The sequence below is a fragment of the Electrophorus electricus genome, chromosome 15 (genome assembly GCF_041902795.1).
Source record: "Electrophorus electricus isolate QZ-2024a chromosome 15, ASM4190279v1, whole genome shotgun sequence".
NCBI lineage: Eukaryota > Metazoa > Chordata > Actinopteri > Gymnotiformes > Gymnotidae > Electrophorus > Electrophorus electricus.
In genome coordinates, this window is record NC_137511.1 from 24,880,200 (window position 1) to 24,952,288 (window position 72,089).

General features: G+C 39.6%; 3 non-coding genes across 3 annotated transcripts; all 3 read right to left on the bottom strand.

Moving 5' to 3' along the window:
• Nucleotides 1-6,186: 6,186 nt before the first annotated feature.
• On the bottom strand, nt 6,187-6,268 carry trnas-cga (transfer RNA serine (anticodon CGA)). The gene has a single exon. It is a non-coding gene; the product is annotated as a tRNA-Ser (tRNA).
• A 14,056-nt stretch (nt 6,269-20,324) lies between these two features.
• trnas-cga (transfer RNA serine (anticodon CGA)) lies at nt 20,325-20,406 on the bottom strand. The gene has a single exon. It is a non-coding gene; the product is annotated as a tRNA-Ser (tRNA).
• A 14,087-nt stretch (nt 20,407-34,493) lies between these two features.
• trnas-cga (transfer RNA serine (anticodon CGA)) lies at nt 34,494-34,575 on the bottom strand. Its single transcript has one exon. It is a non-coding gene; the product is annotated as a tRNA-Ser (tRNA).
• Between the last annotated feature and the right edge of the window lie 37,514 nt (nt 34,576-72,089).

Consider the following 72,089-nt stretch of genomic DNA (forward strand, 5'->3'; position numbering starts at 1 on the left):
GGCAGCAGCGATCTATCATGCAAGCTTTCCTTACTAGATGCAAACTTTGTATGCCGACTCCGGGCAACGTCAGAGCTGCGATTGGAGGTTTCCATGCCCACAGGTAGCAGGAGGCAGTTAGGCTCATTAAGCGCAGCCTTGCCAGGCTTTTGGAGGATGGATGAGGAAGTCCCGGTGCGCTGTAGTTGTGGAAACACTGTGGCGAAACTGGACTTGACTCTTTCCCACTATGAAAAAAGTGCATAATATTTAGCATTCTTTTTACATACATGCATAAACACACATACACCAAGATGCACAGAACAGCAATTTTACAGCATCAACAACACATTGTTCTTCGAAATGTATAGGAGCTACAATTACTCAGGAACTGCACAATAGTTTCCACTAGGTGTAAAAAAAAACCTCTCCTTTTCAGACCGACAAAAAGTCGTCAGATAATATACATCGAGTGTGCGACTTTTTTCTTAAAATGTCACAACAATGTTTGACAACTTACTAAAATAAATTATTAGCTTCAATAAAGCTTCATTAAAGGCTAAATAACGTTATCTCCATTGCCATTAGGCTAAAAAGCTATCCTGGGGAAAATACTCCAATAAGCTTAAAAAATATTATGCTTAATGCACAAACGTTCATTTATACTTACGATTTTAACAGCACTTACGAATTTTTCTAGCAGTGAAAGGATACCACCAATGATTTGCAATGCAAACATAGTAGTCCATGCCAGAAGACACTGAACCATCACTATCAGCATGCAACTCATAACTGCATCAAAACTCCACATAAACTTCAGTTCAAATAAAACCTGTGGAACAAGGGAAACCACAAAGGTCATTTTCAGATAATGGGGCACAGCATTGGAAATCCCTGTGTTGTGCACTGTTCATTTGCTGCTCATTATTATTCCCAGCCTCTGTTCGTAGTCCAAGCCTCATGTTTTCTATTGCCAGTATTAGTTAAGTGTTCTTGTTATTGCTTTTGTTATTGTTTTAGCCTCCTTCCACTTTGTCTTCATCTGTGTTGTTTACTTTTGTTCAGCATGTACTCTCAGCCTCTTTGTATCATGTATTCTATGGCATTGGGCTGGTGTAGTGATTATGATTCTGCATCAGCCCTTAATAAATCTTGCGCTTCTCCACGTGTGCGTTCACCTTCCAACCGTTCATCGTTACACAGATAAAAAGGAATTTAAGGCTTTATTGAACAAAGTAAAGACTGGATTAAACAATACAAACCACTACAGGTGAAAAGGCGGGAACCATAATATCAGGCATAGGTTGAAAGAAGAAAACAAGCCATAAAGTGTAAACAAGGTTCAGACACGCCCGCTGTGCAGAAAGAGACTTCGCAACTGGAACACAGACCAGGAGGTTTTATACACGAGCGTTAATGAAGGTACCAATTAGCAGGTGTAGTTAGATCTGCACTGGCATGTCCATCCGGAGTGGAGGGGGTGACATGGTGCATGACAGACTTAAGAAATGTGGCCGTAAAACCTTCCGTGAACCTTTCAGTCCGACTTGATTTCTTTTCAGTAAACGCTCGTGCACAAGGACGTGACTTTGAGAGCCAGCTGAATTGAATGGATGCCCGGTCCTCATGCTCGTCCCCAGGGCTGGTGCACCAACTGGGATTAACTGCCAAACTGGCAGAAACTGAGACCATTTTTCATAGAGAGGTTTAAGCCTGTTGCACCAAGACCAGTAGCGATGCATGCGTTCGTTTAAAACTTGGAATGTATGACCATTGCTAAGCAACCTGCACTATTACTAATTGCATACAAATGATATTGTTCATATAAACCATGCTGAGCTCTAAACAAAGCTGCTTAACAACAGTTACGTGACTAATGTGCTCCTGAGTCTCTGAATCAGGCCTCACGCTGCTTTATTCTAGCTGAACATGTAAAGCTGATATGATGTCGCCATCACGCGCACTTGCTGTTGGAGAGTTTAACTCTGCTCCCACAGAAAAGGGAGCTGTGAAACCTCACCTTACACCTGCTCCCACATAGGCCAACATTTATGCCGCTCTTAGGAGAAACTCAGGTTGTGATCGGTGCTAAAATCTCACATCAGCAGTGTGCGAATCGGAAAGTTCGCGTACGATCACAAGAGTCGCGTGGTTTGTTTTTAGCACGTGGACGTGTCGGTTTTTGGCTTGTAATCTCGAGCTCACCGGGTGAACGGCTTATCCATAATTAAGTCAACAACAACACAGCCTACTAGAAACGACTTCAAATAAGCTTGACTCTTTGGCGTTTATTTATGCATGTGGTACATCTACCTGGATCGCTAATGACAGTCTGGCTAATTTCCGCTAGCTGGAGAGAGAGTTAGAATTAGACAATGACCAAGTTTATCCAGGCGTGGTCTTTTCCCTCTTCTACAATCTGATTTTTAGCGCTTGGACTCTTTCACAAAATGTCTTTTAGTCCGAGGCCAAGACATTTCCAAGCAGTCTGTCTTCATTTATGTGTACTCACCTTTGGGAAAGTTCCTGCCTCAGATCAGACACCCTCCAAACTGCATGAACGCTTCACAACTTCTTTAATGACCATCTTGCAAAATGACCCCTATTTATAGATTTATATTCATAGATTTTTATTTAGTTTTATTACACACATAGTGACTTCATAGGGCTAGACTGTGATGTCATAATACCATGTGACAGTGAAGGCACTTATATGTAGAACTGAACGAAATACTCAGAGGCACAGTTAGTTAATTTCACATACATGTTTTATGAAAAATATTTCACAAATTTTAGAATACAAATGAATTTCAGGGCTTTATAGTTATTATAGTGAATTAGCCTCACCAGGCCTGCCATGCTAAGCTAATAGCCTGTGTTTGAGTCATAAGCACTGAACATCAGGACACTGAGTTGGGCTTCATTCTTTCTCACTGAGACTTCATGTATAGGCAGCGCTGTACTGCCCTGTTCTCTTCCTTTTCCCCCAACTTCTTTATAAGGGTTCTTTTACTTGTCTGTTGGACTCCTTCATCCTCTTATTCTTCCATAATTACTGCCTGCAATCTATATATAATAGGCTGTAATAAGCAATAACAGATTTTTCTCCAACTTCTTCATAATGGATCTTTCACTTGTCGACACCCTGTGACACACACTGGCTTTCATCACTGTTACTGTATGATGATATAAACACTGTACATATGGTCAATGTCACACTTTAGGCATGGGCACACACACACAGACAGACACATGGCCACACGCACACACACGCGCACACACACGCGCACACACACGCGCACACACACACGCGTACACACACACACACAGACAGCCACACACACGCACAAGCCCTTTACTTTAATATCCTGTATGCAGGCATGTTACCTTCTATTCCACCAAGCACAGAAGTAACATCGTATTCACAACATGACAAATATAAGTGTTTTGGAAATTCAGCATAATATTTATCCCTCACTTTCTTTCTTTGAAAGGTTGACTGGAAGATATACAGATGTACAAGTAGCTGGCGGGATTACTGTCACACTGGTACAAACATCAAAGTTTGTTTTGGGTTGCCAGATCTTCCAAAACTCTTATCTATTCTAGTTCCTATTATAAAGTTTGTGTTCCCAAAATGATTCCTCATACCTGCCCTTGTGCAGACCTTGGTAGCCCTGCTTGTCAGTGGGTTCAGTAAGACTTTTATAAATGGTTCCTTGCTACTAGAAGCAATCTCAGCCAGACTAACAGGCATGGAATTCATGCAGTGTTGCAGTTTGCTTCCATGACAGCAGGAATAATGCTCCTATTTACGACAAGCAAGTTGCCAAGAATGCCTTAAGATCTTTTTCCAATTTTGACCACATTTGTCCAAGTTTGGAGTTGGAATGGATGGAGCTTGAGGGCTGTTTCCAGCTGTGTCAGACTCCACTGCACTTACTCGTCATCCATCATCCAATAGACTCCCACATCTAATCCTGCTTTTTCTCTTTCGGGTATCTTTCTGAGTCTCTTAAGTTCACTCTCTCATTCACTCAACAAAATATCACCCATCAACTCTCGGTTTCTGTTTCCATTCTTCTTCATCTTTCATTCTCCCTCTCTGTCCCTCTCCCTTCATTTGTCTCCCCATTTTCTCTCTTCCCTTTCTTTCTCTCTCTCTCTCTCTCTCTCTCTCTCTCTCTCTCTCTCTCTCTCTCTCTCTCTCTCTCTCTCTCTCTCTCTCCTCTCCCTCTCCCTCTCTCTGTGTCTCTCTTGCTCAGGGTGTTCTGGGATTGAGAGGTTGTTCTGGACACTTGAGGACTTTTTATGAGAACACACACACACACATTCAGTTCAATTCAATTGTGCCAAAGCTTTTGTGAAGAAATTACTGCTAACAATGATAGTAAGTACAACAATAATATAACTACAACAACTCCTATTACCAATAAACAATAATAATAATTATAATAATATAGGGGGTAAATATAGGCAATGGTGTGGTAATTTGGCTGAAATCCAATTTGTCTTTTACTCAGGATATTGTGTTTAGTAAGGAATTTCAGAAATCTAGAATTTAAAATGCTACACTACACATTATCTTCCCTAGGTTACTGTTCACACAGATGCCTCTGTAATTCTTAGTGTCGAATTTATCTCCGGATTTAAAGATTGGTGCTATTAATCCTTGGTTTCAGATTTCAGGGAAAAAACCTCCATTCAGGTTAAACAGTTTTAGAATAGCCAAATGAAATTTAGAGCTTGAAAAGTTTATCATTTTATTTAGTACACTGTCAGGCCCACATGCCTTCTTTGATTTTAGTTTGTTAATTTTCTCCTGAAGTTTCTGCTCAGTAATTGAGAAGTCTAATGGTTTTTGATTAGCCAATTGTAGCACCTCCAGTTTTTGCTTTATAGGATTTTGTTGAAGATTTGCATTTGATTCTACTGTCTGGAAGAGAGTTTGGAAATGGTTTGTCCAAATGTCCCCATTTTGTATTTCCAGTTCTTCCTGATCTCTTTTTTAAGTTTATTCCACTTGTCCAAAATTGACCAATTGCCAAGAAGTACAAAATGCATAAGGTCTATCTTAAACAATGATAAGTTCAATAAACAATAAGTACTAAAGTTTGTTAGACAACATCAGTATAATAAATAATACCCTACAATAAGTGCTAATTTACTTAGTCAATATAGGAGCAGGGTCATTTGTCATATAAATATTCCATGAATAGATGGGTCTTTAGTCTGTGGTTGAAGACTTCAAGGAACTCTGCTGTCAGGACAGCAAGTGGAAGTTCATTTCACCATCTGTAGGCCAGGACAGAAAAGAGTCTCAATGCTCGTCTTCCATGAGACTTGGAGCATGGAATTTCAAGCCGAGCCATACTTGAGGTTTGAAGCACTTGAGGTACGAATCGGGCTTTGACCACTGACTCCCTGTATCAAGGGGCTGGCCCATTTTTGGCTTTGTAGGTGAGCATCAAGATTTTAAATCTGATGTGTGCAGCTACTGGAAGCAAACGAAGGGAGCGCAGCAGCAGGGTAACGTGTGAACTTTGGAAGAATGAAGACGAGTCATGCTGCTGCTACTACTGCTGTTACTTGCAAGTACATCATCTTGTTAGTGACTTTTGGTGGGTGGGCACTGGAGTAAGCAGTGTAATAAATAAAGTGTTATAGTTAAAGAGAAAAGATGGTGCTGTCCCTGGAATGCTGGTACAAGAAAAGCATAGGCAAACACCACTGCAATTTGCATGTGAGAAATAGTCTTCCAGAATTTTCACTGAGCTAAGATGACTGTCCAATAGTTGAAGAGTTTTTACATGCCCTTGACATCACGGAGGTAAGAAGGATGTGCTTTCTCCACTACATGAAACAAGACACTGCTATGTGGCAGGTAGATCGTTCAGGAAAGAGTCTGGGAGTGCAAGCTCTCCACACTGGTGGCATGATGTCTCTGCAGAAATCACTTCAAATAAGCAACTAAATTCTCTATTCTGCAAGAGAGCACATTGGAGCTTGACACCAACACATTAATCCCTGGGTCATCACAACTTATCGACAAAGCAGCTATTTCTGCTTCAATTCCTAGGACTCCTACAGTTTCACTGGCACAAAGTTGCAAATGGAATGGCAAGCATGTGCAAAAGGAGAACTACATGACACTGTGAATTTATTCTTCCAGCAAAGCCATCAGGAGAAAAACATCTGATTCCATCACGCTGCAAGCAGGAGTCGAACCTGCGCAGGGAACCCCCATTGGATTTCGAGTCCAACGCCTTAACCTCTCGGCCATCGCAGCTGTTACATGCTTTGGGCACTTTGGGGTTAAGTCTTAGGACTTCTTCAAGCTCAATTATGAGTACCCATATATCATTGATTCAGGACTGAAAATGGCCTGAGATGCAAATTCAAAGACAGTAATCTCCCGAATGGTCTACTCACTATTTTAGCAAACTAATGTCAATTCCAGGTGAACAGGTGCCCAAAAGCTTGTCAGAGTATTAGACTGATCCGCTACTTAAAACACTACCGTGGCCTCCAAGGTTTCCCACGTGAAGACGTGGGACGGCTCAAGGTGGCTAAGCATTTTTGCATGAACACTCTTTTTGTTTTTAAAAAATCACACCTAGCTGATGAAGGTGTCATGTAAACCATTCACTGGAATGTACATGTGAGCAGAAATGTAAGTCAACAAAGTTGAAACTTGCACATTGGAAATAGAGTAGTGCAGGACATCGCTTGACCTAAGTTCAATGTTGACTAGACAGTGCAGCTCAGTACATTAATTTGCAATAGAATAATCAGACATATTGCAAACAGAGTCAAAGCCAAATTTGATAAAAGTGCTGCATATGACATAACTCATAGTTTAGACCATTCTCGTGTTTATCACACAGGGATAGCCAAAATGCTTTGAATATTTTGCATTTTTACAAGAATTCAAAAAGAAATACAAATCATAAGCCAGCACACCGACATTGTTAAAAGAGGAAAATGAAGACTGGGTCAACATCACCAGAATTTGTTTAAAAAACTTTCTGTTGTAGGTGCACTGATCCAAAATACTTCAAAACCTGTGGGATGCGTACATCTCAGTCAGTTTCTTTTAACACACATGCATCTGTCCTTGTTAGTATAGTAAATAGTATCTCCGCCTCTCAGGCAGAAATTCTTGGGTTGATTCCCCGACAGGGAGTCTTCCTATTCTTAGTGCACTGCAGACAAACTGGTGACTTGGCACCCTTTGTAGGAATGATAACATCGAATCCTACACCCACAGTTGCTCTTGATTTTTCTACATAGATGAATCAAGACACTAGCACATTGTGGATCAATAATTTGATAAAGCACCTGGGAGAGAATTTGGTGCCCAGTGGCGACATTATCTTTAAGCAGACATGACAAAGCATGCATACCATCAAGGCCAAGACTGAAGAGCATAAAAAGATTTTGTCAATTTCATAAACTACATCAAATGCTTTGCTGGTGTCAAATATTGTAATGACATTAAACATGGTGACTTGACAATTACGTGAAGGGTAGTGCTTGGTAACTGTCCATCTTGACTTTGGATTGTACATTTTCACTCTTGACTTGTCTCGGGACTACAGTGTCAAGTCTTGAGATGTATTTGTTACATTTACAATTTACATTTAAGGCATTTAGCAGACACTTTTATCCAGTGTGACTTACAAAAGGGTTTTATCATTTACTCATAGAATACACCCTAGCCATTACAGTAGGTTAGAGTCCAATATCCCAATGATCTAGAATACTGTAGAAATAAAAGGATCACTGCTGTTACCTAGAAGTACAAAATGCATAAGGACTAAAGTTTGTTAGACAACATCAGTGTAATAAATAATACCCTACAATAAGTGTTAATTTAGTTATTCAATATAGGAGCAGGGTCATTTGTCAGATTCCATGAATAGATGGGTCTTTAGTCTGTGTTTGAAGACTGCAAGGAACTCTGCTGTCAGGACAGCAGGGGAGCATCAAGATTTTAAATCTGATGTGTGCAGCTACTGGAAGCAAATGAAGGGAGCGCAGCAGCAGGGTAACACGTGTGAACTTTGGAAGATTGAAGACGAGTCATGCTGCTGCTACTACTGCTGTTACTTGCAAGTACATCATCTTGTTAGTGACTTGTGGTGGGTGGGCACTGGAGTGAACAGTGTAATAGCTAAAGTGTTATAGTTATAGTTAAAGAGAAAATATGGTGCTGTCCCTGGAATGCTGGTACACGACATGGAAGAGAAGTTTTTACATGCCCTTGACATCACGCAGGTAAGAAGGATGTGCTTTCTCCACTACATGAAACAAGACACTGCTATGTGGCAGGTAGATCGTTCAGGAAAGGGTCTGGGAGTGCAAGCTTTCCCCACTGGAGAATTGGTGCTGTATACCAAGTTCAATTGTCATCTTGGAGAACAGGTGTAACATAAAGTTCATGCCTTGGTCAGATTGTATAACTTTGGGCAATCCAAAGGTAGTGCAGAATTTAATAACAGCTCTTCGATTTTAGGGATCGAAGGGGAATAGCCTCAGGGTACATGGTGGCAGCACACATTATAGTCAATAGGTAGCAATGACCAGAACGGGTCTTTGGCAAAGGGCCCACACAATCAACCAACACCTTTTCAAAGGGCTCACCAACTGCTGGAATGGGGCACAGAGGAACAGACGGAATGACCTGATTTGGTTTTCACTGCATGTAAGGCATGAACGGCAGTGTCCAACATTACTTCTAATCGATGGCCAAAAGAAATGTTGTAGAATTTGTTGTTTTGTCTTTTTTCTGATACCTAGGTGTCCAGACAGGGGATGGTCATGTGCTAGTGATAATATGTGTATTTGGTATGATGCTGGAACAACTACCTGGGCTACAGAGTTCCACTCCTCATCAGAGTCAGATTGACTCCATATCCTGAATACAACACCACCTCAAATGAAATACATGCGCCAATAACCTATCGGTTTGTTTTGTCACGATTCTTATTTTCTAGTACACATCCATAGGTCAAATATATTTATCAGTTACTAAAATTTAATCTGTGTATTGGAATACTTTTAAAATATACATCAGTAAGGTAATGTACATGAACCCATGTTTTCTGATTGTTTTTGGATAACAGAAAAATGGTTTGTCACGTGCATCCTTGACTCAGTCTATCTGTTACAGAAACAAATTTTTTAGACAATTCTAATAGCCATTATTGTGGAAAAACCTCGTCAGCCAGGATGATTTTGCATGTAGCTGTTTAATACAATCATATAGTGTAGTTGTTTGTTTGATTATAAAGGATGATCTCATAATAATCTTATCTACATATTCTTATACATTTACATAGTAGCATTCACTCATATACTCAAATTCCATATGCTACATAGAAAAAGTCCACCTCATCCATTTTAGTTTTTACCTGATCAATAATCCAAAAAAACATATAAATAACAGCACCCTCTAGCGATGAACCTCAATTATTTTAAGATAAATATAAAGTATAGCTAGGATAAGTCAGCGCTATCTTGCAGCTAGAACAAAATATTCTCAGATTAGTTTATGCGTCATGGAACGTGGCTGAATTAAAAATGAAACACAATTAAGTCAAATTAAATTGACCCACCTGCAACAAGTTCAGCAACCACATTTAATTTCACTGAATGGTCAGCTAGCCAGCCTTAACAAAACAGGTTATTGTTAGAAATTCTGCATGTGTGATTCACTTAGCTTTACATCTCAGATTGCTTATAATGATATACTAATGTATCCACATTAGAAATAATTGAAATCCACCACAAAAGATGAGACTCAACATAATAAATAATGAGACAAACCTTGGGATATGACGTGGATATGAACCTACCCAAAGCAGATATGTCTCGCTCTGCTCTATATAAGGGGCTGGAGACTTTCTGACCAGCAGGTTGCGCTGAACCCATTTTGCAGGCATTTCACAACTTTATCATTTTCAACACTGTGACATTGTTTTAGGTAATCTGTGTTCTACATATTCAAAAGAAGCACACTAGGAAGTAAGAATGGCTTCTTCTTTGATGAAAATCTCCTTGTTAAAGAACCTTTTTTTTTCTAGTGCATTGTTGTATGTTTAAATTTGGTTAACATTTGTTCAGGGTTGCATGATTTGTAATTTTTTTTACTGTTTGGAATGCCCAAGGTTTATAATATTACAAGTGGGACTATTCTCTACAAACCTATGCGATATCAGATCAAAGTTATTGGAATGTGTGATTTTGTGCTGTTTGTTATCTATGTCAATGTTTACAGTAGCGATTTTCTTTGTTCAATCCTTTTTTAGGTGGTATAACTGGAAGCATCTAACGACTGCGGTGACCCAAAGAGCTATTTAAAGGGCTGGTGCGCAGGCTCTATCAGTGATTTTTAATCATTGCTGCACATACATTGTCGGTTTTCTAAAAAGTTAATTTTGCCATGTCATTGCCAATGTGTTTTTCACAGGCTAAGAACGTCAGTGAGCTCTCTCTGACCAAGGTCTAGTTTATAGCCAGCGAGTTTGGTGGAGTTATGTTAAAGGGTTGGCATGCAGGCTTCCTGAGTGGTTTTTAAAAAGTGTGTTTTGCTGAATCATTGGCAACACATGGAATGCTCCATCTGGTCACGGCCAATATTATAGCCAGCAAGATTGTTGTTGCGACCTGAAAGTATTAGTGTGCAAGATTTAGGATTTTTTTTTTCACAGGCTATTTAAAATATGCTGTCAATGCAGTGGCTATGCTGTATCGTTCACATTAGATTAGACTAAGTATAAATGAGAAAGATTATTATTTCTTTACAGTATTACAGCATTTACAGTATTACAGTATTTTCCCATAATAACAATGATGCTATGAAGCTATAATTGTTGTGGAACTTACTAAAGTAACTTACTGTGATGTTTTAGCCTAAATAAACATGCAAACTCAGTGTATAGTGACTGATGACTTTGTGTGCATTTGGAGAGGTTTTTGGACACTGTGGAGATGTCTAGGACACCTAGTGGAAAATAGTGGAAAAGTGTTGAATTTATTTATTTACCCAAGTGAATCAGGAAATGTAGAGCATGACTGAAAATTAATCTCCAGCATCAAAAGACACATTATACACCCCAAGAATCAAAGGCGTTTTTTTGTTGTTTTGTTTTTTTACATTTTTGTTTTGTATTAGAAGAGCTCAAATGCAACCTAAATGATGGAAAAATAAGCTTGTATAATTTCAGATAACTAATGTTAAAGTGAACAAGTGCAAATCGTTCACAAATGAGCTTAGACCTGGATGTGCATAGACAGATTATTAATTAATTACAAAAAGTTGTATTTGTCTTTATTTTACTGTTTTATTTTTGTTTAAAGCTATTTTGATGACTGAATCATTTTTGAAGGAACTTTGCCTTTGTGATGGTTTTTGCTGAGTATATACACTTTTTTGCCAGGTGATCAAAATTAACTATAAAATATTTATATATAAATTTCAGTGGAATGGAAGAATATCATTATTTAAGATTAATAATTAATGGTGGAATGTTTTAGAAAATATTAAGAATTAGAAATCCTCTAGGTGACACACAAGTCACACTTTGCCCATTTACTGTGCATATAGCCAGTGGTTATTTTTAACATCCAGTGAAGAGGATGAACACTAGAATACAAATCTTAATGGTGAGGTCAAATCCCAGCTCAGCATTGTGTTGATCATGTGGGGCGTGTGGAGCGCGTGGGGCGTGTGGGGTGAGGTGGGGTGGGGCCTGTCATAAATGCTTTTGACCTGTTTCAGTCTAATAGCCCTGAAGGGCAAAGATCTGCATAATCCATCTCAGTTGGGGAGTCTGAAAATTACATGGTTCATAAACTTTTTTTTTAATATCATAAAGTTTGATCCCTCTACTTTTTTTCAGTTTTTCTGTTTTCTATTGTACACTCAGTATTAGCAGGTTTTATAATTTTAATATCCAGTGCTTTATCCTTATGTTTTTACTGTTTTATAACTTGACTGTGTACTTTTTTGTTCTATGATTATAATTAATATTATTACTATCATCATCATCATCATCATCATCATCATCATCATCATCATCATCAGGTTTAGATTAATGACTTTATTGAGGCTTCATGTTATAATCCATGCCACATGATCATAATAATGATCTGAGCATAGTCTTCCTCCTCTTCATCACACTGTCTCAGTGTCTCTTGCTCTGTGTGTGTTGAGAATAAACTGATGTAAGTATCATGCATGAAACCAGAGGAAAGTCCAACCTCTCGTGTGCCACACGGGTTTCTATGGCTGCTGCTCCCAGATGGGACCCCTGTCCATTTTAACCTCAATCCTGGCAGCAGCATTGGGGTGGCCTCCCCTCTCTCACCCCTTGTTGCAAGTTTGCTGCAGCGCAGACATGGTTTGACATCATGACGCTCAAGATTTTTGCAATGCTCAACTGTCAGAAAAACGTCCTCGCATTGCTAAAAAGAAGTGATCATCTTGGAGGCATATCATTCCGATGGATCGGACAATTTGGAACTGATTCCTGATTCCCATCACTTCATGGTTGAAGAAGCTGATTGTGTGTTGGGGAAAACAGATGTTCTTCATAAGTGGCTGTGAATGGACTTGCTTTCACTGTTAACATGTGTTCTTTGTAACATCAAGCCTTCTCAGATTCATTATTGATTTTATTAGTTTTGGGTTTATGGTCTATTACAAAAGTGGTACTTTTTGTATATTGTTCCAATCCAATGCGCCCTCATCTTCTTTTCACAGAGAGCCACAATCGCTGCAGAAATCCTTTTCCCTTACGTTTTGATTTACGTTTTCCTTTGGTTTGCTGCTTCTGCTCTTTCTGGAAGCCTTTCAGCCTCAACATCTCCATCATTCTGCACAGTCTACGCTCCCTCTCCCGGCGCTTTCGTCTTTTCTTCCGTTCCTTTTCCTGTTTAATATGGTGCTTAATTTTCCTTTGCAGCTGCTTTTCCTTTGCTTTTCTCTCTTTCTCTCTTGCATTTTCCTCAGATTTCTTAGTCCTTATCAGGACATTCCATAGATTTTTCCACCACTTCCTTTCATAGGTTCCTTCACATGTCTGCTGAACTTTTTCATCCTCTTCTTCCTCCATAATCACTGTCACTCCTTCATCCTCCTCCATAATTACTGTCAGCCCTGTTCTGCAATACGGGACGTGTGTACTAGACACAAACTTTTTGTGCTGCCTCTGGGCAACAGCAATGGGGCGCTTGGGGGTTTCCGTGGCTGCAGGTCGCAGGGGGCAATTAAGAGCAGCCCTGCCTGGCTTTTGGAGGATGGATGGGGGAGTCCTGGTGGGATGCAGCGTTGTAACCACTCTAGGGAAGTTGAACCTGATTCTTTCCCACTGCGGAAAAAGTGCATAATATTTAGCATTCTTATTACACACATGCGCAAAAACACTAACACACAGAAAAGCAATCTGACATGACCAACACCACATTGCTCGTCGAGTTGTGAAGTTGTGCTATAGGCATAAGACATCTCCTTATTTCTGTCTAAAATCACCCTCTGTCTATAGTATGACATTGACTGTATGTGACTGCAGTGGAACTGAAGGTTTCATTTTGGTGTTCCTACTTTTTCCAGTTGAGCTTTCAGGGACTTCAGTTCATCTTTGAGCTCCACATTCTCCAAGTTCTTTTTAATTGTTCCTTTTCTTGTCTGATGGATTCCTTCATACTCTTCTTCCATCAGAATTATTGCCTCCAATTCATCCACTCTCATCTTAACGTGGGAAATCCAGTCTCTCTGAAGGAATGAAAACAACAAGACACTGCCTTATGAGTGGACATATCTTAGCCACAGCAAACAATGAGCCCCTCCTATTATAATAACACTTTCTAACATGTATTCAGACATTGATTCAAATTACTTCATTCTGTTTACCATGGCATTAAGCATGGGACGGTTTGAGAATGCCAACTCCAGACAGAAAAACAGAAAACATATAGTAGAGATTATGCATAAAATGACTACTGTATGAAAATAGCTTATGACACATTTACTCACAACTGCAAAATCAGCTGCTGCATCACTCTCCTCATTCAGTGTGCGGGCTCTGCCTGTCTTGGCAGTCGTATACTTCACCTCTGGCAGCAGCGATCTATCATGCAAGCTTTCCTTACTAGATGCAAACTTTGTATGCCGACTCCGGGCAACGTCAGAGCTGCGATTGGAGGTTTCCGTGCCCACAGGTAGCAGGAGGCAGTTAGGCTCATTAAGCGCAGCCTTGCCAGGCTTTTGGAGGATGGATGAGGAAGTCCCGGTGCGCTGTAGTTGTGGAAACACTGTGGCGAAACTGGACTTGACTCTTTCCCACTATGAAAAAAGTGCATAATATTTAGCATTCTTTTTACATACATGCATAAACACACATACACCAAGATGCACAGAACAGCAATTTTACAGCATCAACAACACATTGTTCTTCGAAATGTATAGGAGCTACAATTACTCAGGAACTGCACAATAGTTTCCACTAGGTGTAAAAAAAAACCTCTCCTTTTCAGACCGACAAAAAGTCGTCAGATAATATACATCGAGTGTGCGACTTTTTTCTTAAAATGTCACAACAATGTTTGACAACTTACTAAAATAAATTATTAGCTTCAATAAAGCTTCATTAAAGGCTAAATAACGTTATCTCCATTGCCATTAGGCTAAAAAGCTATCCTGGGGAAAATACTCCAATAAGCTTAAAAAATATTATGCTTAATGCACAAACGTTCATTTATACTTACGATTTTAACAGCACTTACGAATTTTTCTAGCAGTGAAAGGATACCACCAATGATTTGCAATGCAAACATAGTAGTCCATGCCAGAAGACACTGAACCATCACTATCAGCATGCAACTCATAACTGCATCAAAACTCCACATAAACTTCAGTTCAAATAAAACCTGTGGAACAAGGGAAACCACAAAGGTCATTTTCAGATAATGGGGCACAGCATTGGAAATCCCTGTGTTGTGCACTGTTCATTTGCTGCTCATTATTATTCCCAGCCTCTGTTCGTAGTCCAAGCCTCATGTTTTCTATTGCCAGTATTAGTTAAGTGTTCTTGTTATTGCTTTTGTTATTGTTTTAGCCTCCTTCCACTTTGTCTTCATCTGTGTTGTTTACTTTTGTTCAGCATGTACTCTCAGCCTCTTTGTATCATGTATTCTATGGCATTGGGCTGGTGTAGTGATTATGATTCTGCATCAGCCCTTAATAAATCTTGCGCTTCTCCACGTGTGCGTTCACCTTCCAACCGTTCATCGTTACACAGATAAAAAGGAATTTAAGGCTTTATTGAACAAAGTAAAGACTGGATTAAACAATACAAACCACTACAGGTGAAAAGGCGGGAACCATAATATCAGGCATAGGTTGAAAGAAGAAAACAAGCCATAAAGTGTAAACAAGGTTCAGACACGCCCGCTGTGCAGAAAGAGACTTCGCAACTGGAACACAGACCAGGAGGTTTTATACACGAGCGTTAATGAAGGTACCAATTAGCAGGTGTAGTTAGATCTGCACTGGCATGTCCATCCGGAGTGGAGGGGGTGACATGGTGCATGACAGACTTAAGAAATGTGGCCGTAAAACCTTCCGTGAACCTTTCAGTCCGACTTGATTTCTTTTCAGTAAACGCTCGTGCACAAGGACGTGACTTTGAGAGCCAGCTGAATTGAATGGATGCCCGGTCCTCATGCTCGTCCCCAGGGCTGGTGCACCAACTGGGATTAACTGCCAAACTGGCAGAAACTGAGACCATTTTTCATAGAGAGGTTTAAGCCTGTTGCACCAAGACCAGTAGCGATGCATGCGTTCGTTTAAAACTTGGAATGTATGACCATTGCTAAGCAACCTGCACTATTACTAATTGCATACAAATGATATTGTTCATATAAACCATGCTGAGCTCTAAACAAAGCTGCTTAACAACAGTTACGTGACTAATGTGCTCCTGAGTCTCTGAATCAGGCCTCACGCTGCTTTATTCTAGCTGAACATGTAAAGCTGATATGATGTCGCCATCACGCGCACTTGCTGTTGGAGAGTTTAACTCTGCTCCCACAGAAAAGGGAGCTGTGAAACCTCACCTTACACCTGCTCCCACATAGGCCAACATTTATGCCGCTCTTAGGAGAAACTCAGGTTGTGATCGGTGCTAAAATCTCACATCAGCAGTGTGCGAATCGGAAAGTTCGCGTACGATCACAAGAGTCGCGTGGTTTGTTTTTAGCACGTGGACGTGTCGGTTTTTGGCTTGTAATCTCGAGCTCACCGGGTGAACGGCTTATCCATAATTAAGTCAACAACAACACAGCCTACTAGAAACGACTTCAAATAAGCTTGACTCTTTGGCGTTTATTTATGCATGTGGTACATCTACCTGGATCGCTAATGACAGTCTGGCTAATTTCCGCTAGCTGGAGAGAGAGTTAGAATTAGACAATGACCAAGTTTATCCAGGCGTGGTCTTTTCCCTCTTCTACAATCTGATTTTTAGCGCTTGGACTCTTTCACAAAATGTCTTTTAGTCCGAGGCCAAGACATTTCCAAGCAGTCTGTCTTCATTTATGTGTACTCACCTTTGGGAAAGTTCCTGCCTCAGATCAGACACCCTCCAAACTGCATGAACGCTTCACAACTTCTTTAATGACCATCTTGCAAAATGACCCCTATTTATAGATTTATATTCATAGATTTTTATTTAGTTTTATTACACACATAGTGACTTCATAGGGCTAGACTGTGATGTCATAATACCATGTGACAGTGAAGGCACTTATATGTAGAACTGAACGAAATACTCAGAGGCACAGTTAGTTAATTTCACATACATGTTTTATGAAAAATATTTCACAAATTTTAGAATACAAATGAATTTCAGGGCTTTATAGTTATTATAGTGAATTAGCCTCACCAGGCCTGCCATGCTAAGCTAATAGCCTGTGTTTGAGTCATAAGCACTGAACATCAGGACACTGAGTTGGGCTTCATTCTTTCTCACTGAGACTTCATGTATAGGCAGCGCTGTACTGCCCTGTTCTCTTCCTTTTCCCCCAACTTCTTTATAAGGGTTCTTTTACTTGTCTGTTGGACTCCTTCATCCTCTTATTCTTCCATAATTACTGCCTGCAATCTATATATAATAGGCTGTAATAAGCAATAACAGATTTTTCTCCAACTTCTTCATAATGGATCTTTCACTTGTCGACACCCTGTGACACACACTGGCTTTCATCACTGTTACTGTATGATGATATAAACACTGTACATATGGTCAATGTCACACTTTAGGCATGGGCACACACACACAGACAGACACATGGCCACACGCACACACACGCGCACACACACGCGCACACACACGCGCACACACACACGCGCACACACACACACACAGACAGCCACACACACGCACAAGCCCTTTACTTTAATATCCTGTATGCAGGCATGTTACCTTCTATTCCACCAAGCACAGAAGTAACATCGTATTCACAACATGACAAATATAAGTGTTTTGGAAATTCAGCATAATATTTATCCCTCACTTTCTTTCTTTGAAAGGTTGACTGGAAGATATACAGATGTACAAGTAGCTGGCGGGATTACTGTCACACTGGTACAAACATCAAAGTTTGTTTTGGGTTGCCAGATCTTCCAAAACTCTTATCTATTCTAGTTCCTATTATAAAGTTTGTGTTCCCAAAATGATTCCTCATACCTGCCCTTGTGCAGACCTTGGTAGCCCTGCTTGTCAGTGGGTTCAGTAAGACTTTTATAAATGGTTCCTTGCTACTAGAAGCAATCTCAGCCAGACTAACAGGCATGGAATTCATGCAGTGTTGCAGTTTGCTTCCATGACAGCAGGAATAATGCTCCTATTTACGACAAGCAAGTTGCCAAGAATGCCTTAAGATCTTTTTCCAATTTTGACCACATTTGTCCAAGTTTGGAGTTGGAATGGATGGAGCTTGAGGGCTGTTTCCAGCTGTGTCAGACTCCACTGCACTTACTCGTCATCCATCATCCAATAGACTCCCACATCTAATCCTGCTTTTTCTCTTTCGGGTATCTTTCTGAGTCTCTTAAGTTCACTCTCTCATTCACTCAACAAAATATCACCCATCAACTCTCGGTTTCTGTTTCCATTCTTCTTCATCTTTCATTCTCCCTCTCTGTCCCTCTCCCTTCATTTGTCTCCCCATTTTCTCTCTTCCCTTTCTTTCTCTCTCTCTCTCTCTCTCTCTCTCTCTCTCTCTCTCTCTCTCTCTCTCTCTCTCTCTCTCTCTCTCTCTCTCTCTCTCTCTCTCTCTCTCTCTCTCTCTCTCTCTCCTCTCCCTCTCCCTCTCCCTCTCTCTGTGTCTCTCTTGCTCAGGGTGTTCTGGGATTGAGAGGTTGTTCTGGACACTTGAGGACTTTTTATGAGAACACACACACACACATTCAGTTCAATTCAATTGTGCCAAAGCTTTAGTGAAGAAATTACTGCTATCAATGATAGTAAGTACAACAATAATATAACTACAACAACTCCTATTACCAATAAACAATAATAATAATTATAATAATATAGGGGGTAAATATAGGCAATGGTGTGGTAATTTGGCTGAAATCCAATTTGTCTTTTACTCAGGATATTGTGTTTAGTAAGCAATTTCAGAAATCTAGAATTTAAAATGCTACACTACACATTATCTTCCCTAGGTTACTGTTCACACAGATGCCTCTGTAATTCTTAGTGTCGAATTTATCTCCGGATTTAAAGATTGGTGCTATTAATCCTTGGTTTCAGATTTCAGGGAAAAAACCTCCATTCAGGTTAAACAGTTTTAGAATAGCCAAATGAAATTTAGAGCTTGAAAAGTTTATCATTTTATTTAGTACACTGTCAGGCCCACATGCCTTCTTTGATTTTAGTTTGTTAATTTTCTCCTGAAGTTTCTGCTCAGTAATTGAGAGGTCTAATGGTTTTTGATTAGCCAATTGTAGCACCTCCAGTTTTTGCTTTATAGGATTTTGTTGAAGATTTGCATTTGATTCTACTGTCTGGAAGAGAGTTTGGAAATGGTCCAAATGTCCCCATTTTGTATTTCCAGTTCTTCCTGATCTCTTTTTTAAGTTTATTCCACTTGTCCAAAATTGACCAATTGCCAAGAAGTACAAAATGCATAAGGTCTATCTTAAACAATGATAAGTTCAATAAACAATAAGTACTAAAGTTTGTTAGACAACATCAGTATAATAAATAATACCCTACAATAAGTGCTAATTTACTTAGTCAATATAGGAGCAGGGTCATTTGTCATATAAATATTCCATGAATAGATGGGTCTTTAGTCTGTGGTTGAAGACTTCAAGGAACTCTGCTGTCAGGACAGCAAGTGGAAGTTCATTTCACCATCTGTGAGCCAGGACAGAAAAGAGTCTCAATGCTCGTCTTCCATGAGACTTGGAGCATGGAATTTCAAGCCGAGCCATACTTGAGGTTTGAAGCACTTGAGGTACGAATCGGGCTTTGACCATTGACTCCCTGTATCAAGGGGCTGGCCCATTTTTGGCTTTGTAGGTGAGCATCAAGATTTTAAATCTGATGTGTGCAGCTACTGGAAGCAAACGAAGGGAGCGCAGCAGCAGGGTAACGTGTGAACTTTGGAAGAATGAAGATGAGTCATGCTGCTGCTACTACTGCTGTTACTTGCAAGTACATCATCTTGTTAGTGACTTTTGGTGGGTGGGCACTGGAGTAAACAGTGTAATAAATAAAGTGTTATAGTTAAAGAGAAAAGATGGTGCTGTCCCTGGAATGCTGGTACAAGAAAAGCATAGGCAAACACCACTGCAATTTGCATGTGAGAAATAGTCTTCCAGAATTTTCACTGAGCTAAGATGACTGTCCAATAGTTGAAGAGTTTTTACATGCCCTTGACATCACGGAGGTAAGAAGGATGTGCTTTCTCCACTACATGAAACAAGACACTGCTATGTGGCAGGTAGATCATTCAGGAAAGGGTCTGGGAGTGCAAGCTCTCCACACTGGTGGCATGATGTCTCTGCAGAAATCACTTCAAATAAGCAACTAAATTCTCTATTCTGCAACAGAGCACATTGGAGCTTGACACCAACACATTAATCCCTGGGTCATCACAACTTACCGACAAAGCAGCTATTTCTGCTTCAATTCCTAGGACTCCTACAGTTTCACTGGCACAAAGTTGCAAATGGAATGGCAAGCATGTGCAAAAGGAGAACTACATGACACTGTGAATTTATTCTTCCAGCAAAGCCATCAGGAGAAAAACATCTGATTCCATCACGCTGCAAGCAGGAGTCGAACCAGCGCAGGGAACCCCCATTGGATTTCGAGTCCAACGCCTTAACCTCTCGGCCATCGCAGCTGTTACATGCTTTGGGCACTTTGGGGTTAAGTCTTAGGACTTCTTCAAGCTCAATTATGAGTACCCATATATCATTGATTCAGGACTGAAAATGGCCTGAGATGCAAATTCAAAGACAGTAATCTCCCGAATGGTCTACTCACTATTTTAGCAAACTAATGTCAATTCCAGGTGAACAGGTGCCCAAAAGCTTGTCAGAGTATTAGACTGATCCGCTACTTAAAACACTACCGTGGCCTCCAAGGTTTCCCACGTGAAGACGTGGGACGGCTCAAGGTGGCTAAGCATTTTTGCATGAACACTCTTTTTGTTTTTAAAAAATCACACCTAGCTGATGAAGGTGTCATGTAAACCATTCACTGGAATGTACATGTGAGCAGAAATGTAAGTCAACAAAGTTGAAACTTGCACATTGGAAATAGAGTAGTGCAGGACATCGCTTGACCTAAGTTCAATGTTGACTAGACAGTGCAGCTCAGTACATTAATTTGCAATAGAATAATCAGACATATTGCAAACAGAGTCAAAGCCAAATTTGATAAAAGTGCTGCATATGACATAACTCATAGTTTAGACCATTCTCGTGTTTATCACACAGGGATAGCCAAAATTCTTTGAATATTTTGCATTTTTACAAGAATTCAAAAAGAAATACAAATCATAAGCCAGCACACCGACACTGTTAAAAGAGGAAAATGAAGACTGGGTCAACATCACCAGAATTTGTTTAAAAAACTTTCTGTTGTAGGTGCACTGATCCAAAATACTTCAAAACCTGTGGGATGCGTACATCTCAGTCAGTTTCTTTTAACACACGTGCATCTGTCCTTGTTAGTATAGTAAATAGTATCTCCGCCTCTCAGGCAGAAATTCTTGGGTTGATTCCCCGACAGGGAGTCTTCCTATTCTTAGTGCACTGCAGACAAACTGGTGACTTGGCACCCTTTGTAGGAATGATAACATCGAATCCTACACCCACAGTTGCTCTTGATTTTTCTACATAGATGAATCAAGACACTAGCACATTGTGGATCAATAATTTGATAAAGCACCTGGGAGAGAATTTGGTGCCCAGTGGCGACATTATCTCTAAGCAGACATGACAAAACATGCATACCATCAAGGCCAAGACTGAAGAGCATAAAAAGATTTTGTCAATTTCATAAACTACATCAAATGCTTTGCTGGTGTCAAATATTGTAACGACATTAAACATGGTGACTTGACAATTACGTGAAGGGTAGTGCTTGGTAACTGTCCATCTTGACTTTGGATTGTACATTTTCACTCTTGACTTGTCTCGGGACTACAGTGTCAAGTCTTGAGATGTATTTGTTACATTTACAATTTACATTTAAGGCATTTAGCAGACACTTTTATCCAGTGTGACTTACAAAAGGGTTTTATCATTTACTCATAGAATACACCCTAGCCATTACAGTAGGTTAGAGTCCAATATCCCAATGATCTAGAATACTGTAGAAATAAAAGGATCACTGCTGTTACCTAGAAGTACAAAAGGCATAAGGACTAAAGTTTGTTAGACAACATCAGTGTAATAAATAATACCCTACAATAAGTGTTAATTTAGTTATTCAATATAGGAGCAGGGTCATTTGTCAGATTCCATGAATAGATGGGTCTTTAGTCTGTGTTTGAAGACTGCAAGGAACTCTGCTGTCAGGACAGCAAGTGGAAGTTCATTTCACCATCTGTGAGTCTCAATGCTTGTCTTCCATGAGACTTGGAGCATGGAATTTCAAGCCGAGCCATACTTGAGGTTCAAGGCCCTTGAGGTATGAATCGGGCTTTGACCACTGACTCAATATATCAAGGGCCTGGCCCATTTTTGGCTTTGTAGGGGAGCATCAAGATTTTGAAAGTATAGCTAGGATAAATCAGCGCTATCTTGCAGCTAGAACAAAATATTCTCAGATTAGTTTATGCGTCATGGAACGTGGCTGAATTAAAAATGAAACACAATTAAGTCAAATTAAATTGACCCACCTGCAACAAGTTCAGCAACCACATTTAATTTCACTGAATGGTCAGCTAGCCAGCCTATACAAAACAGGTTATTGTTAGAAATTCTGCATGTGTGATTCACTTAGCTTTACATCTCAGATTGCTTATAATGATATACTAATGTATCCACATTAGAAATAATTGGTGAAATCCACCACAAAAGATGAGACTCAACATAATAAATAATGAGACAAACCTTGGGATATGACGTGGATATGAACCTACCCAAAGCAGCTATGTCTCGCTCTGCTCTATATAAGGGGCTGGAGACTTTCTGACCAGCAGGTTGCGCTGAACCCATTTTGCAGGCATTTCACAACTTTATCATTTTCAACACTGTGACATTGTTTTAGGTAATCTGTGTTCTACAAATTCAAAAGAAGCACACTAGGAAGTAAGAATGGCTTCTTCTTTGGTGAAAATCTCCTTGTTAAAGAACCTTTTTTTTTCTAGTGCATTGTTGTATGTTTAAATTTGGTTAACATTTGTTCAGGGTTGCATGATTTGTAATTTTTTTTACTGTTTGGAATGCCCAAGGTTTATAATATTACAAGTGGGACTATTCTCTACAAACCTATGCGATATCAGATCAAACTTATTGGAATGTGTGATTTTGTGCTGTTTGTTATCTATGTCAATGTTTACAGTAGCGATTTTCTTTGTTCAATCCTTTTTTAGGTGGTATAACTGGAAGCATCTAACGACTGCGGTGACCCAAAGAGCTATTTAAAGGGCTGGTGAGCAGGCTCCATCAGTGATTTTTAATCATTGCTGCACATACATTGTCGGTTTTCTAAAAAGTTAATTTTGCCATGTCATTGCCAATGTGTTTTTCACAGGCTAAGAACGTCAGTGAGCTCTCTCTGACCAAGGTCTAGTTTATAGCCAGCGAGTTTGGTGGAGTTATGTTAAAGGGTTGGCATGCAGGCTTCCTGAGTGGTTTTTAAAAAGTGTGTTTTGCTGAATCATTGGCAACACATGGAATGCTCCATCTGGTCACGGCCAATATTATAGCCAGCAAGATTGTTGTTGCGACCTGAAAGTATTAGTGTGCAAGATTTAGGATTTTTTTTTCACAGGCTATTTAAAATATGCTGTCAATGCAGTGGCTATGCTGTATCGTTCACATTAGATTAGACTTGCAACTAGACTTTGTAGGGTGGAAGAACTACGGGACCAGAACTGGGTTGTGCTTCCGTACCCATTACCGATACATTTTTTAGTACCATTTGTGTGAAGTAGTAAAGTCAGCTGTGGTGGAACAACAAATATACTGTGGTCAAATATACTGGTGGTCAAATATACTGAAAATGGGATGAAAATCCCAATTCAAATATATGTCATTTGGTGTGTCAAATATACATCAATGGGGATGAAAATCCCACTTCAAGTATGTTTCAGTGGTGTATCAAATATATTGCAAATGGGATGGAAATCCCACTTCAAGTATGTTTCAGTGGTGTGTCAAAATATCAATTCAAATATGTCATTTAGTGTATCAAATATACTGCAAATGGGATGAAAATCCCAATTCAGGTATATGTCATTGAGTGTGTCAAATATACTGCAAATGGCATGAAAATCCCAATGCAAGTATGTCATTTAGTGTATCAAATATACTGCAAATGGGATGAAAATCCCACTTCAAGTATGTTTCAGTGGTGTGTCAAATATATTGCAAATGGAATGAAAATCTCACTTCAAGTATGTTTCAGTGGTGTGTCAAATATGAAAATCCCAATTCAAATTTATGTAATTTAGTTTGTCAAATATACTGCAAATATATCTCGGGCACTGACGTTTCCTTTTATTTTCCACACTATATGAACTTCAGCAACCACATTTAATTTCACTGAGGGGTCAGCAAACAAGCCCACAGCAAGTATGTCTCGCTCTGCCATGCACCTCCCAGTAAATGTTACAACTTCTTCCATGATAAAATATAATTAAAAGAAAGCTGTGGTCATAAAAATGAACAGCACCCTCTAGCGATGAACCTCAATTATTTCAAGATAACTAAAGCATGGGTAGGTTAAAGCACCGTTAGCTTGCAGCTAGAACAAAAAATTCTTAGTGAGGTAGAACAACAAAAGCCTGAGACCTTTAGTGACACTGTTTGAAGCACATGGCCACAACACTGACATCACTCCATGTGACATCACACCATGACACACACTGGCTTTCATCAATATATTGATTTCTATTGGCCATTGCAGTGCCATTGTCTTTGAGTGAAAGCAATTCTCACGGAGGTGTGAAGGGGAGGGGAACTTTAATATTACTTCACAAGCGTTTTCAGTGGCAAACATCATGATTGGCAGCTGTTTCAACAAATAGTGAACACTTAGACTACTTTCAACCAGCTTCCGCATTGTAAGCAGACAAAGTGTTGCGCATGCGTTTGACGCTGTTTGGCAAAACGCATTCAGCCGTAAGAATGATTTGATCGCCAAGTTTATGTGGAGTTGTCTGGGTGCTTCTAGCATGGACTAGCTACAATGTTTGCATCGCAAATCACTGGGTGTTTCCATTCACTGCTGGAAAAAATCGTAATCCTTCTACAAAATGTAAGTATAAATGAGAAAGATTATTATTTCTTTACAGTATTACAGCATTTACAGTATTACAGTATTTTCCCATAATAACAATGATGCTATGAAGCTATAATTGTTGTGGAACTTACTAAAGTAACTTACTGTGATGTTTTAGCCAAAATAAACATGCAAACTCAGTGTATAGTGACTGATGACTTTGTGTGCATTTGGAGAGGTTTTTGGACACTGTGGAGATGTCTAGGACACCTAGTGGAAAATAGTGGAAAAGTGTTGAATTTATTTATTTACCCAAGTGAATCAGGAAATGTAGAGCATGACTGAAAATTAATCTCCAGCATCAAAAGACACATTATACACCCCAAGAATCAAAGGCGTTTTTTTGTTGTTTTGTTTTTTTACATTTTTGTTTTGTATTAGAAGAGCTCAAATGCAACCTAAATGATGCAAAAATAAGCTTGTATAATTTCAGATAACTAATGTTAAAGTGAACAAGTGCAAATCGTTCACAAATGAGCTTAGACCTGGATGTGCATAGACAGATTATTAATTAATTACGAAAAGTTGTATTTGTCTTTATTTTACTGTTTTATTTTTGTTTAAAGCTATTTTGATGACTGAATCATTTTTGAAGGAACTTTGCCTTTGTGATGGTTTTTGCTGAGTATATACACTTTTTTGCCAGGTGATCAAAATTAACTATAAAATATTTATATATAAATTTCAGTGGAATGGAAGAATATCATTATTTAAGATTAATAATTAATGGTGGAATGTTTTAGAAAATATTAAGAATTAGAAATCCTCTAGGTGACACACAAGTCACACTTTGCCCATTTACTGTGCATATAGCCAGTGGTTATTTTTAACATCCAGTGAAGAGGATGAACACTAGAATACAAATCTTAATGGTGAGGTCAAATCCCAGCTCAGCATTGTGTTGATCATGTGGGGCGTGTGGAGCGCGTGGGGCGTGTGGGGTGAGGTGGGGTGGGGCCTGTCATAAATGCTTTTGACCTGTTTCAGTCTAATAGCCCTGAAGGGCAAAGATCTGCATAATCCATCTCAGTTGGGGAGTCTGAAAATTACATGGTTCATAAACTTTTTTTTTAATATCATAAAGTTTGATCCCTCTACTTTTTTTCAGTTTTTCTGTTTTCTATTGTACACTCAGTATTAGCAGGTTTTATAATTTTAATATCCAGTGCTTTATCCTTATGTTTTTACTGTTTTATAACTTGACTGTGTACTTTTTTGTTCTATGATTATAATTAATATTATTACTATCATCATCATCATCATCATCATCATCATCATCATCATCATCATCAGGTTTAGATTAATGACTTTATTGAGGCTTCATGTTATAATCCATGCCACATGATCATAATAATGATCTGAGCATAGTCTTCCTCCTCTTCATCACACTGTCTCAGTGTCTCTTGCTCTGTGTGTGTTGAGAATAAACTGATGTAAGTATCATGCATGAAACCAGAGGAAAGTCCAACCTCTCGTGTGCCACACGGGTTTCTATGGCTGCTGCTCCCAGATGGGACCCCTGTCCATTTTAACCTCAATCCTGGCAGCAGCATTGGGGTGGCCTCCCCTCTCTCACCCCTTGTTGCAAGTTTGCTGCAGCGCAGACATGGTTTGACATCATGACGCTCAAGATTTTTGCAATGCTCAACTGTCAGAAAAACGTCCTCGCATTGCTAAAAAGAAGTGATCATCTTGGAGGCATATCATTCCGATGGATCGGACAATTTGGAACTGATTCCTGATTCCCATCACTTCATGGTTGAAGAAGCTGATTGTGTGTTGGGGAAAACAGATGTTCTTCATAAGTGGCTGTGAATGGACTTGCTTTCACTGTTAACATGTGTTCTTTGTAACATCAAGCCTTCTCAGATTCATTATTGATTTTATTAGTTTTGGGTTTATGGTCTATTACAAAAGTGGTACTTTTTGTATATTGTTCCAATCCAATGCGCCCTCATCTTCTTTTCACAGAGAGCCACAATCGCTGCAGAAATCCTTTTCCCTTACGTTTTGATTTACGTTTTCCTTTGGTTTGCTGCTTCTGCTCTTTCTGGAAGCCTTTCAGCCTCAACATCTCCATCATTCTGCACAGTCTACGCTCCCTCTCCCGGCGCTTTCGTCTTTTCTTCCGTTCCTTTTCCTGTTTAATATGGTGCTTAATTTTCCTTTGCAGCTGTTTTTCCTTTGCTTTTCTCTCTTTCTCTCTTGCATTTTCCTCAGATTTCTTAGTCCTTATCAGGACATTCCATAGATTTTTCCACCACTTCCTTTCATAGGTTCCTTCACATGTCTGCTGAACTTTTTCATCCTCTTCTTCCTCCATAATCACTGTCACTCCTTCATCCTCCTCCATAATTACTGTCAGCCCTGTTCTGCAATACGGGACGTGTGTACTAGACACAAACTTTTTGTGCTGCCTCCGGGCAACAGCAATGGGGCGCTTGGGGGTTTCCGTGGCTGCAGGTCGCAGGGGGCAATTAAGAGCAGCCCTGCCTGGCTTTTGGAGGATGGATGGGGGAGTCCTGGTGGGATGCAGCGTTGTAACCACTCTAGGGAAGTTGAACCTGATTCTTTCCCACTGCGGAAAAAGTGCATAATATTTAGCATTCTTATTACACACATGCGCAAAAACACTAACACACAGAAAAGCAATCTGACATGACCAACACCACATTGCTCGTCGAGTTGTGAAGTTGTGCTGTAGGCATAAGACATCTCCTTATTTCTGTCTAAAATCACCCTCTGTCTATAGTATGACATTGACTATATGTGACTGCAGTGGAACTGAAGGTTTCATTTTGGTGTTCCTACTTTCTCCAGTTGAGCTTTCAGGGACTTCAGTTCATCTTTGAGCTCCACATTCTCCAAGTTCTTTTTAATTGTTCCTTTTCTTGTCTGATGGATTCCTTCATACTCTTCTTCCATCAGAATTATTGCCTCCAATTCATCCACTCTCATCTTAACGTGGGAAATCCAGTCTCTCTGAAGGAATGAAAACAACAAGACACTGCCTTATGAGTGGACATATCTTAGCCACAGCAAACAATGAGCCCCTCCTATTATAATAACACTTTCTAACGTATTCAGACATTGATTCAAATTACTTCATTCTGTTTACCATGGCATTAAGCATGGGACGGTTTGAGAATGCCAACTCCAGACAGAAAAACAGAAAACATATAGTAGAGATTATGCATAAAATGACTACTGTATGAAAATAGCTTATGACACATTTACTCACAACTGCAAAATCAGCTGCTGCATCACTCTCCTCATTCAGTGTGCGGGCTCTGCCTGTCTTGGCAGTCGTATACTTCACCTCTGGCAGCAGCGATCTATCATGCAAGCTTTCCTTACTAGATGCAAACTTTGTATGCCGACTCCGGGCAACGTCAGAGCTGCGATTGGAGGTTTCTGTGCCCACAGGTAGCAGGAGGCAGTTAGGCTCATTAAGCGCAGCCTTGCCAGGCTTTTGGAGGATGGATGAGGGAGTCCCGGTGCGCTGTAGTTGTGGAAACACTGTGGCGAAACTGGACTTGACTCTTTCCCACTATGAAAAAAGTGCATAATATTTAGCATTCTTTTTACATACATGCATAAACACACATACACCAAGATGCACAGAACAGCAATTTTACAGCATCAACAACACATTGTTCTTCGAAATGTATAGGAGCTACAATTACTCAGGAACTGCACAATAGTTTCCACTAGGTGTCATAAAAACCTCTCCTTTTCAGACCGACAAAAAGTCGTCACACAATATACATCGAGTGTGCGACTTTTTTCTTAAAATGTCACAACAATGTTTGACAACTTACTAAAAGAAATTATTAGCTTCAATAAAGCTTCATTATTAAAGGCTAAATAACATTATCTCCATTGCCATTAGGCTAAAAAGCTATCCTGGGGAAAATACTGCAATAAGCTTAAAAAATATTATGCTTAAAGCACAAACGTTCATTTATACTTACGATTTTAACAGCACTTACGAATTTTTCTAGCAGTGAAAGGATACCACCAATGATTTGCAATGCAAACATAGTAGTCCATGCCAGAAGACACTGAACCATCACTATCAGCATGCAACTCATAACTGCATCAAAACTCCACATAAACTTCAGTTCAAATAAAACCTGTGGAACAAGGGAAACCACAAAGGTCATTTTCAGATAATGGGGCACAGCATTGGAAATCCCTGTGTTGTGCACTGTTCATTTGCTGCTCATTATTATTCCCAGCCTCTGTTCGTAGTCCAAGCCTCATGTTTTCTATTGCCAGTATTAGTTAAGTGTTCTTGTCATTGCTTGTGTTATTGTTTTAGCCTCCTTCCACTTTGTCTTCATCTGTGTTGTTTACTTTTGTTCAGCATGTACTCTCAGCCTCTTTGTATCATGTATTCTATGGCATTGGGCTGGTGTAGTGATTATGATTCTGCATCAGCCCTTAATAAATCTTGCGCTTCTCCACGTGTGCGTTCACCTTCCAACCGTTCATCGTTACACAGATAAAAAGGAATTTAAGGCTTTATTGAACAAAGTAAAGACTGGATTAAACAATACAAACCACTACAGGTGAAAAGGCGGGAACCATAATATCAGGCATAGGTTGAAAGAAGAAAACAAGCCATAAAGTGTAAACAAGGTTCAGACACGCTCGCTGTGCAGAAAGAGACTTCGCAACTGGAACACAGACCAGGAGGTTTTATACACGAGCGTTAATGAAGGTACCAAGTAGCAGGTGTAGTTAGATCTGCACTGGCATGTCCATCCGGAGTGGAGGGGGTGACATGGTGCATGACAGACTTAAGAAATGTGGCCGTAAAACCTTCCGTGAACCTTTCAGTCCGACTTGATTTCTTTTCAGTAAACGCTCGTGCACAAGGACGTGACTTTGAGAGCCAGCTGAATTGGAATGGATGCCCGGTCCTCATGCTCGTCCCCAGGGCTGGTGCACCAACTGGGATTAACTGCCAAACTGGCAGAAACTGAGACCATTTTTCATAGAGAGGTTTAAGCCTGTTGCACCAAGACCAGTAGCGATGCATGCGTTCGTTTAAAACTTGGAACGTATGACCATTGCTAAGCAACCTGCACTATTACTAATTGCATACAAATGATATTGTTCATATAAACCATGCTGAGCTCTAAACAAAGCTGCTTAACAACAGTTACGTGACTAATGTGCTCCTGAGTCTCTGAATCAGGCCTCACGTTGCTTTATTCTAGCTGAACATGTAAAGCTGATATGATGTCGCCATCACGCGCACTTGCTGTTGGAGAGTTTAACTCTGCTCCCACAGAAAAGGGAGCTGTGAAACCTCACCTTACACCTGCTCCCACATAGGCCAACATTTATGCCGCTCTTAGGAGAAACTCAGGTTGTGATCGGTGCTAAAATCTCACATCAGCAGTGTGCGAATCGGAAAGTTCGCGTACGATCACAAGAGTCTCGTGGTTTGTTTTTAGCACGTGGACGTGTCGGTTTTTGGCTTGTAATCTCGAGCTCACCGGGTGTACGGCTTATCCATAATTAAGTCAACAACAACACAGCCTACTAGAAACGACTTCAAATAAGCTTGACTCTTTGGCGTTTATTTATGCATGTGGTACATCTACCTGGATCGCTAATGACAGTCTGGCTAATTTCCGCTAGCTGGAGAGAGAGTTAGAATTAGACAATGACCAAGTTTATCCAGGCGTGGTCTTTTCCCTCTTCTACAATCTGATTTTTAGCGCTTGGACTCTTTCACAAAATGTCTTTTAGTCCGAGGCCAAGACATTTCCAAGCAGTCTGTCTTCATTTATGTGTACTCACCTTTGGGAAAGTTCCTGCCTCAGATCAGACACGCTCCAAACTGCATGAACGCTTCACAACTTCTTTAATGACCATCTTGCAAAATGACCCCTATTTATAGATTTATATTCATAGATTTTTATTTAGTTTTATTACACACATAGTGACTTCATAGGGCTAGACTGTGATGTCATAATACCACGTGACAGTGAAGGCACTTATATGTAGAACTGAACGAAATACTCAGAGGCACAGTTAGTTAATTTCACATACATGTTTTATGAAAAATATTTCACAAATTTTAGAATACAAATGAATTTCAGGGCTTTATAGTTATTATAGTGAATTAGCCTCACCAGGCCTGCCATGCTAAGCTAATAGCCTGTGTTTGAGTCATAAGCACTGAACATCAGGACACTGAGTTGGGCTTCATTCTCTCTCACTGAGACTTCATGTATAGGCAGTGCTGTACTGCCCCGTTCTCTTCCTTTTCCCCCAACTTCTTTATAAGGGTTCTTTTACTTGTCTGTTGGACTCCTTCATCCTCTTATTCTTCCATAATTACTGCCTGCAATCTATATATAATAGGCTGTAATAAGCAATAACAGATTTTTCTCCAACTTCTTCATAATGGATCTTTCACTTGTCGACACCCTGTGACACACACTGGCTTTCATCACTGTTACTGTATGATGATATAAACACTGTACATATGGTCAATGTCACACTTTAGGCATGGGCACACACACACAGACAGACACATGGCCACACGCACACACACGCGCACACACACGCGCACACACACGCGCACACACACACGCGCACACACACACACACAGACAGCCACACACACGCACAAGCCCTTTACTTTAATATCCTGTATGCAGGCATGTTACCTTCTATTCCACCAAGCACAGAAGTAACATCGTATTCACAACATGACAAATATAAGTGTTTTGGAAATTCAGCATAATATTTATCCCTCACTTTCTTTCTTTGAAAGGTTGACTGGAAGATATACAGATGTACAAGTAGCTGGCGGGATTACTGTCACACTGGTACAAACATCAAAGTTTGTTTTGGGTTGCCAGATCTTCCAAAACTCTTATCTATTCTAGTTCCTATTATAAAGTTTGTGTTCCCAAAATGATTCCTCATACCTGCCCTTGTGCAGACCTTGGTAGCCCTGCTTGTCAGTGGGTTCAGTAAGACTTTTATAAATGGTTCCTTGCTACTAGAAGCAATCTCAGCCAGACTAACAGGCATGGAATTCATGCAGTGTTGCAGTTTGCTTCCATGACAGCAGGAATAATGCTCCTATTTACGACAAGCAAGTTGCCAAGAATGCCTTAAGATCTTTTTCCAATTTTGACCACATTTGTCCAAGTTTGGAGTTGGAATGGATGGAGCTTGAGGGCTGTTTCCAGCTGTGTCAGACTCCACTGCACTTACTCGTCATCCATCATCCAATAGACTCCCACATCTAATCCTGCTTTTTCTCTTTCGGGTATCTTTCTGAGTCTCTTAAGTTCACTCTCTCATTCACTCAACAAAATATCACCCATCAACTCTCGGTTTCTGTTTCCATTCTTCTTCATCTTTCATTCTCCCTCTCTGTCCCTCTCCCTTCATTTGTCTCCCCATTTTCTCTCTTCCCTTTCTTTCTCTCTCTCTCTCTCTCTCTCTCTCTCTCTCCCTCTCCCTCTCCCTCTCTCTGTGTCTCTCTTGCTCAGGGTGTTCTGGGATTGAGAGGTTGTTCTGGACACTTGAGGACTTTTTATGAGAACACACACACACACATTCAGTTCAATTCAATTGTGCCAAAGCTTTTGTGAAGAAATTACTGCTAACAATGATAGTAAGTACAACAATAATATAACTACAACAACTCCTATTACCAATAAACAATAATAATAATTATAATAATATAGGGGGTAAATATAGGCAATGGTGTGGTAATTTGGCTGAAATCCAATTTGTCTTTTACTCAGGATATTGTGTTTAGTAAGGAATTTCAGAAATCTAGAATTTAAAATGCTACACTACACATTATCTTCCCTAGGTTACTGTTCACACAGATGCCTCTGTAATTCTTAGTGTCGAATTTATCTCCGGATTTAAAGATTGGTGCTATTAATCCTTGGTTTCAGATTTCAGGGAAAAAACCTCCATTCAGGTTAAACAGTTTTAGAATAGCCAAATGAAATTTAGAGCTTGAAAAGTTTATCATTTTATTTAGTACACTGTCAGGCCCACATGCCTTCTTTGATTTTAGTTTGTTAATTTTCTCCTGAAGTTTCTGCTCAGTAATTGAGAAGTCTAATGGTTTTTGATTAGCCAATTGTAGCACCTCCAGTTTTTGCTTTATAGGATTTTGTTGAAGATTTGCATTTGATTCTACTGTCTGGAAGAGAGTTTGGAAATGGTTTGTCCAAATGTCCCCATTTTGTATTTCCAGTTCTTCCTGATCTCTTTTTTAAGTTTATTCCACTTGTCCAAAATTGACCAATTGCCAAGAAGTACAAAATGCATAAGGTCTATCTTAAACAATGATAAGTTCAATAAACAATAAGTACTAAAGTTTGTTAGACAACATCAGTATAATAAATAATACCCTACAATAAGTGCTAATTTACTTAGTCAATATAGGAGCAGGGTCATTTGTCATATAAATATTCCATGAATAGATGGGTCTTTAGTCTGTGGTTGAAGACTTCAAGGAACTCTGCTGTCAGGACAGCAAGTGGAAGTTCATTTCACCATCTGTAGGCCAGGACAGAAAAGAGTCTCAATGCTCGTCTTCCATGAGACTTGGAGCATGGAATTTCAAGCCGAGCCATACTTGAGGTTTGAAGCACTTGAGGTACGAATCGGGCTTTGACCACTGACTCCCTGTATCAAGGGGCTGGCCCATTTTTGGCTTTGTAGGTGAGCATCAAGATTTTAAATCTGATGTGTGCAGCTACTGGAAGCAAACGAAGGGAGCGCAGCAGCAGGGTAACGTGTGAACTTTGGAAGAATGAAGACGAGTCATGCTGCTGCTACTACTGCTGTTACTTGCAAGTACATCATCTTGTTAGTGACTTTTGGTGGGTGGGCACTGGAGTAAGCAGTGTAATAAATAAAGTGTTATAGTTAAAGAGAAAAGATGGTGCTGTCCCTGGAATGCTGGTACAAGAAAAGCATAGGCAAACACCACTGCAATTTGCATGTGAGAAATAGTCTTCCAGAATTTTCACTGAGCTAAGATGACTGTCCAATAGTTGAAGAGTTTTTACATGCCCTTGACATCACGGAGGTAAGAAGGATGTGCTTTCTCCACTACATGAAACAAGACACTGCTATGTGGCAGGTAGATCGTTCAGGAAAGAGTCTGGGAGTGCAAGCTCTCCACACTGGTGGCATGATGTCTCTGCAGAAATCACTTCAAATAAGCAACTAAATTCTCTATTCTGCAAGAGAGCACATTGGAGCTTGACACCAACACATTAATCCCTGGGTCATCACAACTTATCGACAAAGCAGCTATTTCTGCTTCAATTCCTAGGACTCCTACAGTTTCACTGGCACAAAGTTGCAAATGGAATGGCAAGCATGTGCAAAAGGAGAACTACATGACACTGTGAATTTATTCTTCCAGCAAAGCCATCAGGAGAAAAACATCTGATTCCATCACGCTGCAAGCAGGAGTCGAACCTGCGCAGGGAACCCCCATTGGATTTCGAGTCCAACGCCTTAACCTCTCGGCCATCGCAGCTGTTACATGCTTTGGGCACTTTGGGGTTAAGTCTTAGGACTTCTTCAAGCTCAATTATGAGTACCCATATATCATTGATTCAGGACTGAAAATGGCCTGAGATGCAAATTCAAAGACAGTAATCTCCCGAATGGTCTACTCACTATTTTAGCAAACTAATGTCAATTCCAGGTGAACAGGTGCCCAAAAGCTTGTCAGAGTATTAGACTGATCCGCTACTTAAAACACTACCGTGGCCTCCAAGGTTTCCCACGTGAAGACGTGGGACGGCTCAAGGTGGCTAAGCATTTTTGCATGAACACTCTTTTTGTTTTTAAAAAATCACACCTAGCTGATGAAGGTGTCATGTAAACCATTCACTGGAATGTACATGTGAGCAGAAATGTAAGTCAACAAAGTTGAAACTTGCACATTGGAAATAGAGTAGTGCAGGACATCGCTTGACCTAAGTTCAATGTTGACTAGACAGTGCAGCTCAGTACATTAATTTGCAATAGAATAATCAGACATATTGCAAACAGAGTCAAAGCCAAATTTGATAAAAGTGCTGCATATGACATAACTCATAGTTTAGACCATTCTCGTGTTTATCACACAGGGATAGCCAAAATGCTTTGAATATTTTGCATTTTTACAAGAATTCAAAAAGAAATACAAATCATAAGCCAGCACACCGACATTGTTAAAAGAGGAAAATGAAGACTGGGTCAACATCACCAGAATTTGTTTAAAAAACTTTCTGTTGTAGGTGCACTGATCCAAAATACTTCAAAACCTGTGGGATGCGTACATCTCAGTCAGTTTCTTTTAACACACATGCATCTGTCCTTGTTAGTATAGTAAATAGTATCTCCGCCTCTCAGGCAGAAATTCTTGGGTTGATTCCCCGACAGGGAGTCTTCCTATTCTTAGTGCACTGCAGACAAACTGGTGACTTGGCACCCTTTGTAGGAATGATAACATCGAATCCTACACCCACAGTTGCTCTTGATTTTTCTACATAGATGAATCAAGACACTAGCACATTGTGGATCAATAATTTGATAAAGCACCTGGGAGAGAATTTGGTGCCCAGTGGCGACATTATCTTTAAGCAGACATGACAAAGCATGCATACCATCAAGGCCAAGACTGAAGAGCATAAAAAGATTTTGTCAATTTCATAAACTACATCAAATGCTTTGCTGGTGTCAAATATTGTAATGACATTAAACATGGTGACTTGACAATTACGTGAAGGGTAGTGCTTGGTAACTGTCCATCTTGACTTTGGATTGTACATTTTCACTCTTGACTTGTCTCGGGACTACAGTGTCAAGTCTTGAGATGTATTTGTTACATTTACAATTTACATTTAAGGCATTTAGCAGACACTTTTATCCAGTGTGACTTACAAAAGGGTTTTATCATTTACTCATAGAATACACCCTAGCCATTACAGTAGGTTAGAGTCCAATATCCCAATGATCTAGAATACTGTAGAAATAAAAGGATCACTGCTGTTACCTAGAAGTACAAAATGCATAAGGACTAAAGTTTGTTAGACAACATCAGTGTAATAAATAATACCCTACAATAAGTGTTAATTTAGTTATTCAATATAGGAGCAGGGTCATTTGTCAGATTCCATGAATAGATGGGTCTTTAGTCTGTGTTTGAAGACTGCAAGGAACTCTGCTGTCAGGACAGCAGGGGAGCATCAAGATTTTAAATCTGATGTGTGCAGCTACTGGAAGCAAATGAAGGGAGCGCAGCAGCAGGGTAACACGTGTGAACTTTGGAAGATTGAAGACGAGTCATGCTGCTGCTACTACTGCTGTTACTTGCAAGTACATCATCTTGTTAGTGACTTGTGGTGGGTGGGCACTGGAGTGAACAGTGTAATAGCTAAAGTGTTATAGTTATAGTTAAAGAGAAAATATGGTGCTGTCCCTGGAATGCTGGTACACGACATGGAAGAGAAGTTTTTACATGCCCTTAACATCACGCAGGTAAGAAGGATGTGCTTTCTCCACTACATGAAACAAGACACTGCTATGTGGCAGGTAGATCGTTCAGGAAAGGGTCTGGGAGTGCAAGCTTTCCCCACTGGAGAATTGGTGCTGTATACCAAGTTCAATTGTCATCTTGGAGAACAGGTGTAACATAAAGTTCATGCCTTGGTCAGATTGTATAACTTTGGGCAATCCAAAGGTAGTGCAGAATTTAATAACAGCTCTTCGATTTTAGGGATCGAAGGGGAATAGCCTCAGGGTACATGGTGGCAGCACACATTATAGTCAATAGGTAGCAATGACCAGAACGGGTCTTTGGCAAAGGGCCCACACAATCAACCAACACCTTTTCAAAGGGCTCACCAACTGCTGGAATGGGGCACAGAGGAACAGACGGAATGACCTGATTTGGTTTTCACTGCATGTAAGGCATGAACGGCAGTGTCCAACATTACTTCTAATCGATGGCCAAAAGAAATGTTGTAGAATTTGTTGTTTTGTCTTTTTTCTGATACCTAGGTGTCCAGACAGGGGATGGTCATGTGCTAGTGATAATATGTGTATTTGGTATGATGCTGGAACAACTACCTGGGCTACAGAGTTCCACTCCTCATCAGAGTCAGATTGACTCCATATCCTGAATACAACACCACCTCAAATGAAATACATGCGCCAATAACCTATCGGTTTGTTTTGTCACGATTCTTATTTTCTAGTACACATCCATAGGTCAAATATATTTATCAGTTACTAAAATTTAATCTGTGTATTGGAATACTTTTAAAATATACATCAGTAAGGTAATGTACATGAACCCATGTTTTCTGATTGTTTTTGGATAACAGAAAAATGGTTTGTCACGTGCATCCTTGACTCAGTCTATCTGTTACAGAAACAAATTTTTTAGACAATTCTAATAGCCATTATTGTGGAAAAACCTCGTCAGCCAGGATGATTTTGCATGTAGCTGTTTAATACAATCATATAGTGTAGTTGTTTGTTTGATTATAAAGGATGATCTCATAATAATCTTATCTACATATTCTTATACATTTACATAGTAGCATTCACTCATATACTCAAATTCCATATGCTACATAGAAAAAGTCCACCTCATCCATTTTAGTTTTTACCTGATCAATAATCCAAAAAAACATATAAATAACAGCACCCTCTAGCGATGAACCTCAATTATTTTAAGATAAATATAAAGTATAGCTAGGATAAGTCAGCGCTATCTTGCAGCTAGAACAAAATATTCTCAGATTAGTTTATGCGTCATGGAACGTGGCTGAATTAAAAATGAAACACAATTAAGTCAAATTAAATTGACCCACCTGCAACAAGTTCAGCAACCACATTTAATTTCACTGAATGGTCAGCTAGCCAGCCTTAACAAAACAGGTTATTGTTAGAAATTCTGCATGTGTGATTCACTTAGCTTTACATCTCAGATTGCTTATAATGATATACTAATGTATCCACATTAGAAATAATTGAAATCCACCACAAAAGATGAGACTCAACATAATAAATAATGAGACAAACCTTGGGATATGACGTGGATATGAACCTACCCAAAGCAGATATGTCTCGCTCTGCTCTATATAAGGGGCTGGAGACTTTCTGACCAGCAGGTTGCGCTGAACCCATTTTGCAGGCATTTCACAACTTTATCATTTTCAACACTGTGACATTGTTTTAGGTAATCTGTGTTCTACATATTCAAAAGAAGCACACTAGGAAGTAAGAATGGCTTCTTCTTTGATGAAAATCTCCTTGTTAAAGAACCTTTTTTTTTCTAGTGCATTGTTGTATGTTTAAATTTGGTTAACATTTGTTCAGGGTTGCATGATTTGTAATTTTTTTTACTGTTTGGAATGCCCAAGGTTTATAATATTACAAGTGGGACTATTCTCTACAAACCTATGCGATATCAGATCAAAGTTATTGGAATGTGTGATTTTGTGCTGTTTGTTATCTATGTCAATGTTTACAGTAGCGATTTTCTTTGTTCAATCCTTTTTTAGGTGGTATAACTGGAAGCATCTAACGACTGCGGTGACCCAAAGAGCTATTTAAAGGGCTGGTGCGCAGGCTCCATCAGTGATTTTTAATCATTGCTGCACATACATTGTCGGTTTTCTAAAAAGTTAATTTTGCCATGTCATTGCCAATGTGTTTTTCACAGGCTAAGAACGTCAGTGAGCTCTCTCTGACCAAGGTCTAGTTTATAGCCAGCGAGTTTGGTGGAGTTATGTTAAAGGGTTGGCATGCAGGCTTCCTGAGTGGTTTTTAAAAAGTGTGTTTTGCTGAATCATTGGCAACACATGGAATGCTCCATCTGGTCACGGCCAATATTATAGCCAGCAAGATTGTTGTTGCGACCTGAAAGTATTAGTGTGCAAGATTTAGGATTTTTTTTTTCACAGGCTATTTAAAATATGCTGTCAATGCAGTGGCTATGCTGTATCGTTCACATTAGATTAGACTAAGTATAAATGAGAAAGATTATTATTTCTTTACAGTATTACAGCATTTACAGTATTACAGTATTTTCCCATAATAACAATGATGCTATGAAGCTATAATTGTTGTGGAACTTACTAAAGTAACTTACTGTGATGTTTTAGCCTAAATAAACATGCAAACTCAGTGTATAGTGACTGATGACTTTGTGTGCATTTGGAGAGGTTTTTGGACACTGTGGAGATGTCTAGGACACCTAGTGGAAAATAGTGGAAAAGTGTTGAATTTATTTATTTACCCAAGTGAATCAGGAAATGTAGAGCATGACTGAAAATTAATCTCCAGCATCAAAAGACACATTATACACCCCAAGAATCAAAGGCGTTTTTTTGTTGTTTTGTTTTTTTACATTTTTGTTTTGTATTAGAAGAGCTCAAATGCAACCTAAATGATGGAAAAATAAGCTTGTATAATTTCAGATAACTAATGTTAAAGTGAACAAGTGCAAATCGTTCACAAATGAGCTTAGACCTGGATGTGCATAGACAGATTATTAATTAATTACAAAAAGTTGTATTTGTCTTTATTTTACTGTTTTATTTTTGTTTAAAGCTATTTTGATGACTGAATCATTTTTGAAGGAACTTTGCCTTTGTGATGGTTTTTGCTGAGTATATACACTTTTTTGCCAGGTGATCAAAATTAACTATAAAATATTTATATATAAATTTCAGTGGAATGGAAGAATATCATTATTTAAGATTAATAATTAATGGTGGAATGTTTTAGAAAATATTAAGAATTAGAAATCCTCTAGGTGACACACAAGTCACACTTTGCCCATTTACTGTGCATATAGCCAGTGGTTATTTTTAACATCCAGTGAAGAGGATGAACACTAGAATACAAATCTTAATGGTGAGGTCAAATCCCAGCTCAGCATTGTGTTGATCATGTGGGGCGTGTGGAGCGCGTGGGGCGTGTGGGGTGAGGTGGGGTGGGGCCTGTCATAAATGCTTTTGACCTGTTTCAGTCTAATAGCCCTGAAGGGCAAAGATCTGCATAATCCATCTCAGTTGGGGAGTCTGAAAATTACATGGTTCATAAACTTTTTTTTTAATATCATAAAGTTTGATCCCTCTACTTTTTTTCAGTTTTTCTGTTTTCTATTGTACACTCAGTATTAGCAGGTTTTATAATTTTAATATCCAGTGCTTTATCCTTATGTTTTTACTGTTTTATAACTTGACTGTGTACTTTTTTGTTCTATGATTATAATTAATATTATTACTATCATCATCATCATCATCATCATCATCATCATCATCAGGTTTAGATTAATGACTTTATTGAGGCTTCATGTTATAATCCATGCCACATGATCATAATAATGATCTGAGCATAGTCTTCCTCCTCTTCATCACACTGTCTCAGTGTCTCTTGCTCTGTGTGTGTTGAGAATAAACTGATGTAAGTATCATGCATGAAACCAGAGGAAAGTCCAACCTCTCGTGTGCCACACGGGTTTCTATGGCTGCTGCTCCCAGATGGGACCCCTGTCCATTTTAACCTCAATCCTGGCAGCAGCATTGGGGTGGCCTCCCCTCTCTCACCCCTTGTTGCAAGTTTGCTGCAGCGCAGACATGGTTTGACATCATGACGCTCAAGATTTTTGCAATGCTCAACTGTCAGAAAAACGTCCTCGCATTGCTAAAAAGAAGTGATCATCTTGGAGGCATATCATTCCGATGGATCGGACAATTTGGAACTGATTCCTGATTCCCATCACTTCATGGTTGAAGAAGCTGATTGTGTGTTGGGGAAAACAGATGTTCTTCATAAGTGGCTGTGAATGGACTTGCTTTCACTGTTAACATGTGTTCTTTGTAACATCAAGCCTTCTCAGATTCATTATTGATTTTATTAGTTTTGGGTTTATGGTCTATTACAAAAGTGGTACTTTTTGTATATTGTTCCAATCCAATGCGCCCTCATCTTCTTTTCACAGAGAGCCACAATCGCTGCAGAAATCCTTTTCCCTTACGTTTTGATTTACGTTTTCCTTTGGTTTGCTGCTTCTGCTCTTTCTGGAAGCCTTTCAGCCTCAACATCTCCATCATTCTGCACAGTCTACGCTCCCTCTCCCGGCGCTTTCGTCTTTTCTTTCGTTCCTTTTCCTGTTTAATATGGTGCTTAATTTTCCTTTGCAGCTGTTTTTCCTTTGCTTTTCTCTCTTTCTCTCTTGCATTTTCCTCAGATTTCTTAGTCCTTATCAGGACATTCCATAGATTTTTCCACCACTTCCTTTCATAGGTTCCTTCACATGTCTGCTGAACTTTTTCATCCTCTTCTTCCTCCATAATCACTGTCACTCCTTCATCCTCCTCCATAATTACTGTCAGCCCTGTTCTGCAATACGGGACGTGTGTACTAGACACAAACTTTTTGTGCTGCCTCCGGGCAACAGCAATGGGGCGCTTGGGGGTTTCCGTGGCTGCAGGTCGCAGGGGGCAATTAAGAGCAGCCCTGCCTGGCTTTTGGAGGATGGATGGGGGAGTCCTGGTGGGATGCAGCGTTGTAACCACTCTAGGGAAGTTGAACCTGATTCTTTCCCACTGTGGAAAAAGTGCATAATATTTAGCATTCTTATTACACACATGCGCAAAAACACTAACACACAGAAAAGCAATCTGACACGACCAACACCACATTGCTCGTCGAGTTGTGAAGTTGTGCTGTAGGCATAAGACATCTCCTTATTTCTGTCTAAAATCACCCTCTGTCTATAGTATGACATTGACTGTATGTGACTGCAGTGGAACTGAAGGTTTCATTTTGGTGTTCCTACTTTCTCCAGTTGAGCTTTCAGGGACTTCAGTTCATCTTTGAGCTCCACATTCTCCAAGTTCTTTTTAATTGTTCCTTTTCTTGTCTGATGGATTCCTTCATACTCTTCTTCCATCAGAATTATTGCCTCCAATTCATCCACTCTCATCTTAACGTGGGAAATCCAGTCTCTCTGAAGGAATGAAAACAACAAGACACTGCCTTATGAGTGGACATATCTTAGCCACAGCAAACAATGAGCCCCTCCTATTATAATAACACTTTCTAACATGTATTCAGACATTGATTCAAATTACTTCATTCTGTTTACCATGGCATTAAGCATGGGACGGTTTGAGAATGCCAACTCCAGACAGAAAAACAGAAAACATATAGTAGAGATTATGCATAAAATGACTACTGTATGAAAATAGCTTATGACACATTTACTCACAACTGCAAAATCAGCTGCTGCATCACTCTCCTCATTCAGTGTGCGGGCTCTGCCTGTCTTGGCAGTCGTATACTTCACCTCTGGCAGCAGCGATCTATCATGCAAGCTTTCCTTACTAGATGCAAACTTTGTATGCCGACTCCGGGCAACGTCAGAGCTGCGATTGGAGGTTTCTGTGCCCACAGGTAGCAGGAGGCAGTTAGGCTCATTAAGCGCAGCCTTGCCAGGCTTTTGGAGGATGGATGAGGGAGTCCCGGTGCGCTGTAGTTGTGGAAACACTGTGGCGAAACTGGACTTGACTCTTTCCCACTATGAAAAAAGTGCATAATATTTAGCATTCTTTTTACATACATGCATAAACACACATACACCAAGATGCACAGAACAGCAATTTTACAGCATCAACAACACATTGTTCTTCGAAATGTATAGGAGCTACAATTACTCAGGAACTGCACAATAGTTTCCACTAGGTGTCATAAAAACCTCTCCTTTTCAGACCGACAAAAAGTCGTCACACATTATACATCGAGTGTGCGACTTTTTTCTTAAAATGTCACAACAATGTTTGACAACTTACTAAAATAAATTATTAGCTTCAATAAAGCTTCATTATTAAAGGCTAAATAACATTATCTCCATTGCCATTAGGCTAAAAAGCTATCCTGGGGAAAATACTGCAATAAGCTTAAAAAATATTATGCTTAATGCACAAACGTTCATTTATACTTACGATTTTAACAGCACTTACGAATTTTTCTAGCAGTGAAAGGATACCACCAATGATTTGCAATGCAAACATAGTAGTCCATGCCAGAAGACACTGAACCATCACTATCAGCATGCAACTCATAACTGCATCAAAACTCCACATAAACTTCAGTTCAAATAAAACCTGTGGAACAAGGGAAACCACAAAGGTCATTTTCAGATAATGGGGCACAGCATTGGAAATCCCTGTGTTGTGCACTGTTCATTTGCTGCTCATTATTATTCCCAGCCTCTGTTCGTAGTCCAAGCCTCATGTTTTCTATTGCCAGTATTAGTTAAGTGTTCTTGTCATTGCTTGTGTTATTGTTTTAGCCTCCTTCCACTTTGTCTTCATCTGTGTTGTTTACTTTTGTTCAGCATGTACTCTCAGCCTCTTTGTATCATGTATTCTATGGCATTGGGCTGGTGTAGTGATTATGATTCTGCATCAGCCCTTAATAAATCTTGCGCTTCTCCACGTGTGCGTTCACCTTCCAACCGTTCATCGTTACACAGATAAAAAGGAATTTAAGGCTTTATTGAACAAAGTAAAGACTGGATTAAACAATACAAACCACTACAGGTGAAAAGGCGGGAACCATAATATCAGGCATAGGTTGAAAGAAGAAAACAAGCCATAAAGTGTAAACAAGGTTCAGACACGCTCGCTGTGCAGAAAGAGACTTCGCAACTGGAACACAGACCAGGAGGTTTTATACACGAGCGTTAATGAAGGTACCAAGTAGCAGGTGTAGTTAGATCTGCACTGGCATGTCCATCCGGAGTGGAGGGGGTGACATGGTGCATGACAGACTTAAGAAATGTGGCCGTAAAACCTTCCGTGAACCTTTCAGTCCGACTTGATTTCTTTTCAGTAAACGCTCGTGCACAAGGACGTGACTTTGAGAGCCAGCTGAATTGAATGGATGCCCGGTCCTCATGCTCGTCCCCAGGGCTGGTGCACCAACTGGGATTAACTGCCAAACTGGCAGAAACTGAGACCATTTTTCATAGAGAGGTTTAAGCCTGTTGCACCAAGACCAGTAGCGATGCATGCGTTCGATTAAAACTTGGAACGTATGACCATTGCTAAGCAACCTGCACTATTACTAATTGCATACAAATGATATTGTTCATATAAACCATGCTGAGCTCTAAACAAAGCTGCTTAACAACAGTTACGTGACTAATGTGCTCCTGAGTCTCTGAATCAGGCCTCACGCTGCTTTATTCTAGCTGAACATGTAAAGCTGATATGATGTCGCCATCACGCGCACTTGCTGTTGGAGAGTTTAACTCTGCTCCCACAGAAAAGGGAGCTGTGAAACCTCACCTTACACCTGCTCCCACATAGGCCAACATTTATGCCGCTCTTAGGAGAAACTCAGGTTGTGATCGGTGCTAAAATCTCACATCAGCAGTGTGCGAATCGGAAAGTTCGCGTACGATCACAAGAGTGGCGTGGTTTGTTTTTAGCACGTGGACGTGTCGGTTTTTGGCTTGTAATCTCGAGCTCACCGGGTGAACGGCTTATCCATAATTAAGTCAACAACAACACAGCCTACTAGAAACGACTTCAAATAAGCTTGACTCTTTGGCGTTTATTTATGCATGTGGTACATCTACCTGGATCGCTAATGACAGTCTGGCTAATTTCCGCTAGCTGGAGAGAGAGTTAGAATTAGACAATGACCAAGTTTATCCAGGCGTGGTCTTTTCCCTCTTCTACAATCTGATTTTTAGCGCTTGGACTCTTTCACAAAATGTCTTTTAGTCCGAGGCCAAGACATTTCCAAGCAGTCTGTCTTCATTTATGTGTACTCACCTTTGGGAAAGTTCCTGCCTCAGATCAGACACGCTCCAAACTGCATGAACGCTTCACAACTTCTTTAATGACCATCTTGCAAAATGACCCCTATTTATAGATTTATATTCATAGATTTTTATTTAGTTTTATTACACACATAGTGACTTCATAGGGCTAGACTGTGATGTCATAATACCACGTGACAGTGAAGGCACTTATATGTAGAACTGAACGAAATACTCAGAGGCACAGTTAGTTAATTTCACATACATGTTTTGTGAAAAATATTTCACAAATTTTAGAATATAAATGAATTTCAGGGCTTTATAGTTATTATAGTGAATTAGCCTCACCAGGCCTGCCATGCTAAGCTAATAGCCTGTGTTTGAGTCATAAGCACTGAACATCAGGACACTGAGTTGGGCTTCATTCTTTCTCACTGAGACTTCATGTATAGGCAGTGCTGTACTGCCCTGTTCTCTTCCTTTTCCCCCAACTTCTTTATAAGGGTTCTTTTACTTGTCTGTTGGACTCCTTCATCCTCTTATTCTTCCATAATTACTGCCTGCAATCTATATATAATAGGCTGTAATAAGCAATAACAGATTTTTCTCCAACTTCTTCATAATGGATCTTTCACTTGTCGACACCCTGTGACACACACTGGCTTTCATCACTGTTACTGTATGATGATATAAACACTGTACATATGGTCAATGTCACACTTTAGGCATGGGCACACACACACAGACAGACACATGGCCACACGCACACACACGCGCACACACACGCGCACACACACACGCGCACACACACACACACACACACACACACAGACAGCCACACACACGCACAAGCCCTTTACTTTAATATCCTGTATGCAGGCATGTTACCTTCTATTCCACCAAGCACAGAAGTAACATCGTATTCACAACATGACAAATATAAGTGTTTTGGAAATTCAGCATAATATTTATCCCTCACTTTCTTTCTTTGAAAGGTTGACTGGAAGATATGCAGATGTACAAGTAGCTGGGGGGATTACTGTCACACTGGTACAAACATCAAAGTTTGTTTTGGGTTGCCAGATCTTCCAAAAGTCTTATCTATTCTAGTTCCTATTATAAAGTTTGTGTTCCCAAAATGATTCCTCATACCTGCCCTTGTGCAGACCTTGGTAGCCCTGCTTGTCAGTGGGTTCAGTAAGACTTTTATAAATGGTTCCTTGCTACTAGAAGCAATCTCAGCCAGACTAACAGGCATGGAATTCATGCAGTGTTGCAGTTTGCTTCCATGACAGCAGGAATAATGCTCCTATTTACGACAAGCAAGTTGCCAAGAATGCCTTAAGATCTTTTTCCAATTTTGACCACATTTGTCCAAGTTTGGAGTTGGAATGGATGGAGCTTGAGGGCTGTTTCCAGCTGTGTCAGACTCCACTGCACTTACTCGTCATCCATCATCCAATAGACTCCCACATCTAATCCTGCTTTTTCTCTTTCGGGTATCTTTCTGAGTCTCTTAAGTTCACTCTCTCATTCACTCAACAAAATATCACCCATCAACTCTCGGTTTCTGTTTCCATTCTTCTTCATCTTTCATTCTCCCTCTCTGTCCCTCTCCCTTCATTTGTCTCCCCATTTTCTCTCTTCCCTTTCTCTCTCTCTCTCTCTCTCTCTCTCTCTCTCTCTCTCTCTCTCTCTCTCTCTCTCTCGCTCTCTCTCTCTCTCTCTCTCTCCCTCTCCCTCTCCCTCTCTCTGTGTCTCTCTTGCTCAGGGTGTTCTGGGATTGAGAGGTTGTTCTGGACACTTGAGGACTTTTTATGAGAACACACACACACACACACACATTCAGTTCAATTCAATTGTGCCAAAGCTTTAGTGAAGAAATTACTGCTAGCAATGATAGTAAGTACAACAATAATATAACTACAACAACTCCTATTACCAATAAACAATAATAATAATTATAATAATATAGGGGGTAAATATAGGCAATGGTGTGGTAATTTGGCTGAAGTCCAATTTGTCTTTTACTCAAGATATTGTGTTTAGTAAGGAATTTCAGAAATCTAGAATTTAAAATGCTACACTACACATTATCTTCCCTAGGTTACTGTTCACACAGATGCTTCTGTAATTCTTAGTGTCAAATTTATCTCCGGATTTAAAGATTGGTGCTATTAATCCTTGGTTTCAGATTTCAGGGAAAAAACCTCCATTCAGGTTAAACAGTTTTAGAATAGCCAAATGAAATTTAGAGCTTGAAAAGTTTATCAATTTATTGGGTACACTGTCAGGCCCACATGCCTTCTTTGATTTTAGTTTGTTAATTTTCTCCTGAAGTTTCTGCTCAGTAATTGAGAAGTCTAATGGTTTTTGATTAGCCAATTGTAGCACCTCCAGTTTTTGCTTTATAGGATTTTGTTGAAGATTTGCATTTGATTCTACTGTCTGGAAGAGAGTTTGGAAATGGTTTGTCCAAATGTCCCCATTTTGTATTTCCAGTTCTTCCTGATCTCTTTTTTAAGTTTATTCCACTTGTCCAAAATTGACCAATTGCCAAGACCAATTATCTTTTTTTAGGTTTGGTTTTTGATGCACCCTTTTGTTTTAATGTTGGTTTTGCTGGTGTCTTTTCTAAGAACACATTTAGATGTTTTACTGCCAGATTGAGTCTTGTATACTTTGAACACATGTGGTGTCCAGAAAGGCATCTAAAAGTATTTGAATTTAGGCAGTACTGATTTCTTTCTGGAATTGTTCTGTGCTGTTTTGGGCCCATCTGTATGGTCACCTAGTGTTGTACAGCTTACTGGGCTGTGCGAGTGCAGTGTTAGTCTCTGTCCTATTCTTGAACACAGCAATCTGGCTGTGATCAGACAGAGGGGTTTGTGGTTTAGCAATGAATGCACTGAGAGAGAAATGGTCTAAATTTGTTATTACATAATCTACTGTACTATTCCCAAGAGGTGAGCACAACATGTATCTTCTTAAGGAGTCCCCCCGTGTCCTACCATTGACGACGTACAGACCCAGACTTTGACAGAGCTGCAGAAGTTCTTTTCCATTTTTGTTGATTACATTATCATGGTTGTTTCTGTGGGGTTAAAAATAATTGTTATTAATACAAGATAATTTGTTTGTATTCTATTATATAAATTATTTTTTGTACAAATCCATTGCAATATTTGTTTGATGTCACACATCTCAATAGAATTTGGTGGTGTTTTGGTGGCTTCAGCACTGTGGGGCGTGGTCCTGGTACAGATTTGATGATCTGGGGGTGTGGTCAGGCTGATGTTGGGCATGGTTCTGGTACAGAGGCGCTGATGTGGGGTGTGGTCTGGCTGCTGTGAGGCATGGTCCTGGTAAAGAGATGATGATCTGGAGGTGTATTCAGGCTGCTGTGGGGGGTGGTCCTTGTACAATTTGATTTGTTTATTTTATAGAGCTTCCAATATTGCATATATGAACCCGGACTTTGGTACCCCATTACTCCAAATTCCTACAGTAAAAATGACTATAAATCATGCCATGGGTACAAGAGGACGTCTACTTCAAGAATTTCATACAGGGATCGGATAGCAGTTTGATTTGTGTATTCAAGTAGTGATATATAGTGAACCGAATAGACATTTAAGAGGATTTTGCCATCCCATGACTCCAAAGTCCTACACTAAAAACATTTCAACATCATATTTTGAATATGTTGAAAAGTGTTCTCCAAGAATGAGAGTGAGAAGGATGAGAAATAGCATGGAAATATTTTGCACTCAAGTACACAGAATACACTGTAAATTGGTACAATCAATACGCTTTGGCTCTGTAGATGCTTTCGTGTTTAATAATCTGGGTGAGCAAAATTGAAAAAGAAAGGGACATTTGACAGCAGAATAATGTACTTTTCTCAATTTAACTTTTAGCTATTTTCACATGCCAGTATATAATAATAATATATAAACACCCCTTTCCAGATCACTAGAGCAGGCTGGTCTATCATTTTCTATATCTCTGATTTACAACATCATCTTCATTATCTATATACCTAAAACACATGATCTATAATTCTATATGTCCTAATGAGCCAAACCTACAGACCTTGAAATGTTCTAAACCTCCTGTAAGTAATTTATCAAACCTCAAATCTCTGTGAACTGTTGTGCACTTGGGTCCTTTTCTCCATTTTCTCTGGGTTACATTGGCTTACATTGTTTTTACAAGTCTCTCATACAAAGGGACCTGAGTTTGTTTCCATCACTAAGTGAACCTAATGGTACACCAAACTTTGAATCCTACATTAGGTATGTATCAACAATCTAAATTTGTCTCTATGCAAAATTGTAGGTTTCGGTGAAGAACCCTAACCCTAACCCTGTTTGCCATACCAGCTAGCTAGACCATCATAAAAATGTCTTGGAAAAGTCCTCAAAAATGATCGCTAGTGGGAAGCCTGTCTTTGTTAAGTACATGACAAATAAACTGACTGAGCAGAGTACTTTATGCTGGCTAACATATAATAAAAACCCTACTGCAGACCATTTAAGTTGTTATATAATATATATTGTTATATAATATGTTATATAATATTATATATATATATATATAAGTTGTTGAATGAACTATATCACTGTCTGTTGTGAACTAGTGACCCGACTGTGTCGGGTCCTGGTTAAAGGAGTGTTACCAACTGCTTTCAAACCACACTCGAAAAATGTGGAACAGCAAAGAAAAAATTATATAGAAAACTAAAATCAGCAGTGTTATGCCACTAGTGTTATGGAAAACAATGATGATACTTTAGTGTTATGGAAAACTGAGTGAAGTGAACGATGGATATGACCTGTACAGATCAGCCATGACCAAGCGGAGGCACTCTGTGGCACCTGCTTCACCAGCCCAGAAAAACATCAACAAAGACACCAAACCAGGTTCGGGTGCAAAGCAGTCAGCCATCTTCCCTCTAGGGCCAAGAGAACATGAGTGGCTTGTGAAGTGTGCAGCAGGACAGCAGGATCAAATCTGGCAGCTTCTGCTCCAGGACATCAAGCTGGCAGAGTGGAGAAACTTCATGTCTGGTTTCACAGCACTTCACTGGGATGCTAAACAAGGAAACAGCGAAATGATGCGCAAGATCCTTCTTCTTTCACGGCAAGGTGGGCCAGGGGTTGATGTAAACACCAAGAGCTACGAGGGCTACACCCCACTACACATCGCTGCTATTCACAGGCCCGAATCAGTCCTGAGTGTTCTGGTGCGTGATTATGGTGCCAACTGCAACATACGTGACAACAGTGGCAAAAAGCCCTATCACTACCTACACAAGGACGCCTCACCCAAGGTGAGAGAGATGCTCGGAGACCCTCACGCTGGGGATTACAAGCCCTCAAGCCATGAGCAGCACTTTTCTGATCTGCCCAAAAGGTTCAGCACTTTGAGTAAACTATTTCAGTCCAAGCACTGAAACACACTCAGATGTAGACCAAGATTCCACTCAGCCTTGCAGCAGCTTGACCAGCCTTGACCAAGATGAGGACAGGATAGACTATCCATTCATTTCCAGAACGTTCCCCTACAATTAATGAACTTCCCCATTGAAATAGGATATTCTCAAACAGACATTTTCTCTAACTTTTCTTTCACTCTGATTTTGATTCTGTGATCAGAACCTTAAGATGTGAATTAACTAATTTGCACATGTGTATGTGTATTCAAGAGCATGAGTGTGTGTATATAGTGTAAGGAATAGATATTTAAGAGGATTTTTCCATCCCATTTCTCCAAATTTCTACAGTGAACTTCCAGAATCTACTGAAGTGATCTGATAACAATTTGATTTGTGTATTTTATAAAGCTTCAAGTAGTGATAAATATTGAACCAATTAGACATTTAAGAGTATTTTACCATCCTACTACCTTTTCAGAAGTGCACAATTTTCTTTCATGCACAGTGGATCTGCAAGAATTATGCTGAAAATAAGATTTAACCCAGTTAGCAATTTTCCTATACCCATGATGTTGGCCACATAAAGAACTGAGCTCTGGCCCACATGAAAAAGTGAATGATGCCCAAATCTGGCCAATAATCTGAACAAATCTGTATCATAACACAGTCAAACTTCCAAAAGGAGTGAGCCAAGTGCAAATGAACCTTTCTGTGCCTCACACAGCAATGTAGTCTACGTGACACACAGGTATATGCCGTATTTTGCATTTGTACAAGAATTTGAAAAGAAATACACCGACATTGTAAAAAGCACACCGACAATGTTAAAAGAGGAGAATGAAGACTGGGTCAACATCACCAGAATATGTTTAAAAACCTTTTGGTTGCAGGAAAACTGATCCAGAATATTTCAAAACCTGTGAAGGAGTAAATCTCAGTCAGTATCTTTAAATAAACATCTGCCAGTCGTCATTAAAGTAGATTAGATTAGATTTTTCTACACAGATGAATAAAGACACTAGCACAATGACTTGAAGGGTAGTACTTGGTAACTGTCCATCTTGAATTTGGATTGTATTTATTCATTTGTGACTTGTCTCGGGACTTGAGTGTAAAGTCTTGAGATGTACTTGTTACATTCACATTGTAACAGTGGCGACATTATCTCTAAGCAGACATGATAAAACATGCATACCATCAAGGCCAAGACTGAAGAGCATGAAAAGATTTTGTCAATTTCATAAACTACATCAAATGCTTTGCTGGTGTCAAATATTGTAACGACATTAAACATGGTGACTTGACAATTACGTGAAGGGTAGTGCTTGGTAACTGTCCATCTTGACTTTGGATTGTACATTTTCACTCTTGACTTGTCTCGGGACTACAGTGTCAAGTCTTGAGATGTATTTGTTACATTTACAATTTACATTTAAGGCATTTAGCAGACACTTTTATCCAGTGTGACTTACAAAAGGGTTTTATCATTTACTCATAGAATACACCCTAGCCATTACAGTAGGTTAGAGTCCAATATCCCAATGATCTAGAATACTGTAGAAATAAAAGGATCACTGCTGTTACCTAGAAGTACAAAATGCATAAGGTCTATCTTAAACAATGATAAGTGCAATAAACAATAAGTACTAAAGTTTGCTAGACAACATCAGTATAATAAATAATACCCTACAATAAGTGCTAATTTACTTAGTCAATATAGGAGCAGGGTCATTTGTCATTTAAATATTCCATGAATAGATGGGTCTTTAGTCTGTGTTTGAAGACTGCAAGGAACTCTGCTGTCAGGACAGCAAGTGGAAGTTCATTTCACCATCTGTGAGTCTCAATGCTTGTCTTCCATGAGACTTGGAGCATGGAATTTCAAGCCGAGCCATACTTGAGGTTCAAGGCCCTTGAGGTATGAATCGGGCTTTGACCACTGACTCAATATATCAAGGACCTGGCCCATTTTTGGCTTTGTAGGGGAGCATCAAGATTTTGAATCTGATGTGTGCAGCTACTGGAAGCAAACGAAGGGAGCGCAGCAGCAGGGTAACACGTGTGAACTTTGGAAGATTGAAGACGAGTCATGCTGCTGCTACTACTGCTGTTACTTGCAAGTACATCATCTTGTTAGTGACTTGTGGTGGGTGGGCACTGGAGTGAACAGTGTAATAGCTAAAGTGTTATAGTTATAGTTAAAGAGAAAAGATGGTGCTGTCCCTGGAATGCTGGTACACGACATGGAAGAGAAGCATAGGCAAACACCACTGCAATTTGCATGTGAGAAATAGTCTTCCAGAATTTTCACTGAGCTAAGATGAATGTCCAATAGTTGAAGAGTTTTTACATGCCCTTGACATCACGCAGGTAAGAAGGATGTGCTTTCTCCACTACATGAAACAAGACACTGCTATGTGTCAGGTAGATCGTTCAGGAAAGGTTCTGGGAGTGCAAGCTTTCCCCACTGGAGAATTGGTGCTGTATACCAAGTTCAATTGTCATCTTGGAGAACAGGTGTAACATAAAGTTCATGCCTTGGTCAGATTGTATAACTTTGGGCAATCCAAAGGTAGTGCAGAATTTAATAACAGCTCTTCGATTTTAGGGATCGAAGGGGAATAGCCTCAGGGTACGTGGTGGCAGCACACATTATAGTCAATAGGTAGCAATGACCAGAACGGGTCTTTGGCAAAGGGCCCACACAATCAACCAACACCTTTTCAAAGGGCTCACCAACTGCTGGAATGGGGCACAGAGGAACAGACGGAATGACCTGATTTGGTTTTCACTGCATGTAAGGCATGAACGGCAGTGTCCAACATCACTTCTAATCGATGGCCAAACGAAATGTTGTAGAATTTGTTGTTTTGTCTTTTTTCTGATACCTAGGTGTCCAGACAGGGGATGGTCATGTGCTAGTGATAATATGTGTATTTGGTATGATGCTGGAACAACTACCTGGGCTACAGAGTTCCACTCCTCATCAGAGTCAGATTGACTCCATATCCTGAATACAACACAACCTCAAATGAAATACATGCGCCAATAACCTATCGGTTTGTTTTGTCACGATTCTTATTTTCTAGTACACATCCACAGGGCAAATATATTTATCAGTTACTAAAATTTAATCTGTGTTTTGGAATACTTTTAAAATATACATCAGTAAGGTAATGTACATGAACCCATGTTTTCTGATTGTTTTTGGATAACAGAAAAATGGCTTGTCACGTGCATCCTTGACTCAGTCTATCTGTTACAGAAACAAATTTTTTAGACAATTCTAATAGCCATTATTGTGGAAAAACCTCGTCAGCCAGGATGATTTTGCATGTAGCTGTTTAATACAATCATATAGTGTAGTTGTTTGTTTGATTATAAAGGATGATCTCATAATAATCTTATCTACATATTCTTATACATTTACATAGTAGCATTCACTCATATACTCAAATTCCATATGCTACATAGAAAAAGTCCACCTCATCCATTTTAGTTTTTACCTGATCAATAATCCAAAAAAACATATAAATAACAGCACCCTCTAGCGATGAACCTCAATTATTTTAAGATAAATATAAAGTATAGCTAGGATAAGTCAGCGCTATCTTGCAGCTAGAACAAAATATTCTCAGATTAATTTATGCGTCATGGAACATGGCTGAATTAAAAATGAAACACAATTAAGTCAAATTAAATTGACCCACCTGCAACAAGTTCAGCAACCACATTTAATTTCACTGAATGGTCAGCTAGCCAGCCTATACAAAACAGGTTATTGTTAGAAATTCTGCATGTGTGATTCACTTAGCTTTACATCTCAGATTGCTTATAATGATATACTAATGTATCCACATTAGAAATAATTGGTGAAATCCACCACAAAAGATGAGACTCAACATAATAAATAATGAGACAAACCTTGGGATATGACGTGGATATGAACCTACCCAAAGCAGCTATGTCTCGCTCTGCTCTATATAAGGGGCTGGAGACTTTCTGACCAGCAGGTTGCGCTGAACCCATTTTGCAGGCATTTCACAACTTTATCATTTTCAACACTGTGACATTGTTTTAGGTAATCTGTGTTCTACATATTCAAAAGAAGCACACTAGGAAGTAAGAATGGCTTCTTCTTTGGTGAAAATCTCCTTGTTAAAGAACCTTTTTTTTTCTACTGCATTGTTGTATGTTTAAATTTGGTTAACATTTGTTCAGGGTTGCATGATTTGTAATTTTTTTTACTGTTTGGAATGCCCAAGGTTTATAATATTACAAGTGGGACTATTCTCTACAAACCTATGCGATATCAGATCAAAGTTATTGGAATGTGTGATTTTGTGCTGTTTGTTATATATGTCAATGTTTACAGTAGCGATTTTCTTTGTTCAATCCTTTTTTAGGTGGTCTAACTGGAAGCATCTAACGACTGCGGTGACCCAAAGAGCTATTTAAAGGGCTGGTGCGCAGGCTCCATCAGTGATTTTTAATCATTGCTGCACATACATTGTCGGTTTTCTTAAAAGTTAATTTTGCCATGTCATTGCCAATGTGTTTTTCACAGGCTAAGAACGTCAGTGAGCTCTCTCTGACCAAGGTCTAGTTTATAGCCAGCGAGTTTGGTGGAGTTATGTTAAAGGGTTGGCATGCAGGCTTCCTGAGTGGTTTTTAAAAAGTGTGTTTTGCTGAATCATTGGCAACACATGGAATGCTCCATCTGGTCACGGCCAATATTATAGCCAGCAAGATTGTTGTTGCGACCTGAAAGTATTAGTGTGCAAAGATTTATGATTTTTTTTTTCACAGGCTATTTAAAATATGCTGTCAATGCAGTGGCTATGCTGTATCGTTCACGTTAGATTAGACTTGCAACTAGACTTTGTAGGGTGGAAGAACTACGGGACCAGAACTGGGTTGTGCTTCCGTACCCATTACCGATACATTTTTTAGTACCATTTGTGTGAAGTAGTAAAGTCAGCTGTGGTGGAACAACAGTAGAGCCAAAAACATAGCAAAGGGCTGAAATGACCTTACCTTTGATGTTAAGGTCTCTCAAGAATGCCTAAGGTAGCTAAGCATGTGGACGGTCACAAAGAGAAGATGGCTTGCATTCCCTCAGCCTTCAATGACATGCCGGCATTGTTGTTGCATTATTGTTATACACTGACCCATTCTCACAAATCAAATTAATTGTCTTGCAAACATGTTTTGAATTGTTTCTAGTGGTAGATCAATGACAAGGAATAATACCTGTCAAGTGTGTACCTTGCAATGTTGGAAAGTCATCAGTCATCAAAAGAACTCTAAATTAATAAAATTAAAATTGTAACAAGTCAAGAATGCGCAATTGAGCAGAAGGTGTCCAAATGTGGACATGAGACAAAAATCCAAAGGTAAACAAATGCAATGGGCTTGTTGGTCTAGGCGTATGATCCTTGCTTAGGGTGTGACAGATTCCGGGTTCAAATCGGGAACGAGCTCTTTATACTTACTTTGGATCCACAGGTGTCTTGCACCATATGTTAGTGTCGCTTCATGGAAGAGTAAAACAACTGAAAGAAACACCTCAATTCTGTTTCTTAACACTACCCAGTCAAAAAAAGGCTATACTGAGCTAAAGTATGGCTTGTTGGCCTAGGGGTATAATTCTCACTTCAGAGGTCCTGTGTTCAATTCCCAGACAAGCCCACTTTGACTTCAACTATTTGGTGGAGGTGAGAGCATGCTCACTCTTTTTAAAAATTTTTGCTAAGGGATGTCCAACTTAAGAAAGAGCAAGAGTGCCCACTTCCTGTCCTGGTGATGCAGTCTTTCACAGAGTATACAGCTGGCTCTAAGATTCTTGAAAAATTGCATTTCATCTAGCACTTGCTTTACATTCTGTTTGGAACTAAACTTTCCAGGTCCAGAATTGGCTTGTTACATTTTAAGGAATTTACTATGGTAATGCTTACCTTAACATGAGGTCTATCTATACAGAGAAGTGGACAGGGTCGCCATATGACCAACTTTAAAGATAGTGCTTTCAAACTCAGTGCCATCCATCTGTCCAATATGCCTAGATTAAAGCTCTTGAATTTGGTATGGCTAGGTCAAATCATTGTTGCACATACATTTTGCCAAGTCATTGCCAATGTGTTTTTCACAGGCTAAGAAACTCAGTGGGCTCTCTTTGATCAAAACCTAGTTTTGGATAAGAGCATCTGCCAAATGCCATAAATGTAAATGTAAATGCAACAAGTACATCTCAAGACTTGACAATCAAGTCCCGAGACAAGTCATAAGTGAATATTTATAATCTAAAGTCAAGATGGACAGTTACCAAGTACTACCATTCAAGTCATAGTCAAGTCACAATATTTAATGTCATTGCAATATTTGACACCAGCAAAGCATTTGATGTAGTTTATGAAATTGACAAAATCTTTCCATGCTCTTCAGTCTTGGCCTTGATGGTATGCATGTTTTGTCATGTCTGCTTAGAGATAACATTGACACTGGGCACCAAAATCTCTCCCAGGTGTTTTATCAAACTATTGATCCACAATGTGCTAGTGACTTGATTCATCTATGTAGAACAATCAAGAGCAACTGTGGATGTAGGATGTTTTCATTCCTAAAAAGGGTGCCAAGTCCCCGGTTTGTCTGCATTGCGCTAAGAATAGGAATACTCCCTGTCAGGGAATCCAGCCAAGGATTACCACCTGAAAAGCAGAGATACTATCCACTATACTAACAAGGACAGGTGCATGTGGGTTAAAAGAAACTGACTGAGATGTACTCATCCCACAGGTTTTGAAGTATTTTGGATCAGTGTGCCTACAACAGAAACGTTTTTAAGCACATTCTGGTGATGTTGAATCAGTCGTCATTCTTCTCTTTTAACAATGTCGGTGTGCTGGCTTATGATTTGTATTGCTTTTTGAATTCTTGTAAAAATGCAAAAATATTCAAAGCATTTTGGCTATCCCTGTGTGATAAACACGAGATTGGTCTACACTATGAGTTATGTCATATGCAGTATGTCTGATTATTCTATTGCAGATTAATGTACTGAGCTGTACTCTCTTGTCAACACTCAACTTAGGTCAAGCGATATCCTGCACTACTTTATTTCCAATGTGCAAGTTTCAACTTTGTTGACTTACATTTCTGCTCACCTGTACTAACAGCATTCCAGTGAAAGCTTTACATGAGACCTACATCAGCTAGGTGTGATTTTTTAAAAACAAAAGCAGTGTTCATGCAAAATTGGTGAGCCACCTTGAGCCGTCCCACGTTTTCACGTGGAAGACCTTGGAGGCCACATTAGTGTAGTAGGTAGTGCATCAGTCTAATACTCTTACAAGCTTCTGAGCACCTGTTTATCTGGAATTGACATTAGCTTGCTAAAATAGTGAGCAGATCATTCGGGAGAGTCGTGTCTTTGAATTTGCATATCAGGCCATTTGCAACCCTGAATCAATGACACATGGGGACTCATAATTGAGCTTGAAGAAGTCCAAGGACGAAACCTTGAAGTGTGCAAAGTATGCAACAGCTGCAATGGCTGAGAGGTTAAGGTGTTGGGCTTGAAATCCAATGGGGGCTCAACGCATAGCTTTGACTCCTGCTTGCAGTGTAAGGAGATGACATGTTTCTCTGCTGATTCATTTACTGGAAGAATGAGTGCACAGTGTCCTCTACGTCTTCTTTTGCATATGCTTGCCATGCCATTTGCAACTTTGTGCCAGGGAAACTGTAGGAGTCCTAGGAATTGATGCAGAAATAGCTGCTTTGTCCAGAAATTGCAATGGTCCACGAATTAAGGTGTTGGTGTGGAACTCCAATGTATTCTCTTGCAGAATAGAGAATTTAGTTGCTTATTTGAAGTGATTTCTGCAGAGACATCATGCCACCAGTGGGGAGAGATTGCATTCCCAGATCCTTTACTGAATGATCTATCTGCCACATAGTAGTGTCTTGTTTCATGTAGTGGAGAAAGCAGATCCTTTTTACCTGCATGATGTAAAGGGCATGTAAAAACTCTTCAACTATTGGACATTCATCTTAGCTCAGAGAAAGTTTTGGATTTCTCACATGCAAATTGCAGTGGTGTTTGCCTATGCTTCTCTTCCATGTCTTGCGCCAGCATTCCAGGGACAGGTCTGACTTTTTCCTTTATAACTATAACTATAACACTTTAGCTATTACACTGTTTACTCCAGTGCCCACCCAAAAGTCACTAACAAGATGATGTACGTGCAAGTAACAGCAGTAGAAGCAGCAGCATGACTGGTGTTCAATCTTCCGAAGTTCACACGTGATACCCCGCTGCTGCGCTCCTTTCATTTGCTTCCAATAGCTGCACACAACAGATTTAAAATCTTGATGCTCAACTACAAAGCCAAAAATGGTCCAGCCCCGTGTTACATTGAGTCAATGGTCAAAGCCTGATTTGTAACTCGAATGCTTTGAACCTCAAGTATGGCTCGGCTTGAAATTCCATGATTCAATTCTCATGGAAGACAAGTGTTGAGACTACTTTCTGTTCTGGCTCACAGAAGATGGAATGAAATACCACTTCCTGTCTTGACAGCAGAGTCCCTTGCATTCTTCAAACACAGACTGAAGACCTATCTATTCTTGGAATAAAAATGTCGGTGTATTTCTTTTCGAATTCTTCTACAAATGCAAAATACGGCATGTACCTGTGTATCACGTAGACTGTATCACTGTGTGAGGCATAGAAAGGTTCATTTGCACTTGGCTCACTCCTGTTGGAAGTTTGACTGTTATGGTACAGATTTGTTCATATTATGGGTCAGATTTGGGCGTCATTCACTTTTTCATGTGGGTCAGAGCTTAGTTGTTTATGTGGCCAACATCATGGGTATAGGAAAATTGCAAACTGGGTTAGATCTTATTTTCAGGATAATGCTTGCAGATCCGGCGTGCGTGAAAGTAAAAAAATTGGGCACTTAGTAGTAGGATGGTAAAATACTCTTAAATGTCTACTTGGTTCAATATTAATCACTATTTGAAGCTTTATAAAATACACAAATCAAATTGTTATCAGATCACTTCAGTAGATTCTGGAAGTTCAGGTACTCTTCTACCCATTAAGTGATTTGCAGTCATTTCTACTGTAGGAATTTGGAGTAATGGGATAGAAAAATCCTCTTAAATATCCATTCCTTACACTATATACACACTCATGCTCTTGAATACACATACACATGTGCAAATTACTTAATTCACAGCTTAAGGTTCTCATCACAGAATCAAAATCAGAGTGAAAGACAAGTGAGAGAAAATGTCGGTTTCAGAATATGCTATTTCACTGGGGAAGTTCATTAATTGTAGGGGAACGTTCTGGAAATGAATGTATAATCTATCCTCTCCTCATCCTGGTCAAGGCTGGTCAAGCTGCTGCAAGGCTGAGTGGAATCTTGGTCTGCATCTGAGTGTGTTTCAGTGCTTCGACTGAAATAGTTTACTCAAAGTGCTGAACCTTTTGGGCAGATCAGAAAAGTGCAGCTCATGGCCTGAGGGCTTGTAATTACCAGCTTGAGGGTCTCGGAGCATCTCTCTCACCTTGGGTGAGGCGTCCTTCTGTAGGTAGTAATAAGGCTTTTTGCCACTGTTGTCACATATGTTGCAGTTGCCACGATAATCATGCACCAGAACACTCAGGACTGATTCGGGCCTGTGAATAGCAGCGATGTGTAGTGGGGTGTAGCCCTCGTAGCTCTTGGTGTTTACATCAACCCCTGGCCTACCTTGCCGTGAAAGAAGAAGGATCTTGCGCATCATTTCGCTGTTTCCTTGTTTAGCATCCCAGTGAAGTGCTGTGAAACCAGACATGAAGTTTCTCCTCTCTGCCAGCTTGATGTCCTGGAGCAGAAGCTGCCAGATTTGATCCTGCTGTCCTGCTGCACACTTCACAAGCCACTCATGTTCTCTTGGCCCTAGAGGGAAGATGGCTGACTGCTTTGCACCCAAACCTGGTTTGGTGTCTTTGTTGATGTTTTTCTGGGCTGGTGAAGCAGGTGCCACAGAGTGCCTCCGCTTGGTCATGGCTGATCTGTACAGGTCATATCCATCGTTCACTTCACTCAGTTTTCCATAACACTAAAGTATTATCATTGTTTTCCATAACACTAGTGGCATAACACTGCTGATTTTAGTTTTCTATATAATTTTTTCTTTGCTGTTCCACATTTTTCGAGTGTGGTTTGAAAGCAGTTGGTAACGCTCCTTTAACCAGGACCCGACACAGGACCTGTCACTAGTTCACAACAGACAGTGATATAGTTCATTCAACAACTTATATATATATATATATATAATATTATATAACATATTATATAACAATATATATTATATAACAACTTAAATGGTCTGCAGTAGGGTTTTTATTATATGTTAGCCAGCATAAAGTACTCTGCTCAGTCAGTTTATTTGTCATGTACTTAACAAAGACAGGCTTCCCACTAGCGATCATTTTTGAGGACTTTTCCAAGACATTTTTATGATGGTCTAGCTAGCTGGTATGGCAAACAGGGTTAGGGTTAGGGTTCTTCACCGAAACCTACAATTTTGCATAGAGACAAATTTAGATTGTTGATACATACCTAATGTAGGATTCAAAGTTTGGTGTACCATTAGGTTCACTTAGTGATGGAAACAAACTCAGGTCCCTTTGTATGAGAGACTTGTAAAAACAATGTAAGCCAATGTAACCCAGAGAAAATGGAGAAAAGGACCCAAGTGCACAACAGTTCACAGAGATTTGAAGTTTGATAAATTACTTACAGGAGGTTTAGAACATTTCAAGGTCTGTAGGTTTGGCTCATTAGGACATATAGAATTATAGATCATGTGTTTTAGGTATATAGATAATGAAGATGATGTTGTAAATCAGAGATATAGAAAATGATAGACCAGCCTGCTCTAGTGATCTGGAAAGGGGTGTTTATATGTTATTATTATATACTGGCATGTGAAAATAGCTAAAAGTTAAATTGAGAAAAGTACATTATTCTGCTGTCAAATGTCCCTTTCTTTTTCAATTTTGCTCACCCAGATTATTAAACACGAAAGCATCTACAGAGCCAAAGCGTATTGATTGTACCAATTTACAGTGTATTCTGTGTACTTGAGTGCAAAATATTTCCATGCTATTTCTAAAAATGGGGAACACTTTTCAACATATTCAAAATATGATGTTGAAATGTTTTTAGTGTAGGACTTTGGAGTCATGGGATGGCAAAATCCTCTTAAATGTCTATTCGGTTCACTATATATCACTACTTGAATACACAAATCAAACTGCTATCCGATCCCTGTATGAAATTCTTGAAGTAGACGTCCTCTTGTAACCATGGGATGATTTATAGTCATTTTTACTGTAGGAATTTGGAGTAATGGGGTACCAAAGTCCGGGTTCATATATGCAATATTGGAAGCTCTATAAAATAAACAAATCAAATTGTACAAGGACCACCCCCCACAGCAGCCTGAATACACCTCCAGATCATCATCTCTTTACCAGGACCATGCCTCACAGCAGCCAGACCACACCCCACATCAGCGCCTCTGTACCAGAACCATGCCCAACATCAGCCTGACCACACCCCCAGATCATCAAATCTGTACCAGGACCACGCCCCACAGTGCTGAAGCCACCAAAACACCACCAAATTCTATTGAGATGTGTGACATCAAACAAATATTGCAATGGATTTGTACAAAAAATAATTTATATAATAGAATATAAACAAATTATCTTGTATTAATAACAATTATTTTTAACCCCACAGAAACAACCATGATAATGTAATCAACAAAAATGGAAAAGAACTTCTGCAGCTCTGTCAAAGTCTGGGTCTGTATGTCGTCAATGGTAGGACACGGGGGGACTCCTTAAGAAGATACATGTTGTGCTCACGTCTTGGGAATAGTACAGTAGATTATGTAATAACAAATTTAGACCATTTCTCTCTCAGTGCATTCATTGCTAAACCACAAACCCCTCTGTCTGATCACAGCCAGATTGCTGTGTTCAAGAATAGGACAGAGACTAACACTGCACTCGCACAGCCCAGTAAGCTGTACAACACTAGGTGACCATACAGATGGGCCCAAAACAGCACAGAACAATTCCAGAAAGAAATCAGTACTGCCTAAATTCAAATACTTTTAGATGCCTTTCTGGACACCACATGTGTTCAAAGTATACAAGACTCAATCTGGCAGTAAAACATCTAAATGTGTTCTTAGAAAAGACACCAGCAAAACCAACATTAAAACAAAAGGGTGCATCAAAAACCAAACCTAAAAAAAGATAATTGGTCTTGGCAATTGGTCAATTTTGGACAAGTGGAATAAACTTAAAAAAGAGATCAGGAAGAACTGGAAATACAAAATGGGGACATTTGGACAAACCATTTCCAAACTCTCTTCCAGACAGTAGAATCAAATGCAAATCTTCAACAAAATCCTATAAAGCAAAAACTGGAGGTGCTACAATTGGCTAATCAAAAACCATTAGACTTCTCAATTACTGAGCAGAAACTTCAGGAGAAAATTAACAAACTAAAATCAAAGAAGGCATGTGGGCCTGACAGTGTACTAAATAAAATGATAAACTTTTCAAGCTATAAATTTCATTTGGCTATTCTAAAACTGTTTAACCTGAATGGAGGTTTTTTCCCTGAAATCTGAAACCAAGGATTAATAGCACCAATCTTTAAATCCGGAGATAAATTCGACACTAAGAATTACAGAGGCATCTGTGTGAACAGTAACCTAGGGAAGATAATGTGTAGTGTAGCATTTTAAATTCTAGATTTCTGAAATTCCTTACTAAACACAATATCCTGAGTAAAAGACAAATTGGATTTCAGCCAAATTACCACACCATTGCCTATATTTACCCCCTATATTATTATAATTATTATTATTGTTTATTGGTAATAGGAGTTGTTGTAGTTATATTATTGTTGTACTTACTATCATTATTAGCAGTAATTTCTTCACTAAAGCTTTGGCACAATTGAATTGAACTGAATGTGTGTGTGTGTGTGTGTTCTCATAAAAAGTCCTCAAGTGTCCAGAACAACCTCTCAATCCCAGAACACCCTGAGCAAGAGAGACACAGAGAGAGGGAGAGGGAGAGGGAGAGGGAGAGAGAGAGAGAGAGAGAGAGAGAGAGAGAGAGAGAGAGAGAGAGAAAGAAAGAAAGGGAAGAGAGAAAATGGGGAGACAAATGAAGGGAGAGGGACAGAGAGGGAGAATGAAAGATGAAGAAGAATGGAAACAGAAACCGAGAGTTGATGGGTGATATTTTGTTGAGTGAATGAGAGAGTGAACTTAAGAGACTCAGAAAGATACCCAAAAGAGAAAAAGCAGGATTAGATGTGGGAGTCTATTGGATGATGGATGACGAGTAAGTGCAGTGGAGTCTGACACAGCTGGAAACAGCCCTCAAGCTCCATCCATTCCAACTCCAAACTTGGATCAATGTGGTCAAAATTGGAAAAAGATCTTAAGGCATTCTTGGCAACTTGCTTGTCGTAAATAGGAGCATTATTCCTGCTGTCATGGAAGCAAACTGCAACACTGCATGAATTCCATGCCTGTTAGTCTGGCTGAGATTGCTTCTAGTAGCAAGGAACCATTTATAAAAGTCTTACTGAACCCACTGACAAGCAGGGCTACCAAGGTCTGCACAAGGGAAGGTATGAGGAATCATTTTGGGAACACAAACTTTATAATAGGAACTAGAATAGATAAGAATTTTGGAAGATCTGGCAACCCAAAACAAACTTTGATGTTTGTACCAGTGTGACAGTAATCCCCCCAGCTACTTGTACATCTGCATATCTTCCAGTCAACCTTTCAAAGAAAGAAAGTGAGGGATAAATATTATGCTGAATTTCCAAAACACTTATATTTGTCATGTTGTGAATACGATGTTACTTCTGTGCTTGGTGGAATAGAAGGTAACATGCCTGCATACAGGATATTAAAGTAAAGGGCTTGTGCGTGTGTGTGGCTGTCTGTGTGTGTGCGCGTGTGTGTGCGTGTGGCCATGTGTCTGTCTGTGTGTGTGTGCCATGCCTAAAGTGTGACATTGACCATATGTACAGTGTTTATATCATCATACAGTAACAGTGATGAAAGCCAGTGTGTGTCACAGGGTGTCGACAAGTGAAAGATCCATTATGAAGAAGTTGGAGAAAAATCTGTTATTGCTTATTACAGCCTATTATATATAGATTGCAGGCAGTAATTATGGAAGAATAAGAGGATGAAGGAGTCCAACAGACAAGTAAAAGAACCCTTATAAAGAAGTTGGGGGAAAAGGAAGAGAACGGGGCAGTACAGCACTGCCTATACATGAAGTCTCAGTGAGAAAGAATGAAGCCCAACTCAATGTCCTGATGTTCAGTGCTTATGACTCAAACACAGGCTATTAGCTTAGCATGGCAGGCCTGGTGAGGCTAATTCACTATAATAACTATAAAGCCCTGAAATTCATTTGTATTCTAAAATTTGTGAAATATTTTTCATAAAACATGTATGTGAAATTAACTAACTGTGCCTCTGAGTATTTCGTTCAGTTCTACATATAAGTGCCTTCACTGTCACGTGGTATTATGACATCACAGTCTAGCCCTATGAAGTCACTATGTGTGTAATAAAACTAAATAAAAATCTATGAATATAAATCTATAAATAGGGGTCATTTTGCAAGATGGTCATTAAAGAAGTTGTGAAGCGTTCATGCAGTTTGGAGCGTGTCTGATCTGAGGCAGGAACTTTCCCAAAGGTGAGTACACATAAATGAAGACAGACTGCTTGGAAATGTCTTGGCCTCGGACTAAAAGACATTTTGTGAAAGAGTCCAAGCGCTAAAAATCAGATTGTAGAAGAGGGAAAAGACCACGCCTGGATAAACTTGGTCATTGTCTAATTCTAACTCTCTCTCCAGCTAGCGGAAATTAGCCAGACTGTCATTAGCGATCCAGGTAGATGTACCACATGCATAAATAAACGCCAAAGAGTCAAGCTTATTTGAAGTCGTTTCTAGTAGGCTGTGTTGTTGTTGACTTAATTATGGATAAGCCGTACACCCGGTGAGCTCGAGATTATAAGCCAAAAACCGACACGTCCACGTGCTAAAGACAAAACACGCGACTCTTGTGATCGTACGCGAACTTTCCGATTCGCACACTGCTGATGTGAGATTTTAACACCGATCACAACCTGAGTTTCTCCTAAGAGCGGCATAAATGTTGGCCTATGTGGGAGCAGGTGTAAGGTGAGGTTTCACAGCTCCCTTTTCTGTGGGAACAGAGTTAAACTCTCCAACAGCAGGTGCGCGTGATGGCGACATCATATCAGCTTTACATGTTCAGCTAGAATAAAGCAGCGTGAGGCCTGATTCAGAGACTCGGGAGCACATTAGTCACATAACTGTTGTTAAGCAGCTTTGTTTAGAGCTCAGCATGGTTTATATGAACAATATCATTTGTTTATATGAGAGATGCAATTAGTAATAGTGCAGGTTGCTTAGCAATGGGCATACGTTCCAAGTTTTAAACGAGCGCATGCATCGCTACTGGTCTTGGTGCAACAGGCTTAAACCTCTCTATGAAAAATGGTCTCAGTTTCCGCCAGTTTGGCAGTTAATCCCAGTTGGTGCACCAGCCCTGGGGACGAGCATGAGGACCGGGCAGCCATTCAATTCAGCTGGCTCTCAAAGTCACGTCCTTGTGCACGAGCGTTTACTGAAAAGAAATCAAGTCGGACTGAAAGGTTCACGGAAGGTTTTACGGCCACATTTCTTAAGTCTGTCATGCACCATGTCACCCCCTCCACTCCGGATGGACATGCCAGTGCCTGCAGATCTAACTACACCTGCTACTTGGTACCTTCATTAACGCGCGTGTATAAAACCTCCTGGTCTGTGTTCCAGTTGCGAAGTCTCTTTCTGCACAGCGAGCGTGTCTGAACCTTGTTTACACTTTATGGCTTGTTTTCTTCTTTCAACCTATGCCTGATATTATGGTTCCTGCCTTTTCACCTGTAGTGGTTTGTATTGTTTAATTCAGTCTTTACTTTGTTCAATAAAGCCTTAAATTCCTTTTTATCTGTGTAACGATGAACGGTTGGAAGGTGAACGCACACGTGGAGAAGCGCAAGATTTATTAAGGGCTGATGCAGAATCATAATCACTACACCAGCCCAATGCCATAGAATACATGATACAAAGAGGCTGAGAGAACATGCTGAATAAAAGTAAACAACACAGATGAGGACAAAGTGGAAGGAGGCTAAAACAATAACACAAGCAATGACAAGAACACTTAAGTAATACTGGCAATAGAAAACATGAGACTTGGACTACGAACAGAGGCTGGGAATAATAATGAGCAGCAAATGAACAGTGCACAACACAGGGATTTCCAATGCTTTGCCCCATTATCTCAAAATGACCTTTGTGGTTTCCCTTGTTCCACAGGTTTTATTTGAACTGAAGTTTATGTGGAGTTTTGATGCAGTTATGAGTTGCATACTGATAGTGATGGTTCAGTGTCTTCTGGCATGGACTACTATGTTTGCATTGCAAATCATTGGTGGTATCCTTTCACTGCTAGAAAAATTCGTAAGTGCTGTTAAAATCGTAAGTATAAATGAACGTTTGTGCATTAAAGAAAGCATAATATTTTTTAAGCTTATTGCAGTATTTTCCCCAGGATAGCTTTTTAGCCTAATGGCAATGGAGATAATGTTATTTAGCCTTTAATAATGAAGCTTTATTGAAGCTAATAATTTAATTTAGTAAGTTGTCAAACATTGTTGTGACATTTTAGGAAAAAAGTCGCACACTCGATGTATATTGTCTGACGACTTTTTGTCGGTCTGAAAAGGTGTTTTTTTTACACCTAGTGGAAACTATTGTGCAGTTCCTGAGTAATTGTAGCTCCTATACATTTTGAAGAACAATGTGTTGTTGATGCTGTAAAATTGCTGTTCTGTGCATCTTGGTGTATGTGTGTTTATGCATGTATGTAAAAAGAATGCTAAATATTATGCACTTTTTTCATAGTGGGAAAGAGTCAAGTCCAGTTTCGCCACAGTGTTTCCACAACTACAGCGCACCGGGACTCCCTCATCCATCCTCCAAAAGCCTGGCAAGGCTGCGCTTAATGAGCCTAACTGCCTCCTGCTACCTGTGGGCACGGAAACCTCCGATCGCAGCTCTGACGTTGCCCGGAGTCGGCATACAAAGTTTGCATCTAGTAAGGAAAGCTTGCAATATAGATCGCTGCTGCCAGAGGTGAAGTATACGACTGCCAAGACAGGCAGAGCCCGCACACTGAATGAGGAGAGTGATGCAGCAGCTGATTTTGCAGTTGTGAGTAAATGTGTCATAAGCTATTTTCATACAGTAGTCATTTTATGCATAATCTCTACTATATGTTTTCTGTTTTTCTGTCTGGAGTTGGCATTCTCAAACCGTCCCATGCTTAATGCCATGGTAAACAGAATGAAGTAATTTGAATCAATGTCTGAATACATGTTAGAAAGTGTTATTATCATAGGAGGGGCTCATTGTTTGCTGTGGCTAAGATATGTCCACTCATAAGGCAGTGTCTTGTTGTTTTCATTCCTTCAGAGAGACTGGATATCCCACGTTAAGATGAGAGTGGATGAATTGGAGGCAATAATTCTGATGGAAGAAGAGTATGAAGGAGTCCATCAGACAAGAAAAGGAACAATTAAAAAGAACTTGGAGAATGTGGAGCTCAAAGATGAACTGAAGTCCCTGAAAGCTCAACTGGAGAAAGTAGGAACATGAAAATGAAACCTTCAGTTCCACTGCAGTCACATACAGTCAATGTCATACTATAGACAGAGGGTGATTTTAGACAGAAATAAGGAGATGTCTTATGCCTACAGCACAACTTCACAACTCGACGAGCAATGTGGTGTTGGTCGTGTCAGATTGCTGTTCTGTGTGTTATTGTTTTTGCGCATGTGTGTAATAAGAATGCTAAATATTATGCACTTTTTCCACAGTGGGAAAGAATCAGGTTCAACTTCCCTAGAGTGGTTACAACGCTGCATCCCACCAGGACTCCCCCATCCATCCTCCAAAAGCCAGGCAGGGCTGCTCTTAATTGCCCCCTGCGACCTGCAGCCACGGAAAACCCCAAGCGCCCCATTGCTGTTGCCTGGAGGCAGCACAAAAAGTTTGTGTCTAGTACACACGTCCCGTATTGCAGAACAGGGCTGACAGTAATTATGGAGGAGGATGAAGGAGTGACAGTGATTATGGAGGAAGAAGAGGATGAAAAAGTTCAGCAGACATGTGAAGGAACCTATAAAAGGAAGTGGTGGAAAAATCTATGGAATGTCCTGATAAGGACTAAGAAATCTGAAAGGAAAAACAGCTGCAAAGGAAAATTAAGCACCATATTAAACAGGAAAAGGAACGGAAGAAAAGACGAAAGCGCCGGGAGAGGGAGCGTAGACTGTGCAGAATGATGGAGATGTTGAGGCTGAAAGGCTTCCAGAAAGAGCAGAAGCAGCAAACCAAAGGAAAACGTAAATCAAAACGTAAGGGAAAAGGATTTCTGCAGCGATTGTGGCTCTCTGTGAAAAGAAGATGAGGGTGCATTGGATTGGAACAATATACAAAAAGTACCACTTTTGTAATAGACCGTAAACCCAAAACTAATAAAATCAATAATGAATCTGAGAAGGCTTGATGTTACAAAGAACACATGTTAACAGTGAAAGCAAGTCCATTCACAGCCACTTATGAAGAACATCTGTTTTCCCCAACACACAATCAGCTTCTTCAACCATGAAGTGATGGGAATCAGGAATCAGTTCCAAATTGTCCGATCCATCGGAATGATATGCCTCCAAGATGATCACTTCTTTTTAGCAATGCGAGGATGTTTTTCTGACAGTTGAGCATTGCAAAAATCTTGAGCATCATGATGTCAAACCATGTCTGCGCTGCAGCAAACTTGCAACAAGGGGTCAGAGAGGGGAGACCACCCCAATGCTGCTGCCAGGATTGAGGTTAAAATGGACAGGGGTCCCATCTGGGAGCAGCAGCCATAGAAACCCGTGTGGCACATGAGAGGTTGGACTTTCCTCTGGTTTCATGCATGATACTTACATCAGTTTATTCTCAACAGACACAGAGCAAGAGACACTGAGACAGTGTGATGAAGAGGAGGAAGACTATGCTCAGATCATTATTATGATCATGTGGCATGGATTATAACATGAAGCTTCAATAAAGTCATTAAACTAAACCTGATGATGATGATGATGATAGTAATAATATTAATTATAATGATAGAACAAAAAAAAGTACAGTCAAGTTATAAAACAGTAAAAACATAAGGATAAAGCACTGGATATTAAAATTATAAAACCTGCTAATACTGAGTGTACAATAGAAAACAGAAAAACAGAAAAAAAAGTAGTTAGAGGGATAAAACTTTATGATATTAAAAAAAAAGTTTATGAACCATGTAATTTTCAGACTCCCTAACTGAGATGGATTATGCAGATCTGTGCCCTTCAGAGCTATTAGACTGAAACAGGTCAAAAGCATTTATGACAGGCCCCACCCCACCCCACCCCACCCCACACGCCCCACACGATCAACACAATGCTGAGCTGGGATTTGACCTCACCATTAAGATTTGTATTCTAGTGTACATCCTCTTCACTGGATGTTAAAAATAACCACTGGCTATATGCACAGTAAATGGGCGAAGTGTGACTTGATACGACATGTCACTGTTGACTAAACACAACTGATAGCATCTTTAGGAATTGAGTGGAAAAATAGGGATTATTTTCAGTAGTTAGAATTCTTTATCAGACCACTCACATGATTGGGGAGGCACTCTTAAATCAGTCTCCCAGTTGTACAGACTCAACTCCTGACCCCAGTCATCTGAGCCATCTTAGAAAAAAGTAATGCATTTGATTCAATTATTGTAGTATAAATGTGATTAAAAATCATGCTTTTAAAAATATTCTTACATGGTGATGGTGGCCTACAGGGTAGTGGTTGAACAGCATGAATAGGCCTTGAGTTATTTAGACATATGTTATAAGCTGCAGTGACCGCTGCATACGTCGCCGGTTGTATGAGACCCCCTGAAAAATGTGTTAGCTCTGCCGGAGGGCTCAATGAATAGTGGATGATGGTAGAGGGATTCACCCCTTCTGCCTCTGTGTGTCAAATTAACGCACTGCATAAACTTTTAGACATAAAGCGGTCTTTTAACATATGTTAGACTCGCTCTAGAATAGATTAACCTGTTATCAACTCATTCCGTATATGAACTGTTTCATCATCTTGTGTCCTTATATCTACAGATAAAAAGTAACAAAAAATTTAAAATGATAAATAAAATACATAAAATTAAAATGTATAAAAGTTCACAAATAAGAAATTACCTTGGTCAGCAATTCTCTCCACAGATTCAAAGAACTCGTGATCGTCTGAACCTACGGAAATACACAAAATAGAATTATAGACCGTGAGCAAAAAAGATCATCACGATGGTATCCTTTATACCAAAACGCATTGATGTTACATCATTTAATGTTCAATTTAAGTAAATAGAATCACCTACTTCAAAGTAAAAAAACAATTTCTCAAAAAAGGATAGCACTGATTGACTATACTTTATCTTATTCTGTAATAGAAAATTAAAAGATTTATATCCAAACGCTAGAAATAAATCAAGCCAAACCACTCATAACTACTAGATAGGGTAAGATACTAAGAAATAAAGGAGTATAGCTACTACTGCCCATGTCTCGCTAGGGGCAATACTATGCTGAAGAGGAAGATGGAAAAAAAAAGACCGCCATATTTGTAGTGCAACTATGTGAAAAGACAACATTTTGTCCATTCGACACCATGTCTTTGAAGTCACCAACAAAACTGCAATCTATTTAGCTGGCCAAGAGAATAAGAATAGCTGTCGATCAAAAGAGTTTCAGTCAATCAAAATGTTTCACGTACTCTAAAACACAATGTTCATATTACATAATGATCAGTAATCATCAGAATAAAGACATTGACAATATCCTTTCCTAGCTAGCTCGCAAAAAGAGTAGATATGATTGCGTGTACATAATATATATTCATTGTTTCATAAAATACAAATAAGTTATGCAACCGGTAGAAATATCCATTCGACTAACTCATAAAATACTTTCGTGAAACAACATTACTATTTTGCTCTAGTTTAGATAATATGTGGCGGGGGAAAAAAGATGACTGACCAACGTATTCATTTTCTAATACGATGTCAGACCCTGACAGCACAGGCCTTGTAGGTTTTATTGTAGACCTGAAATTAATTACAACGCTAGTCCCCAACGATTTACATCATACAACACATGATAAAGTATTTCAACCATTAGCTAAATAAGTAGTTAAATACATGTCAGTCTTTTTAGTAACTTATACTAATATAAGTTATAACATGAATGGATAAAAAGAACGTACCTGTTGATAACTGCTGAGCCATGTCCATGTTCGTTCAGAGGTCTTGGCAAAGTTTTCAGATGTATCGCTTACAATTACGACTGTGACCTAAAGGCGTGAAGTACCGTAAAACATGACTTTAAGAAAGAAATGTAGGTGGGGAAAAGAGATGTTTTTCAGATAAAAGTTGTAAATTAGGCACCCCCCCCCCCATACCACTCTCAGATGTGGAAC